The sequence below is a fragment of the Rhinoraja longicauda genome, chromosome 17 (genome assembly GCF_053455715.1).
Source record: "Rhinoraja longicauda isolate Sanriku21f chromosome 17, sRhiLon1.1, whole genome shotgun sequence".
NCBI lineage: Eukaryota > Metazoa > Chordata > Chondrichthyes > Rajiformes > Arhynchobatidae > Rhinoraja > Rhinoraja longicauda.
In genome coordinates this window covers 338953-410696 of record NC_135969.1, presented here as the reverse complement: position 1 = coordinate 410696, position 71744 = coordinate 338953, and the positions used below count along the sequence as shown (strand labels likewise).

Below are 71744 nucleotides of genomic sequence, written 5' to 3'. Positions count from 1 at the left end.
TTCGAACAGACTGTTGCAGGGGTGTGAAGAGTCTTTGTGGATGCTGGTGGCTTTTCTGTGGCATCGTGTGTTGTAGGTGCCCTCCAAGGCTGGTAGCTGTGTTCCGATAGTCTTCTGAGCTCTATGGACTACCCGCTGAAGAGCTTTCCTTTCTGCCTCCGTGCAGCTGAGATACCACATAGGGATGCCATGTGTTAGGATGCTCTCTATGGTGCAGCGGTAGAAGGTCGTCAGCAACTGTTGGGGTAGACCAGACTTTTTCAATGTTCTTGGGTAGAACAGTCGTTGCTGTGCCTTCTTGACCAGCGCAGCAGTGTTATTGGACCATGTTAGGTCCTCCGAAATGCGAGTGCCCAGAAACTTGAAGCTGGACACTCTCTCCACACTGACCCCATTGATAAAGATCGGGGCGTATTCCCCGTTATGTGACCTACGGAAGTTGATGATTAGCTCCTTGGTCTTGGTGGTATTTAGGGACAGGTTGTTATCAGAGCACCAGTCCGCCAGGTTCTGCACCTCCGCTCTGTATTTTGTTTCATCACCGTTGGTGATCAGCCCGATCACCGTTGTGTCGTCTGCAAACTTGACAATGGTGTTGGTGTCGAATGCTGGAACACAGTCGTGTGTGAAGAGGGAGTAGAGCATGGGGCTCAGAACAGAGCCCTGTGGTGTGCCGGTACTCAGGGTGATAGTGGAGGACAGGTGCGGGCCCATTCTCACTGCCTGCGGTCGCTCCAGCAGGAAGTCCAGGATCTAGTCGCACAATGACGAGCTGAGGCCTAGATGGTGGAGTTTGGTGATGAGCTTGGTGGGAATGACCATGTTGAAGGCGGAGCTATAGTCAAGGAATAGCATCCTCACGTACGTGCCCTGTCTCTCTAGGTGAGTCAGGACAGTGTGAAGAGCCAGAGAGATGGCGTCCTCTGTGGATCTATTTTCCCTGTATGCAAATTGATGTGGGTTCAGTGAGTCAGGGATGCTGGATTTGATGTGTGAGAGGACCAGCCTTTCAAAGCACTTCATGATTATAGGAGTTAGGGCAACCGGACGGTATTCGTTCAGGTTGGTGATCTTTGCTTTTTTTTGGCACCGGCACGATGGTAGCCGACTTCAGGCACTTGGGGACCGTGGCCAGAGATAATGTCAGGTTAAAGATCCTGGTGAATACCTCAGCCAACTGTTCAGCACAGTCCCTAAGTAACCTTCCTTGAACTCCATCCGGGCCTGCAGCCTTGCGTGGGTTGACCCTTTGCAGAGCGCGTTGTACTTCCTGTGTGCTCAGTTGCAAGACCAGTCCCTCCACCTCGGCTGGGGTTCTTCCACTCAAGGTGGTGTTGCCAGTTTCGAAGCAGGCAAAGAAGGTGTTTAGCTAGTTGGTTAGTGTGATATCGCTGTGGGGGCAGGCAGGGCTGCTCTTGTAGCCAGTGATGTCCCTGACACCCTGCCACATGCTTCTGGTGTCCGTGGTATTGAAGTGGTCTTCCACCCGTTGCCTGTGGGTGTCTTTGGCCCTTTTTTATACCTTTGTTCAGGTTTGACCTGGCAACACTGTATGCTGAAGTGTCACTGTTACGTGCCCTCAACAGATTCTGTACCTCCTTATTCATCCATGATTTTATAGATATCAATAAGATAATTCTTCTGCTTCCTGTGTTTCAAGGAATAAATCCCTCGCATGTCTTATCTTTCCATGTAGCCCAGGCCGCTAATTTCTGACAACATCCCGGAAAACCTCTCTGCACCTATTCCAATTTAATTGCATCATTCTTTCAGCACAGTGAGGAAAACTGAGCACATTATACCAGCGGCGATCTCACTAACACATTGTACAGCTGCAACATAACGCCTCAAATTCATTCAATTCTCTGACCGATGAAGGCCAACGTGGCATAAACACTATTTTGTCGCATTATCGACTTTCAAACTCACTCTGGCCGACAGGTATGCTGGAAGAACCTTCCTTTTCTCTCTGTCTGTCTCTCATTATGCGTCTCCAACTATCGTGGTGGAAGGAACTTGTATTAGTTGGAGGTCTGTGACCCGCGGCGTTCTGCAAGGATATGTACTGGAACCCGTGTTGTTTGTGATATGCAGAAATAACTTGGACTGCACGTAGACGCATTGGCGACGAAGCTTGCAGAGGACACCAAGATTGCTGGGGTCGCAACCTGTGAGGAAAGTTATCAATGTATGACGAAGTGGTGCATTAGCTGCATTAAAGGGTGGAGAATTTATAGGAGTGTCATCCTTGTGAGTATTTGTGAGGTGCTGTAATTTGGAAGATTGACATAAGTGAAAGGTATAAGCATGATGACAAGACCCTTAAGTGCATTTATATGCAGAGGAATATGGGGTCTCAGTCCATAACTGCATGAATGTGGCAACACAAAAGTGGCAAAGAAGGCGTATGATATGAGATTAGTTTCTCTTGAGTGTAGATACAGCACACACGGAGTGGGCCGAAGGGTCTGTTCTGACGCTGTGCTTCAGTATATTTTATATCCTATGTTGACGCACTTTATCAAACTCCCTGACATATTCACACATGCCTGGTTATTCTATAACTGTCGCCATCTCCCTGTCTCACTCTCACATCGCGACCACACGGTCACTCTCGCGAACGGACGCTCGCTCACACCCTTCTGCTCACACACCCTTACTCTCCACCCGCTCATACCGGCTCACACGGAGCTCTCTCTATGTCACTCCCGTGCTCCCCCACCATTGACTATCCCACACACAGTGGATTAGCTGCTAGAGTCGATCCCTGAGATTATCAGATACTCGAGTTCGCTTCTAACCTCGAGTGCAGTAAGTGTTGAGTCTGGCCACTCTTTGTGGGATTGCTGCAGATGCTGCGGCTTCCTGCCACAACCCACAGATGTGCGCGTTTATAAGTTGATTGCCCGTAGGAAGTAAACGGGAAAGAGGGAAACCCAGAACGAGCGTGCACGGATGATCGATGGTCGCCGTAGATTCGATGTTGACGTGAATTCGGCGCGGACACGACGTGGATGAGCCTGTTCCCATGCTATTTCTCTACAATAAGTTAAATACTCATATTCTCGAACTCACCGTCTGTCTCATTATCTCGAAAAGAGGAAGGGTCAGCTGAGTTACATAGATACATAAACAATAGGTGCAGGAGGAACCCATTCCACACTTCGAGCCAGCACCGCCATTCAATGTGGTCATGGCTGATCATCCACAATCAGTACCCCGTCCCTGCCTTATCCCCATACCATTTGATTCCGCTAGCCCTAAGAGATCTATCTAACTCTCTTTTGAATGCATTGAATGCATCCGGTGAATCGGTCTCCACTGCCTTCTGAGGCAGGGAATTGCACAAATTCACAACTCTGTGTGAAAACGTTCCTCCACATCTCAGTTATAAATGGCCTACTCCTTATTCTTAAACTGAGGCCACTGGTTCTGGATCCTCCCAACATTAGAAACATGTTTCCTGCATCCAGCGTGTCCAGTCCCTTGATATTTTTAAATGTTTCTATAAGATCTTCTCTCATCTTTCTAAATTCAAGTGAATACAAGCCCAGTCGCTCCATTCTTTCATCATGTGACAGTCCCGCCATCCCGGGAATTAACCTCGTGAATCTACGCTGCACTCCCCCAATAGCAAGAATGTCCTTCCTCAAATTAGGACTGCAGAAGTACCTCTTTGCTCCCAAACTCAACTCCTCTCGTTATGAAGATCAACTTGGGTGGGGGAGGGGGGGGGGGGGGGGGGGAGCCAAATTGAAAACATAAGGATGGAGTTAAAGGGAAAGAGAATATAGGAAAAGTTAGCAAAGGCCCCAGAATTAACGGGACAGAAAGCTCACGAAGGCATAGAAACATAGAAACATAGTAAATAGGTACAGGAGGAGGCCTTTCGAGCCAGCACCGCCATTCATTGTGATCATGGCTGATCGTCCGCAATCAATAACCCGCGCCTGCCTTCTCCCCATATCCCTTGATTCCAGTAGCTCCTAGAGCTCTATCTAACTCTCTCTTAAATCTATCCAGTGATTTGGCCTCCACTGCCCTCTGTGGCAGAGAAATCCACAAATTCACAACTCGCTGGGTGAAAAAGTTCCTTCTCACCTCAGTTTTAAATGGCCTCCCCTTTATTCTCAGACTGTGGCTCCTGGTTCTGGACTCGCCCACCATTGGGAACATTTTTGCGGCATCTAGTTTGTCCAGTCCTTTTTCAATTTTATATGTTTCTATAAGATTCCCTCTCGTCTTTCTAAACTCCAGTGAATACAAGCCTAGTCTTTTCAATCTTTCCTCATATGACAGTCCCGCCATCCCAGGGATCAATCTCATTAACCTACGCTGCACTGCCTCAATTACAAGGTTGTCCTTCCTCAAATTAGGAGACTAAAACTCCACACAATACTCCAGATGTGGTCTTACCAGGTCCCTATACAACTGCAGAAGAACCTCTTTACTCCAATACTGAAATCCTCTCTTTATGAAGGCCAACGTGCCATTAGCTTTCTTTACAATCTGGTGTACCTGCACGCCAACTTTCAGTGATTGGTGTACAAGGACACCCAGGTCTCGCTGCACTTCCCCCTTACCTAACCTGACACCATTGAAATAATCAGTCTGAAGAAGGGTCTCGACCCGAAACGTCACCCATTCCTTCTCTCCTGAGATGCTGCCTGACCTGCTGAGTTATTCCAGCATTTTGTGAATAAATACCATTGAGATAATAATCTGCCTCCTTGTTTTTGCCACCAAAGTGGATAACCTCACATGTATCTATATTATACTGCATCTGCCACGCATCTGCCCACGCACTCAACCTGTCCAGGTCACCCTGCAACCTCCTAACATCCTCTTCACAGTTCACACTGCCACCCAGCTTTGATAGGAGGGAATGGCCAAGTGAAATAGGAATCGATGTGAAAGGTAAGCCGAATAATGGATTTAAAATATGAGATATGGATGCGCGATGTGTAAGAAGTAAAGTAGATGAGCTTGAGGCTCAGTTAGAGATTGGTAGATATGACTGTGATGTATACATGCAACACATGTATGTAGGTTAATTGGCTGGGTAAATGTAAAAATTGTCCCTAGTGGGTGTAGGATAGTGTTAATGTGCGGGGATCGCTGGGCGGCACGGACTTGGAGGGCCGAAAAGGCCTGTTTCCGGCTCTATATATATGATATGATATGATATGATAATATGGTAAAGCTGCTATGCGATGTATACATGCAACAATATGGTAAAGCTGTGCCTGCGCAGCTGCAAAAATACACAGAGAGTTAAAATGGCGATCTTGTGTCCAGACCTGTGTTGTTTTGGTCTCCCACTCAATGCGTGCTTTAGAGAATGATACTGAGTCAAACGCATCATTAATTGGCGACGAGGATAAAATTGTTTTGAAGTTTCGCTGGTGACTTGCTGTTGTGGCTACAATGGCTATTTTTGGCTCAATAGGGGAATTTGATCTTGCACAGGGCGACTGGGTGCAGTACGCCGAGCGCATTGAACATTACTTCCTAGCCAACGACATTACAGATGCAGGAAAGAAGAGGGCCATCTTGCTTTCCGTGTGTGGAGGACCAACGTACAGACTCATCTCGAGTTTACTTGCTCCACAGAAACCTGGGCAAGTTGAATATTCTGAGATTGTGTCAACAGTCACGAATCACAAGGTCCCGAAACCGTCGGTCATCGTCCAGCGTTACAAATTCAACTCGCGTCATCGTCAACCGGGTGAGTCAGTCGCTGATTACGTGGCCGAGTTACGTCACCTCGCTGAACATTGTGCATATGGTTCGAAGCTCAATGAAATGTTACGTGATCGTTTGGTGTGTGGGATTGATGATGACCGCATTCAGCGTCGATTATTGTTGGAAGCCACGCTGGATTTCGACAAGGCACTCGATATCGCCACTGCTATGGAGACGGCAGACCACAACACGGCTGATCTCCGTGACGGGAAACAAAAGCCAAGCCAAGCGATAAACAAAATCACGAAATCAAGGGGGTCTCACAGTGGTCCCCAAGCGGGGAACAGTAAGAGGATCTTTGTGTTATCGCTGTGGTGGCTCTCCCCACGCTGACCTGAACGACTGTCCAGCGAAACAGGTGGATTGTTTCAACTGCAAGTAAAAAGGGCATTTCTCACGGAAGTGCAAGTCGAGTAGGAAAAATGCTCAGCGTGGAAGGGAAAACAGTCAGCTGGAAAAACGGAAAAAAAGCCACCAACTGACCGAGGAAGGTGATGTGTATGGTCTTTATCATACTAACAATGAGAAGAAGAAAGTTACTCCTTTCACTGTGGACATGTGTGTGGGGGAAACCCCATGCAAATCGGCATCGGAGCTGGAGTTACACTTATCAGTGAAGAGACGTGGAAGGCCCAGTGGGGAAAAGGTGAAAGGTTACGCCTTCGTGTTAGCACCGTGGTTCTCCATACTTACACTGGAGAGAAAGTGGAATTGTTGGGAAAATGTTCGGTGCCCGTCTCTCACAACCAGCAAACAGTGACGCTCAAGCTGCTGGTAGTGAAGGGGGCGGGGACCAGCCTACTTGGCCGTGAGTGGTTGAAAGTTCTGCGACTTAACTGGCAGGAGGTGAACCAGGTCAACGTGAACGACCGCCTGCAGAGCCTCCTCTCCATATACGGTGACCTCTTCAAAGCGGAACTTGGGACGCTCAAGGGCTTCGAAGTCGACATCTACATCGACCCGGCCGTACCACCGAAATTCATCAAGGCTCGACCAGTGCCGCTGGCCCGCCGCGATCGCGTTGATTGCGAATTAGATCGCCTACAGGAGGAGAAAATAATAGAACCCGTTCAACACTCGAAATGGGCGGCACCGACTGTCTCCATTGACAAGGCAGACGGTAGCGTGAGAATCTGTGGAGACTACAGGTTAACGGTGAATACAGCAGCTCCATCTGAAACATATCCGATACCTCGGATTGATGAGTTGTTTACGAAGCTGGTGAAGGGGAAGCAGTTCACCAAACTTGACCTGTCGCACGCTTACCTGTCGCACACTTACCTGTCGCACGCTTACCTGTCGCACGCTTACCAGCAGTTGGTTTTGTTGTCCAGATGCCGTGAACTGGTGACGATAAATACCCATGGCGGTTTATTCCAATACACCAAAATGCCGTTTGGCATTTCAACAGCACAGGCTGTATTTCAGCGTACAATGGACAATCTTCTGGCGGGGATTTCTGGGGTTGCTGTGTATCTGGACGATCTGCTCGTCACAGGTAGTTCCGAGGAAGAACACCTCGACAACCTCGAACAAGTCCTCCGCAGGCTCCAAGATGCAGGCCTACAACTGAAACTGGAAAAATGCGCCTTTCTCGTCAATGAAGTCCAATACCTGTGCCATAAGGTGAGCGCTGAAGGGCTGCAGCCAGTGGATGAACGAGTCAAAGCCATCGATGAGCTGGCTGAACCAAAGAACATCAGAGAACTGAAGGCGTTCCTTGCTGAACAATTATGGCAAATTTCTGCCTAATCTCTCAACCATGCTCGAACCGATTCATCAACTGCTGCGCAAAACAGTTCGATGGCACTGGGGATCAGCTCAGCGGAAGGCGTTCGCACAAGCTAAGCAAAGCCTGAAATCGTCCAAAGTTCTGACGCACTACGACAGCAACAAGCCGCTCATTCTCTCTTGCGACGCCAGCCCTTACGGAGTAGTGGCAGTACTGTCACACGTCATGGAAGATGGCACGGAAATGCCAATAGGCTACGCTTCACGCAGTCTGAATAACGCCGAACGCAACTACTCGCAGCTGGATAAGAAGGGTCTAGCCATAGTCTACGGCGTCAAGAAGTTCCACACGTACTTGTACGGACGACGATTCATAATCAACACCGACCACAAGCCGCTACTTGGGTTGTTCAGTAACAACAAGGCCATTCCGCTAATGGTTTCGCTATGAATGATTCGCTGGTCGCTAAGACTGGCAGCGTATGATTACGACATCGCGAACAAACCGGGCTCAGCCAACGGCAATGCAGACGCGCTTAGCCGACTCTCACGACGAGCGACGGTATCGCAAATGCCAATACCTGGAGAAATCGTCCTTCTGATGAGCGAGTTGGAGAAATCGCCCATCACTCCATCGCGTGTTCGCACCATGACGCAGAGGGATCCGATTCTGTCTCGTGTTCGCGAATACATCATGAGCAGGTGGCCAGACAAACCACCAAATGATGATTTCAAGCCCTACTTCAGTCGCAAAGTGGAGCTGAGCGTTCACGAGGGTTTTCTTCTCTGGGGTAGTTGTGTTGTACTACCGCCCCAATGTCGCTCACAAATGATCGAGGAAGTGCATGATGCCCATCCGGGTATTGTGAAGATGAAAGCGATCACTAGAGGTTGTGTGTGGTGGCCTGGAATCGATAAGGACTTAGAGCACAAAGTCCAAGCGTGTTCAGAATGCCAAATGCATCAGCTGGATCCGCCCAAAGCACCATTGCATTCATGGGAGCATCCTAGTCAACCGTGGTCGCGAGTTCATGATGATTATGCCGGCCCGGTACAGGGAAAGATGTTGCTTGTTCTCATCGACGCATATTCAAAATGGATTGAAGTGCATATCACAAGTGAATCAACCAGTGACGTCACTATGGACAAGCTTCGCTTCGTGTTCATGACACATGGCCTTCCGCATACACTGGTTGCTGACAATGGCCCATGTTTCACTAGCGAAAAGTTCGCAAAGTTCAAGAAAGCGAATGGCATTCGTCATGTCAAAAGTGCGCCATACCATCCAGCAACCAATGGTCTCGCAGAGCGCGCCGTGCAGACGGTGAAAGCAGCACTCCGCAAGATGTCGGGACCGCTGCAAACGCGTGTCGCTCGATTCCTCATCTCGTATCGTTCTACGCCGCAAAGTTCTACAACGCAAACGCTGGCTGAAATGCTGATGAAAGGGAAAATTCGCACGTGTTTCAGCATCGCGGTGCCAGATGAAAGAGCGACCATTGGTGACAAACAACTGTCGCAAACGTTGCACCACGATTCGCGCCCAGCTCGAGAATTTGAGGAGGGAGAGAGCGTGCTAGTGCGCAACTACGCGAGAGGGGAGAAATGGGTACCAGGACACATCGCAAAGAAGCTAGTTCCTGTCTCACACCAGGTCGAGGTTCACGTCAACGGGGTAGAAATCTGGAAACGTCACGCAGACCAGATTCTGAAACGTGAAATCGACTCTCCCACAACCAACGAAACGGGAGATTCGATAGATTTCGACAGGGGTACGCCCACAGTGCGCGATGAAGATGTCAACGAAAGAAGCGTTGCACAGGAAAACTTCAACGAAAGCAATCACGAAAGAAGCGTTGCACCTGAAAACGTCAACGAAAGTAACCATGATGACATCGTCGAGGACGCGACATCAGAGCGCAACGAAGAAATCAATTCAGGGCGTAAGCAGTACCCAAAGAGAAATAGAAAGCGACCAGATTATTACGGATTCTGAAAACGGACTTGACTATACGGACTTGATTATACGGACTCGGTTATATGGACAATGTAAATGGCACGAAAATTTGGTTATCATTAATAGAAAGGTCTGTAGCGTGAATACTCTTTCGGCATTACAAAAGACGTACAGGTATGTAGGTTAATTGACTGTGTAAATGTAAAAAAAATTGTCCCTAGTGTGTGTAGGATAGTGTTAATGTGCGGGGATCGCTGGGCGGCGCGGACTTGGTGGGCCGAAAAGGTGCTGTATCTGAAATATGAAAATAAATAATTACATTGAAGATGATACTCGTATTCAAAAGATGAATTGGTTATGTAAACTTTGATTTGGATTGTAAATAGATACCAATGCATGTTTTGGACTTACTTAAATGGGGTTTTGTTATAGAAAAATACTTTGGAAACATAATGTATAAAGATCATTATGATTTAAAAAAAAGTATCACAATTCTAAGGGGGGAGATATGTGATGTATACATGCAACAATATGGTAAAGCTGCTATGCGATGTATACATGCAACATTATGATAAAGCTGTGCCTGCGCAGTTTCAAAAATACACAGAGAGTTAAAATGGCAATCTTGTGTCCAGACCTGTGTTGTTTTGGTCTCCCACTCAATGCGTGCTTTAGAGAATGATACTGAGTAAAACGTATCAATGACATTGTGGGGATTACAGAGACGTTGCTGCAGGAGGATCGTGACTGGGAACTGAATATTCAGAGTCATATGTCCTATGGAAAGGATAGGCAGGTGGGCAGAGGATGTGGGGTAGCTCTGTTGGTGAGGGATGAAATTCAGTCCCTTGCGAGAGATGGCATGGGGATTGACGATGGATAGTCGCTGTAAATAGAATGGAGGAATTGTAAAGGTTAGAACACAATCGGGAGTTATTTATAGGCCACCAAACAGTAGCCTGGATATAAGGCGCATGTTGCAGCAGGAGTTAAAATTGGCATGCAATAAAGGTAATGCCACTGTAGTTATGGGGGATTTCAACATACAGGTAGACTGGGAAAATCAGGTTGTTTCTGGACACCAAGAAAGTGAGTTTGTAGAGTGCCTCCGAGATGGATTCTTAGTGCGGCTTGTTCTAGAGCCTACCAGAGAGAAGGCAATTCTGGATTTAGTGTCGTTCAATGAACCTGATTTAATAAGGGAACAATATAAAGGAACCGCTTGGAGGTCGTGACCATAATATGATGTTTTAATCTGCAATTTGAGAAGGAGAAGGTTAAATCAGAAGTGTCAGTCTTACAGTTGAACAAAGGGGACTATGGAGGCATGAGAGAGGAGCTGGCCAAGGTCCACTGGAAAAGGATTCTAGCAGGAATGACGGTGGAACAGCAATGGCAGGAATTTCTGGGCATAATCCGGAAGACGCAGGATCATTTCATTTCAAAAAGGAAGAAAGATTCTAAGGGGCGTATGAGGCAACCGTGGTTGACAAGGGAAGTTAGGGATGGAATAAAACTCAAAGAAAATGTGTATAACATAGCAAAGAGTAGCGGGAAGCCAGAGGATTGGGTAACTTTCAAACGACCACAGAACGTAACGAAAAGGGCAATACGGGGTGAAAAGATGAAGTACGAGGCTAAGTTGGCCAAGAATATAAAGAAGGATAGTGACAGCTTCTTTAGGTATGTTAAGAGAAAAAGATTAGTAAAGGCAAATGTGGGTCCCTTGAGGGCAGAAACGGGTGACATTTTTACGGGGAACAAGGAAATGGCGGAAGAGTTGAACAGGTACTTTGGTTCTGTCTTCACTAAGGAAGATAGAAAAACAACCTCGCAGATGTACGAGAGGACCAGGATCTAGGGTGACAGAGGAACTGAAATAAATTTGCATCGGGCTGATGGGACTGAAGGCTGATAAATCCCCAGGGCCTGATGGTCTGCATCCCGGTGTACTAAAGGAGGTGGCTCTGGAAATCGTGGACGCATTGCTGACTATTTTCCGATGTTCAAATGGTCAAATGTTGTACTGTTATGCTTACTTTCACTGACTGGTGTACTAGGACACCCAGGTCTCATTATACTTCCCCTTTTCCTAACCTGACATCTGCCTTCCCGTTCTTGCCTCAAAAGTGGATAACCTCACCTTTATCTACATTGTTCTGCATCTGCCATGTATCTGCCCACTCACCCAACCTGTCCAAGTCACACTGCATCCTCATAACATCCTCTCCGCAGTTCACACTACCACCCAGCTTTGTATCATCTGCAAATTTGCAAATGTCACTTTTAATCCCTTGATCTAAATCATTAATGCATATTGTAAATAACTGCGGTCCCAGCACCGAGCCAAGGCGTCCAACGAGTCACTGCCTGCCATTTTGAAAGGGACCCGTTAATCCCTACTCTTTGCTTCCTGTCTGCCAACACATTTTCTATCCATGTCAATGCCCTACCCCCAATACCATGTGCTCTAATTTTGCTTACTAATTTCCTGTGTGGGACCTAACCAAAGGCTTTCTGAAAGTCCAGGTACATCCACTGGTTCTCCCATGTCCAATTTACTTGTTACAGATAAGATTTGTCTGAAGAAGGGTCTCGACCAGAAACGTCACCCATTCCTTCTCTCCCGAGATGCTGCCCGACCTGCTGAGTTACTCCAGCACTTTGTGAATAAATACCTTAGATTTGTCAAGCATGACTTCCCTTTCGTAAATCCATGTTGACTTGGACCGATCCTGTTACTGCTAACCAAATGTGCCGCTATTACATCTTTGATAATCGACTTCAGCATCTTCCCCAGGTCAGGCTAACTGGTCTATAATTCCCTGCTTTAACCGGTCAGGCTAACTGGTCTATAATTCCCTGCTTTCTCTCTCCCTTTTTTGAAAAGTGGTATAACATTAGTTACCCTCCAATCCAATTGCTATATGCACGGCGAAGTGACAAATACATCAAAACAACAGCACACAAATCAAAGTGAAACAAAACATTAACATTCCAAATTATCCGCAAAGCACAAAGAACTGGTGCAATTCAGCAGGTCCATTAGTATCTCTGGAGCGTATGGACGAGCAACGTTTCGGCTCGGGGCAATTGTTGTAGTAGGGCAGGAGAAAGCTGGAAAAGAGACGTGAAGCTGGACAAAGCAGGCAAGCTATAGGTGTTACAGATCAAGGGTTTATTGGCATATGGGTGGCGTAAGTGACAAAGACTAGAGATGAAAAGGAGACAAAGGGGTGTCTTGTACGGAGAGAAGAGGAGAGTAATCTAAAGATAGTGCATGGATGTGAATGGAAGGAAATGAGCTTACAATGAGAGTGCAACGATTTAAAAGGAATCTAAGGGGCAACCTTTTCCACACAGAGGGTGCTGAGTACATGGAAGGAGCTGCCAGAGGAGGTAGTTGAGGCAGGTGCGATAGCAAGATGTAAAAGACATTTGGACAGGAAAATAGATGGGAAATGTTCAGAAGGATATGGGCAAACGAGGTGGATAGGACGAGCATAGATGGTGCATCTTGTTCGGCATAGGTAAGTTGGGCCGAAGGGCCTATTTTCATAATTCTACGAAGGAGAAATGGAGGGGTTGGGGAGGACGGGGCGGGATAGCAGAAGCCACAAGGACTGCAGATGATGGAATGCTAAGTTAAATGGAAGTGCTGATGATACTTAACGGGCAGGCAACATCTGCAGATGGGGTGAGTAGGCGACGTTTGCGATCGGGTGCGTCCTTCAGACAGAGGGAGTAATGGAAGATAACTGCGGTGAGTCGGGGCAGATCCCTGCACTATCTTTAGATTACTCTCCTCTTCTCTCCGTACATGACACCCCTTTGTCTCCTTTTCATGTCTGGCCTTTGTCACTTACGCCACCCATCTGCCAATCAACCCTTGATCTGGATACACCTATAGCTTGCCTGCTTTGTCCCGCTTCACAGCTCTTTTCCAGCTTTCTCTTGCCCTACTACAATAATGGCCCCGAGCCGAAACATTACTCGTCCACACGCTCCAGAGATGCTAATGGATCTGCTGAATTACGCTAGTTCTTTGTGCTGGGGGTGCAGGGAAATGAGAGATATGTGGATATTACTTAAAGGTGGAGAATTCAATGTTCATACCGTTGGGTTATCTGTGATTTCGGACCTGATGATCTGCTACACTATGTAACTATAACGGTATCTCACGCATCCTCATGTAAAACCCATTGTCGGTCGTTGCTGAGGTGGGATTATGGTTTGGGTTACGCATGAGATTGATGGATGCGGAGAAGAAGCAGTTCTTCAACCCGGATGGCGGTCGTACGGAATTGGTGTTCACTTCTGACGTTGAATTTTAATGTCCTCTCCGGTTTCTCCACCCCCCTCGCTCAGCTTCCCCTCCCCTTTCCTCCACCTCAGGCTCGGTAACCTCCCAGAGACAGACCGACATGCAGGCGTCGGTCCTCTCGCTCGCCATAACTGTCACCCTGTCGGTGCTGTTCTCCATCGCTGCCGCCATTCCGGTATCAGAGGTTCAATACCTGACGTTCGTTATGTTGACGATCAACCGATCGTTCCTGGACGGGGGTCTCGGCGCGTTCCTCACCATAACGTAAGTTGCATCCGCCGGATTGATATCAACAGTCAAATTTGTCATGAACAATGGAAATCTTCATTGCAACAGGACAAGAAGTCAATAAACACATAGATACTTCCATAGTAAAGGATGGCACAGTGACGTATCTAGTGAAGCTGCTGCCTCACAGCACCAGGGCCCCGCGTTCAATCCTGACCTCGGGTGCTGTCTATAGAGAAGTTTCACGTTTTCCCTGTAACCACGTGGGTTTGCTTCGGATGCGCTCGTTGTTATTTCCACATCTCAAGGTCGTGCGTGGCCTCTGTAAGTTGTCGCCTAGTGTACAGGGTGTGCGTGAGAAAGGAGGATAACAGAACCAGCGGAATTGAGAGACCGATGGTCGCAGTGCACTCAGTGGGCCGAAGGGCCGTTTCCATGCTGTATCTCTAAATTAAACTAAGCTAATCTGAACTAAACTCAACTCAACTCAACTCAACTCAACTCAACTTAATTCATCGCAACTACTAAACTAAACTAAACTAGTTTAGAGGAGATGTGTGGCACGATTTGTTTTACACAAAGGGTGGTGAGAGCGTGGAAACAGCTGCTGGCGTGGCAGTACACACTACGATAATGGGGGTTCAGAGACTTTTAGATAGGCAGACGTCTCTGCAGAGAATGGATATGGCTTACGCGAAGAAAGGCTGCTAATAGTTTGCAGCATTTTGAATATAGAACAGTACAGTACAGTACAGTACAGCACTGGAAAGGCCCTTCAGCCCACAATGTCTGTGCCGAACACGGTGCGAAGATCAGCGGTTATATGCCTGTGCACAATCCGTAGGCCTCAATGACTTGCATATCCATGTTCCTATTCAAAGGTTTCTGATATCTCACTATCCTATCTACCTCCAACACCCCGAAGTACGATCCAGGCACTGTGTAAAAGTGGCTGGAACTTCCACCCCCTGTGTAACAGACATGCCCCACATGTCTCCCTTAAACTTAGCCCCTATTACTTTAAAATTGCCCTCATGTATTTCACATTCCCATCCTGGTAAAAAAAAAAAAAAGTACTAACAGTCTATCCTGACTATTATCACTCATAATTGTACCTATTTCCATCAGGTTTCCGCTAATCCTCCGGCATTCCAGAGTAAAAAGAATCCACGTTCGTCCAACTACTCCGTGTAGTTTTACCCTCTAATCCAGACACCTGGTAAACCTCCTTTGCACCCTTTCTGAGCACTCCCCGTCCCTCCTATAATGGGTACCGGAACTGCACGCATAACTCCAAACGAAATCTATCAATCTGAATCATGGCAGCACGTTCGGCACTCACTATGGGTGGAAGGGCTTGACCCAGCGCCATGTTGTTCTGTCTTTCACGTTCTATGGTTAGTGGGTTGACACCGACGTGGGTCAGAAAATAAACCATATGATTGAGTCGAATGGCCTGGTATAATGATAGCGACTCTGCGGAATGACCTGAACACTTTCCTTTCGTCTCGGTAGGTTCCCTCCTTGTCACTTTGGGAAACTATACGGGATAGCACGAGCACTGAATGCCATCGTCTCCCTGCTCCAGTATCCTCTGTTCATCCTCGTTGGTACCTTGGACGACAATCCGTTATACGTGAGTACAGGAGGTCTGGGGCTTGGAATTGAACTCTGACAAGTGCGTGGTGTTGCAATTTGGGATAGCAAATGAGGACAGGGTAACTGGTAGAGCCGCGGGGAGTGTTGGAGCAAGGAAAGCTGAGGTACAGGAGCGCGGTTCCCTAAAGTTGGCGAATCAGGTGGAATTCTTTAGCATTGATTTATTATTGTCCCGTGTACCGAGGTACAGTGAAAAGCTTTGTTTTGTGTATAACCCAAATAGATCACCATAAATAAATAAATCGGCAAACAGGTATAATAGATGGAGTAGATCGGGAAGTGGCAGATTGCAGAATATAGTTCTCAGTATTGCAGATTGTGGAACACAGTTCTCAGTATTGTAGCGGCAGTTTCAGTTCCAGCGACAATGTCCACAATGGGTTAAAGGTGAAACTAACAGTATCCTAGATTATGGAAAGACTTTACGAATTCCCATAATAGAGGAGTTAAATGTCGTTCCTTTGTCCAGTGGGACGCGCTTTCAAACTTATGTACATTCTGTCGGACGGGAACCGGGCGAAGACGGAATGACATGGGTGGGGACAGGTTTTTGATTATGGTCATTGAAAGTGGCTTAAAGTAAACAGTGTGGTTAAGAAGACGTTTGCCATGCTTGCCTCCATTGGGAAGTGTACAAGTGTTGGGACATCTTAAAGCAGCTGTGCAAGTCGTTGTAGATACCGCGCGCGAATCAACGTGTAATGTTCATTTCGTCCAGTGATAGGAAGGTTGTCATTAGCCGCAAAGGGTTGAGAAGAGATTCACCAGCATATTTCCTGGTGTTACGTGCTTGACTTGTCGGGGGAAGTTGGATAGGCTGGGGTTGTTCTTCGCGTGATTTTGGAGCGCAGGAGACAGTGAGCTGGCAATATGGAGGTGTACACGACCATAAGGGGCGTGAAAACTGCAAACGTGGGAGCTCTTTTCTCCCAGGATTGAAGATTGTACAAGCACAGGTCAGAGGGTGAAAATGAAAGGGTGAGAGTTGAGAGGGTCTTCACTCGGGGCACCCTTTCCTCTTAGAGGATAGTCCGCATCTGGACTGCTATAGAATCGGGTGTAATTACGACTTTCGAAAGGCTTTGGAGAGGCATATAGAAAGTAAGGTTTGCGTGACAGAATTAGGGGCAGGAACGGTTTATATCGATGTGGACCAAATGTGATTAGCGCAGTATGCCAACTTGGTGGACATGGACATGATGGGCAAAAGGGACTGCTTCCGCCCTGTACAACTCTATGATGCTCATGTCACTCAGGCGACGATCAGTAGTTCAAAGCGATGAATTGAAAAACAACACAGAAAACCACACCTCAGCTGCCGAACGCTGGCGAATTGCGCGGCTTTGTACTTTATGGGATGCATGCAGGCTTTGGAAAGGCAGGTGAAAAAATGACTGGAAGCATCGGTGGAGACTCCAGAATAACTGGCGTCGTTGTCCTTAGAGTAGAGATGGTTCAGAGGCTGGAAAAAGGGTAGCCTACCGTAAAATGTAACGATTTCGGAGCTATGTCAGAGGACAGAGGGGCGCAGATTGAAGAAAGATGGGCGTGTGGGTTCAGTTACATAGAGTGTGGAAAGTCTGTGGCTTTTATCCATGGAGCGTAGGAGACTGCGGATGACCAAGTAAAGGCGCCCGTGATGAAGATGACAAGGATAAAGTGAGCACTCATTGACCTTTTTTTCTGTGTAGGAGGTTCCAAAATTGAAGGGCATAGGTTAAAAGTGAGAGGGGGCAGAGTGGCTTCACTCACGCAATGTTTTCACTCGGATGGTATTCCGCATCCGCGACGTGTTGCCAGTGGAATCCACAGAAGCAGATACACTTAGGAGTTTGGACAGACGTACGGAGGGCAAGAGTTGAGAAGTATATGAACCAAATGCAGGCAACTGTGACTACACAAGAATGCCAATAATGTGGGCCGAAGAGCCAATTTCCTTGCGATACAGGATCACTCTAACCCGGGAGACAAGAGGGAAATGTTCATCAGGAGATTGAGCAGCGCTGAGTTGACAGTATCGACCTGATGGTGTGATGGAGACAGACTGAACAGGTCATTCACAAATAACACATGCGAAGCACTGGACGTGATATTTATGTTCAAGCATTCGAACAACCACAGAGTTTGGTGTTAACCGGCTGTGCTGTGCACGTAGAAACATAGAAACGTAGAAAATAGGTGCAGGAGGAGGCCATTTGGTCCTTCGAGCCAGCACCGCCATTCATTATAATCACAGCTGATCATCCACCATCAGTCAACAGAGCTTTATTTGTCATTCGGTACCAAGGTACCGAACGAAATTACATAGCAGTCACACAAAAAAAAAGAACACAAGCCACATGACCCCAACACAAACGTCCATCACAGTGACTCCAAACACCCCCTCACTGTGCTGGAGGCAATAAAACTTCCACTCTCTTCCCCACGCCCACGGACAGACAGCTCGTCCCCGACCGACCCGCACAGTCCCCGCAAGGGGATGGAAGTCCCCGCGGCGGAGCCGCACCGGGCGCTGAAACGTCCCGCGGCTGAGCCGGGCGATTGAAGGCCCCGCGACCGAGCCGCACTGGGCGCTGAAACGTCTCGCGGCCGAGCCGGGCGATGGAAGGCCCGGCGGCCGAGCCGTGCGCAGCTAAGTCCCGCGGCCGAGCCGCGCCGGGCGATGTTAGGTCCCGCGGCGGAGCCGCGCCGGGCGATGTTAGGTCCCGCGGCCGAGCCGCACCGGGCGATGGAAGGCCCCGCGGCCGAGCCGCACCGGGCACAGTTAAGTCCAGCGGCCGAGCCACGCCGGGCGATGTTAGGTCCCGCGGCGAGCCGCGCCGGGCGGTTAGGTCCCGCGGCCGAGCCGCACCGGGCGATGTTAGGCCCCGCGGCCGAGCCGCACCCCGCGCCGTGAGGAAGAGACCTAAAAGAGAAAGGTTTCCCCCACCCCACACCCACACCACCACCCCCCACCCACACCACCGTCCCGCCATCCACACCACCACCCCCCCCCCCCACCCCCGCACATACACAACCAAAAAAAAAAAAAAACATCCCAACACCGACACACAACAATAAAAAGGAAAAAAGACGAACAGACTGTTAGCGAGCCGCAGCCGTTAGGCGCCGCCACTTCCACTTCAGTTACCCGTGCCTGCCTTCTCCCCATATCCCTTGATTCCACTAGCCCCCAGAGCTCTATCGAACTCTCTTTTAAATTCATGTTTATGCATCATTTGCAGCACAAAGCGCAGGGTGCAGTTTCAAGTTGAGAACGGCAAAGTTTAAATAGGATACAACGCGCAGGTTTCATTTTTACACAGAGTGGTGGGTTCCCGGAAGCCAATGCGGATGAATATGCAGTAAATGGAGGGGAAAGGATCATGTGCGATCTAAGGTGGTGAGTTAAGGTGGTGGTGCGATCTAAGGTGGTATCATGTCCAGCACGGTCAGTGGAGGTAGAAAGTTCTGTCCCTGTGCTCTTCTCTTCTATGTTCTATGTTTGAAATCAAGGGACGCGAGGTCTCAATCCATGTTCTAACCCGATGTGCGCTCGACGTTTTTTTCTGCCCTTGTGAACGTTTCTCTTTCCATTATCTCCCTTCTCATCCAGGTGAACATTGGACTTATCGTTCTGGTATCCTTGACATTTGTCCACCCAATCTACTGCCGGCGGGCCAGTCAGCAGATGAGAGTGTAAAGCCGGAGAGAGCGAGAGAGGGTGGGGGTGGGGGGAGAGGGGGGGGAGGGAGTGTGAGAGAGAGGGACAGAGAGAGACACATAAAGAGAGAGACAGAGAGAGAGTGCGAGAGAGAGACAGAGATACAGAGACAGAGAGCAGAGAGAGAGAGAGAGAGAGAGAGAGAGCAGTCAAAATGCACTGGAATCTTGAAAAAACACAAAGTATTGGAACAAGTGGCCAGGCGGCATCTTGGAGTGAATGGATAGACGATGTTTCGGGGATTTCGAGGATGTAAACAGTCCAGGGGGATCTGTTGGCGCGGTGGAAATCTGATCTTGATACAAATGAAAGCGATCAGAGGCCAATCGGCCCCTCAATTAGATTGTGTCCCGTTCTCTACTGTTCCGTTGAACGTTTACTCAGCCACGGGGGCGGGTGGGTTTCCGAAAGTGCTGGTGTGTTTAATCATAATCATAATCATACTTTATTAGCCAAGTATGTTTTGCAACATACGAGGAATTTCATTTGCCATACATTTATACCAATTAAAAGCAACAGGAAACACAAAATACATTTTAACATGAACATCCACCACAGTGACTCCTTCACATTCCTCACTGTGATGGAGGGCGAAAAAAGTTCAATCTACTTCCCTTCTTTGTCCTCCCGCGGTTGGGGGCCTCTAGCCTTCCGTTGTCGTGACGATCTTGACTCCTGTAGCCGGTGGTCGGGTCCTCCGTGTCGGGGCGATCAAGCTCCTGCATCGGGGGGGGGGGGGGGGGGGGGGGGAGATTATGCCGGACGTTAAAGGTTTTGTGCATACGGTACAACTTCAAACTAAGGACAATATTTTGGTAAGACCAATAACCAAGATATGCCTGCTTCTGGAAGGTAAAGGAGAAGATTGAAGAATTGCGAAAGAATTTTGTACGCTGATGTATATGTAATGCGTATTGTTTTGTTATTGGATGAGTATTAAGCTTTTAGAGCTCCTTTGATATCTATTAGTAATTGCTTCATTATATACGCAGAACAATTAGGGGCCGGTATGTAGGAGCCATTTATGCTTAATTCAGTTATTGTCATTGTGTTATGGCTATGTTTTAATATTTCTAGTTTATGACTTTTTTGCCTGCTTGTGGGTGTGACTTAATGCGTAATTGGGAGTGTCTGGATGGGAGGAGGCTAGTGTGTCGACAGAGGTTGTGGGTCAGTTTCGACTCGGAGGATGGTGAGCATACAGTTCTTTACCACGCGCTCGTACCATACGCTTGTATCATCTATATTTGTAAGAACCATACGGTAATAACTGCAAGAATTTCTAGATATTGTTTGAAGAAGAAACAGTTGATAAAGTACGGAAACTGATGAATTACTCTATGATTTGTGCTACTTTAATAAAACCAATTAATGAAGAAAAGGAGTTTGGAAGGTTCGTTTTGTCATATCAGGGTGCGACGTGTGTGTAAGCTATAACTACATTTCATCCCCGAGAAGTAATGGCTATCGAAGTGGGATTTCGAGATGGTATAGAAACTGCCATTACAATATTCTTAAAGTATTGGACAGACTAGATGCAGGAAAAATGTTCACGATGTTGGGGGAGTCCAGAAAGAGGGGTCAGAGTTTAAGAATAATGGTCGGCCATTTAGGACTGAGATGAGGAAAAATGTCTTCACCCAGAGAATTGTGAATCTGTGGGATTTTCTGCCGGAGAGCGTAAACTAAAACGCACTAAAACACACTGCTCGAGAAGTTGAGTGAGGCATGTAGTCTAACAAAAGCTCAAAAGTATATGGACGATCACTAGACAAGCTAAAGAAAGCTGGTGAGGAAGTGGCGACATTTTCAAAATGTTTATATTGGCGATGACTGAGCGACGTGGATATAATGCACCAAAGGTCTCTTTCTGTGGTCCATGGAGTCAGAGTGCTGTAGAGAGTCAGCGCTAACTAAGGACATTGAGGCACATCGTTGTGCAACCTGTTCTGCCACTTCTCTGTAAATTACACATGCAGAGGACGGAGTGGAAAGGTCGGAGCGTTCAGCTTCAGCTAAAGAGCGCAGGGCCCATGGTCTTCGCTTCATATTCTGTGCAGCAGACCGACTCTAGATTTCTTTGCACATAGCACGCAGTGCGCTGCTCTATTCTTCCCCGGTGCGTCATTTAGAGAGAATGGGCACATTTGCCTTTCTTAAATAAATCTTGTTTTGATTAACACCAAACGATGGTCACGACGCCGAGCAAAATGAACGATTAACTCATTCTCTCCCACATTGTAGATGGACATGTTTTTTAACCTCACAGAGACAAAGCAGAAAGCGCGTTTGATATTGACAGGATCACAGAACATGCAGTACGTTTTACGGAACAGATCCTGCGGTTCAGATACTTCCCAAATGAAACTCACGGCGAATGTTTGTTATTCAAGTTTCTCCTAAATCAAGTATTTTTGGAGGCACCAGTTCACCCCTCTGTTCCGCAGAGCTACCATGGCGTGAACGGTGAGTTGGCACAACAGTTAAGTGTCGTGCGGTCAAGAACACTCGTTCCATGAGAGACACGGTATCAATGGGGAAAATAAACTAGGTGGCATTTAATGTATAGCATGTTCCAAATTAAATCATTATGAGTAGGCACAATAACATGCAGCTGCCGAAAACTTCAGAAAATGAAACAAAGTACAGGGGGAATTCAGCGGCATTTGCGGCAGGAAATTGACAGACTATCTTTCGAGTTGCCATCCTGCTGCTGAATCGGCCTGAGAAGATGGGATCCGATCAGAATCTGGCCATTCCCTGCCTGATACTGCCTGAGCCCCTGCGCTTCTCCAACCACTTGAGCTTGATTTGAGAAGGGCAAAGATTAGAGGGAACTAAAACACTAGCAGCAATGGCGAATGACGTCACATGGATGGCGTGAAAGAGAAGCAGTTAATGTATTGGTTCAACCATCCTTCATGAATACTGGGATAAGAGGGAGAGGACTCCGATAATGCCCAGAAACGAGTAATCCACAGCCGACATCACGAAGAGGCATTGGAAACAACAGGTGCCTTGATATGTTCATCAGATATGTTGAAGAACTCAACGAACTCTATAACAGATGACACGGTTTGAATGGAACTGAAATAACCCCATTATTTCATCCCCACTATAAAGCCCTAGCAATGATCTTAATGAACCGAACCTGACATTGAATAAGTGAGGAAAGCGAGCGGGTGTTTTAAAAATGCAACTACAAAGTGCTTGCAAATAATCACAAGATCAGACAGAGCCAATCTAAGGAACATTCAAACCCTGAATAATAACTCTGTGGCAATTTTGGAGGACATGACGAGAATACCGTGACTTTTAGATTGGTGTTTCTGGCGTTTTAGAAGTACGTTTGGTTAACGTATGAGCAGCGGGCAGACTAAAACACACAGATCAACCCACAGATACAGCCTGGTAATCAGAGTCAGGCAGAAAGTATAACGGTCCCGTTCCCGTTCCCAGGCAGAAACTGGAGATGTTAGATTAAGACTCCGTCATCCGTGAATGAAAGTCATGAGAAGGGTACGGGGATTATCTTTGGTCTTTTTGACAGGGTGGGTAATTGAGCGACTGTACAGCGGGTGCAGTTTAATGCGGAGATGCGTGTAGATGGTCTGGTTTCGCGGCAAAATTGAAAGACAGGACGTTCGAATGTGACATCTGTGTCCTTGTGTACAAAAGCTGAACGTGAACAGACACGTGTTAAACAGTGAGCTGATACACTGGTCACGATAACGAAAAGATTTGACAAAGTTGCCATTGTGTTTCAATTAGCTGGAGGCTGGTTCAAGTTCATGTTCTGTTACTCATGACAGAGAAGTCTCATCGTGATTTTACAGGCCTGATATCATCCACGGTCACCGCATTGCACCAGCAATTTGCGTTTTAAACCGGCTTCAAACTTCCGCATATTCTTCCAAAGCACAAGCCTGTCAACCTTTTGTCAGAAACCAACGTGACCCTCTTAGTTCGCAATCTAATAAACGTACTCTCACCTGATTGCAAAGCATTCACACCTTCACACAACATGAGGAGAGTCATGCTTGTACATAACACCCCAAGTATGTTTTCACTAACTGTCTTACTGCAGCGATACTTCACTCATGTTGCATTCAGTCACCCTGCCATAATGATTTCCTTTAAACAGTGAAGTCACAATGGCGATGTCCCAGTCCTCTGGAACCATTCCCGGATGTTATAATTGTTGGAAGATCACTGCGAATGCCTCCACAATCCCGACAGCTACCTTTTCAGAACCACCGAGTGCGCCCATGGGGTCCAAATGACATCGACCTTCAAACCTCTCAGTAGACAAAGCAACTTCTCATCCATAATCGCGACTGCATTCCCTTCTGCCCTCTTACTCTCTTGAAATTCTGTTACGTTGCCGGTTTCTTTCAGAATCAGAATCAGAATAATCTTTATTGTCATTAAAAAAAACCAAGTCTTTTGGACGAAATTCCGTTATCCACAGTCCAACAATAAGAGCAATAAAAATAAGCAATAACACACACAATCACAAAGCAACACAAAACAAACAAACAAAAAAGAAACATCCATCACAGTGAGTCTCCTCCAGTCACCTCCTCACTGTGATGGAAGGCCAGAATGTATTTTCTCTTCCCCTACCGTCTTCTCCCGCGGTCAGGCTGTTGAAGTTGCCACGTTGGGGCGTCGGGGCTCCCGACATTTCACGTGAAGACTAACTAAAACAGTGAAGACTAACAGTGGTGGGGAAGATGCTGGAGTCAATTATAGAAGACGAAATTGCGGAGCATTTGGATAGCAGTAACAGGATCGTTCCGAGTCAGCATGGATTTACGAAGTGGAAATCATGCTTGACTAATCTTCTGACATTTTTTGAGGGTGTAACTAGGAAAATGGACAGGGGAGAGCCGGTGGATGTAGTGTACCTTGGCTTTCAGAAAGCCTTCGACAAGGTCCCACAAAGGAGATTAGTGGGCAAAATTAGAGCACATGGCATTGGGGGTAGGGTACTGACATGGATAGAAAATTGGTTGGCAGACAGAAAGCAAAGAGTGGGGATAAATGGGTCCCTTTCAGAATGGCAGGCAGTGACCCCAAGGCCCGGTGTTGAGACCACGGCTATTTACAATATACATCAATGACTTGGATGAAGGGATTAAAAGTAACATTAACAACTTTGCAGATGACACAAAGCTGGGTGGCAGTGTGAACTGTGAGAAAGATGCTATGAGGTTGCAGGATGAGTTGGACAGGTTGGGTGAGTGGGCGGATGCATGGCAGATGCAGTTTAATGTGGATAAATGTGAGGTTATCCACTTTGGTGGTAAGAATAGGAAGGCAGATTATTATCTGAATGGTGTCAAGTTAGGAAAAGGGGACGTACAAAGAGATCTGGGTGCCCTAGTGCGCCAGTCTCTGAAAGGAAGCATGCAGGTACAGCAGGCAGTGAAGAAAGCTAATGGAATGTTGGCCTTCATAACAAGAGGAGTTGAGTATAGGAGCAAAGAGGTCCTTCTGCAGTTGTACGGGGCCCTAGTGAGACCGCACCTGGAGTACTATGTGCAGTTTTGGTCTCCAAATTTGAGGAAGGATATTCTTGCTATTGATGGAGTGCAGCGTCGATTCACTAAGTTAATTCCCCGAATAGCCGGACTGTCGTATGTTGAAAGACTGGAGCCGACAAGGCTTGTATACACTGGAATTTTGAAGGATGAGAGGGGATCTTATTGAAACATATAGGATTATTAAGAGATTGGACACGTTAGAGCCAGGAAACATGTTCCCAATGTTGGGGGAGTCCAGAACCAGGGGCCACTGTTTAAGAATAAGGGGTATGCCATTTAGAACGGAGATGAGGAAAAACTTTTTCAGTCAGAGAGTTGTAAATATGTGGAATTCTCTGCCTCAGAAGGCAATGGAGGCCAATTCTCTGGATGCTTTCAAGAGAGAGCTAGATAGAGCTCTTAAGGATAGCGGTGTCAGGGGGTATGGGGAGAAGACACGAACGGGATACTGATTGAGAATGATCAGCCATGATCACATTGAATGATGGTGTTGGCTCGAAGGGCCGAACGGCCTACTCCTGCACCTATTGTCTATTGTCTATAACACCAAAAAAAAAACTATCGCGTATATCGCCTTTTTTGTTTCCCATTCCTACTCGTCCAGCGTAATTTTCCAAAGGTCCAATGTTCACACTTGCCTCTTAAAATCTGTGTATTCCTCTTTTATATCGTTGGCTAGTTTGATCTTCGTAATTAATATTTTCTCCCTTATTGCCTTCCGTTGCCTTTTGCAAGCTTCTGAATACTCCAACTTCCCACTAATCGTTGTCACATTATCTGCCTCCTCTTTTGCGTATATGCTGTCTTTGACGTCCTTTGACAGCTCAGATGATGGCTCACATTACAAACCTGCATGGAATCGTCTAGACTTAGGTCCAATGCCAATGATGAAGAGAATAAACTATTCATGATCCGCCCGGTCCATGTGCCTCGCTCGCGGGAGGTATAATGAATTAGGACATGTTCAGACTCCAGGAGAACCTTTTCCTCGACATTCACCATGTACCTTCGCAAATGATCAGTGACGACCTGGGCTGTGGCCGTTGGTGGGAAACGTGACCCCATCTTAAGGAAATCGATGGCAGAGGGATTGGAAGTAGCACGATAGAACTTAGATGGTTGTGTAAATTTAATGGACGCGTGGATGTCAGAACACAGAGTGAAGAAAATCGAAAAGGTCAAATAAGCCACGTGAACAGGAATGATCACTACATGCCGTTAAATTGTAGATTTCCGTTCCTTTTCTTATTTAAAAGCCCCAGCTCAGAACGAAGCGATGAAATGAAGTCGGCAGATATGAAAAAATTATAGGAAAGTTATTTTGCTGGTAGATAAGTCACATAAACCGCACGGTAGCGCAGCGGTAGAGTTGCTGCTTTACAGAGAATGCAGCGCCGGAGACTCAGGTTCGATCCTGACTACGGGTGCTGCACTGTAAGGAGTTTGTACGTTCTCCCCGTGACCTGCGTGGGTTTTCTCCGAGATCTTCGGTTTCCTCCCACACTCCAAAGACGTACAGGTTTGTAGGTTAATTGGCTGGGTAAATGTAAAAATTGTCCCTAGTGGGTGTAGGATAGTGTTATTGTACGGGGATCGCTGGGCGGCACGGACTTGGAGGGCCGAAAAGGCCTGTTTCCGGCTGTATATATATGATATGATGATGATAAGCTTGGAGGAGGCTGTTGGAGTTAAGCAATAATTTTCCAAATAGTAAATAGTCTTATCCCACCACACCGAATAAAGATATTTATTTATTTCTCAATAATTTCGGCAATTCGTGGGATCGACTTTGGCAAAAGAACCAAAATGTTTCTGTCCAATTCCCGACCGCCTTGTAAAATATTTTCCAACCTTTATATTCCTTATCCTTTACGATAAAAACAAAACAAAAAACATGTTTGCGTTTTCCATCACACCGGCCTGTTTCATGCTGTGACTCGACCTTGTCATGGTTCCATGTTCCTCTTGAACAACTAGAAGACTTTACCCATCCCTACATTTTACACCGTTCGCTCTTTTGTGCCCGCCCATTTTCTATGTCTGTTTCAACATAGAACAGTATGACACAAGAAAATACTGTTCTACTAGATACCTATGCCGCACAGAAAGCCACATTAAACGAAACTATTCTGCCCACACCAGGGCCATATCTCTCCATTCCTGTGCCAATCTGGAAACTTTGTAAACGCCATTATCGTATCTCCTTCCACTGCTGTTCCTGTTTTCCAATTACCCATCAATTGCTGCATTAAAAATCGTGGTCTGCATCGACCGTAAATCTTTGCCCCCTCGCCTGACATTACAACCTTGGGAAAATAAACCTCTGACTATCTACGCTATCGATCCCTCTCCTAGAGTCATAGAGTCATAGAGTCCTACAGCACAGAAAGAGGCCCTTCGGCCCATCGTGTCCGCGCCGCCCGTTACCAAACACAGTCTAATTTTAATCATTTTCCCGCATTTGGACCGTAGCCCTGAATGTTGTAGCATTTCAAGTGCCCATCCAAATGCCTCTTAAACGTTGTGAGTGTTCCCACCTCCACCACCACCCCAGGAGGCGGGAACACTCACAACGTTTAAGAGGCATTTAAGATGTATTTACTTGGATCAGGCCTCCGGTCCACTGCTCCCGGGGGAAAAAAACAATCAAGTTTGTCCAACTTCTGCAACAAAACCGATGCACATTAATCCGGAAAGTAATGTGGTAAATCTCGTCAGCACACTCTCCAAAACTAGCATGTGCTTTCTGCAATGTAGAGCCTAGAAATGCACAGGATTTTCCAAGTGCATCCAAGCTAACGTTAGACATCGGTGTCGGGGAAGATGCCGGAGTCAATTATTAAAGAGGTAATAACGGTGCATTTGGATAGCAGTAAAAAGATAAGTCCAAGTCAGCATGGATTTATGAAAGGGAAATCATGCTTGACTAATCTTGTGGAATTTTTTGAGGATGTGAAGTAAAATGGATGAAGGGGAGCCAGTGAATGTAGTGTATCTAGACTTTCAGAAAGCCTTTGATATGGTCCCACACGGGAGATTGGTGAGCAAAATTAGAGCACATGGTATTGGGCGTAGGGTGTTGACGTGGATAGAGAATTGGTTGGCAGACAGGAAGCAAAGAGTAGGTGTAAACGGGTCCTTTTCAGAATGGCAGGCAGTGGCGAGTGGAGTGTCGCAAGGCTCGATGTTGGGGCCGCAACTGTTTACCATATATATAAATGATTTGGAAGAGGGAATTAGAAGCAACACTAGCAAGTTTGCGGATGACACAAAGCTGGGTGGCAGTGTGAACTGTGAAGAGGATGTTAGGAGGTTGCAGGGTGACCTGGACAGGTTGAGTGAGTGGGCAGATGCGTGGCAGATGCAGTATAATATACATAAATGTGAGGTTATCCACTTTGGCGGCAAAAACAAGGAGGCAGATTATTATCTCAATGGTGTCAGGTTAGGTAAGGGTGAAGTGCAGCGAGACCTGGGTGTCCTTGTACACCAGTCACTGAAAGTTGGCGTGCAGGTACAGCAGGCAGTGAAGAAAGCTAATGGCATGTTGGCCTTCATAACAAGAGGATTTCAATATAGGAGTAAAGAGGTTCTTCTGCAGTCGTATAGGGCCCTGGTAAGACCACATCTGGAGTATTGTGTACAGTTTTGGTCTCCTAATTTGAGGAAGTACATCCTTATAATTGAGGGAGTGCAGCGTAGGTTCGTGAGATTGATCCCTGGGATGGCGAGACTGTCATATGAGGAAAGATTGAAAAGACTGGGCTTGTATTCACTGGAGTTTAGAAGGATGAGATGGGATCTTATAGAAACATATAAAATAATAAAAGGACTGGACAAGCTAGATGCAGGAAAAATGTTCCCAATGTTGGTCGAGTCCAGAACCACGGGCCCCAGTCTAAGAATAAAGGGGAGGCCATTTAAAAAGCAACAAAGAAGGAAGGGACGAGGCAGACTGTTGGCGAGGCGGCCATTGCGGGCGCCACCCGCTAGTTATGTTAAGGAAGTGAGGAGAGGTAACATTCAGTTGCAAAGTTGTAGGATTTTGACTGTGTTCTGAATCTGGAATTGGAGAGAGCGCCCTGTAATGGAGCAGAATGCCGTCATACTCTCTCTGCAATATTAAATGTTCACAACTTAACAATAACATGCTAAAGGAACGGAAATGATGCTTTGTGGTGGAATCAAACGACTATCTTGCTTGGGCGTTTGGTCTTTTCCTGTCAGGCCGAGATCAATGCACCTCGCGTGCTCTGATTTGGACCATAGCTCGATGGGGATATCGAATCCCCCCCCCCCCCCTCGTAAGCAAGAGAGAACGCAAAGACATTGCAAAGATCGGTGGCAACCCAGAGGATTGGGATGTTTTGAACGAACAACAAAAGGTGACAAAAAGGACAATTATGGATACAAAAGATGAAGTACGAATGTGAGCTAGCCAATAATATAAAAGAGGAGAGCAAGAGATTCTACGGATAAATGAAGAGCAAAAAAGAGGCAAATGTGGACGTTCGGCCGTTGGAGAACGATGCAGAAGAGATTACGGGAAATCAAGAAATGGCAGAGGATTGAATTTTTTTTTTGCATCATAGAAAGATAGAAACATAGAAAATAGGTGCAGGAGTAGGCCATTCGGTCCTTCGAGCCTGCACCGCCATTCAATATGATCATGGCTGATCATTCAGCTCAGTAGCCTGTACCTGCCTTCTCTCCATACCCCCTGATCCCTTTAGCAAAAAGGGCCACATCTAACTCCCTCTTAAATATAGCCAATGAACTGGCATCAACTACGTTCTGTGGCAGAGAATTCCACAGTCTCACCACTCTCTGTGTGAAGAAATGTTTTCTCATCTCGGTCCTAAAAGTCTTCCCCCTTATCCTTAAGCTGTGACCCCTGGTTCTGGACTCCCACAACATCGGGGACAATCTTCCCGCATCTAGCCTCTCCAACCCCTTAAGAATTTTATATGTTTCTATAAGATCCCCCCTCAGTCTTCTAAATTCCAGCGAGTACAAGCCCAATCTATCTAGTCTTTCCTCATATGTAAGTCCCGCCATCCCAGGGATCAATCTGGTGAACCTTCTCTGTACTCCCTCTAAGGCAAGAACGTCTTTCCTCAGGTTAGGAGACCAAAACTGCACACAGTACTCCAGGTGCGGTCTCACCAAGGCCCTGTACAACTGCAGCAGAACCTCCCTGCTCCTAAACTCAAATCCTCTTGCTATGAATGCCAATATACCATTCGCTTTCTTCACTGCCTGCTGCACCTGCATGCTTGCTTTCAATGACTGGTGCACCATGACACCCAGGTCACGTTGCATCTCCCCTTCTCCCAATCGGTCACCATTCAGGTAATACTCTGCTTTCCTGTTCTTGCCGCCAAAGTGGATAACCTCACATTTATCCACATTATATTGCATCTGCCATGCATTTGCCCACTCGCCTAATCTATCCAAGTCACTCTGCAGCCTCCTAGCATCCTCCTCGCAGCTAACACTGCCACCCAGCTTCGTGTCATCCGCAAACTTAGAGATGTTGCATTCAATTCCCTCGTCCAAATCATTAATATACACTGTAAATAACTAGGGTCCCAGCACTGAGCCTTGCGGTACCCCACTAGTCACTGCCTGCCATTCCGAAAAGGACCCGTTTATTCCTACTCTTTGCTTCCTGTCCGCCAACCAATTTTCTATCCACCTCAACACTGAACCCTCAATACCGTGTGCTTTAAGTTTGTACACCAATCTCCTATGTGGGACCTTGTCGAAGGCCTTCAGAAAGTCCAGATGTAACACATCGACTGGTTCTCCCTTATCCACTCTACTAGTTACATCCTCGAAAAATTCTATAAGATTCGTCAGACATGATTTGCCTTTGGTAAATCCATGCTGACTTTGTCCGATGATTTCACCACTTTCCAAATGTAATGCTATCACATCTTTAATAACTGACTCTAGCATTTTCCCCACTACCGATGTTAGGCTAACTGGTCTATAATTCCCCGTTTTCTCTCTCCCTCCCTTTTTAAAAAGTGGGGTTACATTAGCTACCCTCCAGTCCTCAGGAACTACTCCAGAATCTAAAGAGTTTTGAAAAATTATCACGAATGCATCCACTATTTCTGAGGCTACTTCCTTAAGCACTCTGGGATGCAGCCTATCTGGTCCTGGGGATTTATCTGCCTTTAATCCATTTAATTTACCTAACACCACTTCCCGACTAACCTGGATTTCCCTCAGTTCCTCCATCTCTTTAGACCCCCGGTCCCCCGCTATTTCCGGCAGACGGTTTATGTCTTCCTTAGTGAAGACAGAACCAAAGTATTTGTTCAATTGGTCTGCCATCTCCTTGTTCCCTATGACCAATTCACCTGTTTCTGACTGCAAGGGACCTACATTTGCCTTAACTAATCTTTTTCTCTTGACATATCTATAAAAGCTTTTTCAGTCTGTTTTTATGTTCCTTGCCAGTTTTCCCTCATAATCTATTTTCCCTTTCCTAATCAAGCCCTTTGTCCTCCTCTGCTGGACTCTGAATTTCTCCCAGTCCTCTGGTATGCTACTTTTTCTGGCTAATCTGTATGCTTCATCTTTTGTTTTAATACTATCCTTGATTTCCCTTGTTAGCCACGGATGCACTACCTTTCCTGGTTTGTTCTTTTGCCAAACTGGGATGAACACTTGTTGTAGTTCATCCATGCGACCTTTAAATGCCTTCCATTGCATGTCCACCGTCAACCCTTTCAGCATCAATCGCCAGTCTATCTTGGACAATTCACGCCTCACACCCTCAAAGTTACCTTTCTTTAAGTTCAGAACACTTGTTTCTGTATCGACTTTGTCACACTCCATCCTAATGAAGAACTCTACCATATTATGATCACTCTTGCCCAAGGGGCCTCGCACAACAAGACTGCTAACTAACCCTTCCTCATTACTCAGTTTTCATAGTGGAAGACATGACATCATTGTGTGCCTACAATCCTGGAGAGTCAGGGAGTGAAGATTAGTAAGGAGAAGGAGCTTGGAAAATTGAAAGGTCTGATGGTGGATAAGTTACCTGCATAAGCGACTGCATCCCAGGGTTTGGAAGGAGGTGGCCTCAGAGAATATAAAGGCACTAGTTGTGATATTTCAAGAATTACTAGAGTTAGGAGTGGTTCGTGAAGATTACAAAATTGCGAATATTACCCCGCTGTACAAGGAGGGAGCAAAGCAGAAGATCGGAAACTGGAGGCCGATTAGCCTGACTTCGGTGGTTGGTAATATTTTAGAATCCATTATAAAGGATGGGATTACGCAGTACTTAGATGTTCACGATAAACTCGGCCGTTGTGAAGGGAAGATCTTGCCTGACGAATCTGCTGGAGTTCTTTGAGGAAGTTAGTAGCAGGACGGACAGAGGGGAGCTTGTAGATGTTGTTCTCCTAGATATTCAGAAGGCCTTCGACAAGGTGCCACACGTCAAGTTGCTAGGGAAGTTGAGCGGCAGTGGGATTAAAGGGAAGGTACTAGCATGGATACCGGGTGGGCGGGATGGCAAAAGACAAAGAGTTGCAATAAAAGGCGCGTTTTCAGCTTGGCTACCAGTGACTAGTGGAGTTCAGAAAGGGGTCGCCTCCTCACATTGTATATTAATGATTTGGATAAGGGGATTGAAGGCTTTGTGGCCAAATTTGCAGATAATGCCAAGATAGGTGGAGGGGCTGATAGTGTAGAGGAAGCACGGACCTCAAGGACTTGGACAGGCTAGGAGAGTGGGCAGAAAGTGGGAGATGAAATTGAGTATTGCACATTGCGGAGTCATGCATCTTAGTAATAAGAATAAAGGCCTAGTTTGTTTTCTAAATTGGGAGTGAATCCAGAAACGGTTGTGCAAAAGGACATGGGAATGTGTTGCAGGCTTCCATAAAGTTAATTTGCAAGTCGAACTGGTAGTAAGGAAGGCAAAGTTAATGCTAGCATTCATATCATGAGGACTGGAATACAAAACTAAAAGAGAATGCCGAACAACACCGATTTACCGAGTTTGTTTGTTCAGTGATTGTGGATAATTCGAGTTAAAATTACGTCGACAGTCGTCCCTCGTGGATTTCTCCCAGGTCTAAATAAAAGCGCACTGTTCTCAATCGCCTCAGACGGTCACAGATCTAGCTTTAGCAACCTCTATAGACATTGAAGTCATGGAAACAGCCAAAATCATTTCACACTGGCTGGAAGTGCTGAGGATCAAAAATGTTTTTCGGGCGATTCAAAGTGTTTACTATCCGTTGCTCGCAGCGGTTAGCGTTCCTGGTAAGCATCGATGTCTAGGATTGCCTCTGCGTGATTATTATACACCGATATATATCTATTGTCGAGCACATTGCAGCAATGTTCTCGTTGTACGCTTGGATCTCGGTACAAATATAGTATCCTGTAGCATTCGGTTGTCAATGTGCTGTTTCATTTTAACAATTACTTACTGCATAAAAGCACCGTTTCACGTTCTGCAGACTTGATGACTAAATATTCAGCTACTAATTCTACAACTTCCACCATGACCATTCCCTCATTGTCCATGTCTTCCAATCCATCCACATTATTCCTCTCATATTCCCGCCGCTTCTGCATTCAATTGATTCTATTTGTTGTTGCAAGAACCCGTCCATCCGCAGTTACCTCAATTAATCGCACTATTTACAGTTCATTTCCCAAGTCTTTTGCTCAAACTCGCAGTGCCAGCGTTGTTCTTCCTCCCATTACCCGAGATTCGAGGGAGACCGGGTGTGGAAAGATATGTTCCGGGCGGACGGTGCGCGGTGAAGTTTCACCAGTTAATTCTTGGAATTGAGGAGTGCCTTATCAAAGTTGGCACGGGGTATTCGAACAATGAGCTCTATTGCATTGAGATTTTTTATTTACATATATATACACACAATCACACACACATATGTATATTCATTACGGGTATGTGATTGTGAAATATGCGAGACCAGGAGTGAACAATGCCAAGGTCACGGAGGGAATTCTGGAAAGGAATGCACTAGTATATCTTAACGCAGAGGGCAGGGATATATTGTAAATTATGTTGCAGAGGCAGCGTAGACGCAGACAGCAATGATATTCAACACATAGATCGGTGGCTTTAAGTTTTCAGGATATGAAAACCAATTGATAGCAAATCAGACCGTATCTTATCGCTTGGCGAACCTGACGTGAGTCACAGAATAGTCGAAACTATCTTCGAGTTCATTGCTGGTGTTGTGAAAGGTAACATTCCCAGCTAAATCCCATGGCCCTCCATAATTCATCTGCATTAATGAATTGAGCAGCAGCAGAAATCTACAAACGATGATAGTTTTATGCCACTACGTGCTTCCGTGCGTAATTCGTTGCTGTAGCTTTCTGTTTCAGGGCCTTTTATATCAGGGGATAGATATATATCTGTTACTTTCATGGTAAACGGGTGTAAGTACTTACTTTAGATAATAATGCATGTTCTACTGTTCCAGATAATTGGTTGTTTATTCTCTGAGCATGGTATGTACCTCAGCAGGTGAAATGTTGTTGAAAATTAGGGGATGTAGATTTCTCATCATTTTCTCCAATTCAATCACATGTTTACAGTGAACGTCATGACGATTGCCATCCTGTCCCGAGGAAGGTGTGGGCTGTCAACGTGCGTAACCCGCTACCTGGTGGCTATGGCGGCGGCCGATCTGCTGATTGTCATTCTGGACCTGATATTGAGGCATATTCCCATTCTCTATTGGAAGGAGTTCCGCTTTGTGCAGTCAATCCCCGTGTGCAATATCCACGCCGCCCTGCTCTTCGCCGCCACAGATTGTTCTGTCTGGTTCACTGTTGCTTTCACCTTTGATCGTTTCATCGCCATTTGTTGCCGGAAGTTCAAAAGTAAATATTGCACCGAGAGAACAGCGGTGGTTGTTCTAGGGACAGTTACTCTGCTGAGTTGTGTAAAGAATATTTTCTGGTACTTTATGTTGACAGGTAGATACTTGTTGATGACCAATCCCTGGTTTTGTGCAGTAGAGCAAAAGGTTTATTCTTCAGAGGTCTGGGCAGCAATAGAGTTTCTTCATTATATAATCACCCCGGGAGTCCCGTTTGTTATTATCCTGTTGCTCAACTGTTTAACCGTTCAGCACATTGTAGCTGTGAGCAGAGCGCGGAAGAGACTCCGAGATCAGAACAAGAGGGACTGTGGTCAGAGTCCCAGAGACCCAGAGATGGAGAGCCGAAGAAAATCCATCATTTTGCTGTTAGTTATTTCCGGGAATTTCATAGCCCTGTGGTCATTGTATGTCGTTTATGTCATCTGCAAACGAGTGGTGTTGCTGGGTTACAAGTCTGCAGACGTCAATATTTTTGTGGAGCAAATTGGATTCATGCTGCAGCTACTCAGCTGCTGCACAAACACCGGCATTTATGCCGTGACTCAAAGTAAGTTCAGAGAGGAAGTGAAGAAAGCGGTGACACGTCCCTTCACTGTACTTGGGCAATGCGTTAAATAACGGAAAGTCCCGCAGTCTCACAACGCGATGTCTCCTCATTTTCTCCCCTGTGCACTGACGAAGAGCCGCCATTGTTCACTGTTTTTCCCTCGGGGTGTTTTGTTGCGCTAAGGCCAATGTTCGATCTGAACTCTGTATACTTGGGCCGTTGAGTCTTCTTCTCAACCTAAGTTCAGACAACATTCCCTCCCTTTTACCGGAGTTTGGATTCATATTCAAACGTTGTGCTGCGGCAGTTCCGCACACACGCGCGGTGACCCCGGCAGACAGCAGGGAGTGGCTTTGGTTACACTGAACACCATATAATAACCATATAACCATATAACAACTACAGCACGGAAACAGGCCCGTTCGGCCCTACCAGTCCACGCCGACCACTCTCCCTGACCTAGTCTCATCTACCTGCACTCAGACCATAACCCTCTAATCCCCTCTTATCCATATACCTATACAATTTACTCTTAAATAATAAAATCGAGCCTGCCTTCACCACTTCCACCGGAAGCCCATTCCATACAGCCACCACCCTCTGAGTAAAGAAGTTCCCCCTCATGTTACCCCTAAACTTTTGTCCCTCAATTCTGAAACTATGTCCCCTTGTTGGAATCTTCCCCACTCTCAAAGGGAAAAGCCTACCCACGTCAACTCTGTCCGTCCCTCTCAAAAATTTTAAAACCTCTATCAAGTCCCCCCTCAACCTTCTACGCTCCAAAGAATAAAGACCCAACCTGCTCAACCTCTCTCTGTAGCTTAAGTGCTGAAACCCAGGCAACATTCTAGTAAATCTCCATTTTGTCGACATCCTTCCTATAATTTGGCGACCAGAACTGCACACCATACTCCAGATTCGGCCTCACCAATGCCTTGTACAATTTTAACATTACATCCCAACTTCTATACTCGATGCTCTGATTTATAAAGGCAAGCATACCAAACGCCTTCTTCACCACCCTATCCACATGAGATTCCACCTTCAGGGAACAATGCACAGTTATTCCCAGATCCCTCTGTTCCACTGCATTCCTCAATTCCCTACCATTTACCCTGTACGTCCTATTTTGATTTGTCCTACCAAAATGCAGCACCTCACACTTATCAGCATTAAACTCCATCTGCCATCTTTCAGCCCACCCTTCCAAAAGGCCCAAGTCTCTCTGTAGACTTTGAAACTCTACTTCATTATTAACTACATTTCTTCAATGTATTCTACTAATATTGTGGTTAATAACCTATTGAATTCTTCTGTATAATATAATATCTATGTGAAATATGTACATAGACAGTAATGCCGCTGCAAGTAAGAACTTTATTTTGTATTGCCTGTGCCTGTTTCTCTGGGTCTGGTTCAGAAGCATAAGTGAAAATCAGACTCGAGCTTCCCTCGAAAATTATATCAATATCGATTGTTCTAAATTTCTCCGAGTCCTTCGGGTTGCTGCTTCCTCCGACCAATTTATTTGCCTCTTCCTTGGATTTAACACTATCCTTGATTTCCCTCGTTCGCCACGGTTGAGCCGCCTTCCTCGTTTTATTTTTTCGTCAGATAGCGATGAACATTTTTTGGAGTTCATCCATTTGGTGGTCAGCGAGTCTCTGAAAACTTGGTTTGAATTCAATCGTTAGCACCTCTGAGAGCACACAGATCGATATTGATATAATTTTCGAGGGAAGCTCGAGTCTGATTTTCACTGTGTCTCCTCCACAGCCCAACAGTTCTAGGTCCAACGGTTCTTGCCCCACGGCCCCACAACTGTCTGCTGACCCCGAACCAGATGTCTCGCCTGCTGCTTCGCCTCCCTGGCTGCTGCCGAGGTCTCTTTCGTCACCCTCAACATTGAGCAGACCTGCTGTGTCACTCCCTTCTCCTATTCAATCCTCGGAGAGGGAAGGTGACGGCTGGTACCGTACGCGCGCAGGCTGCATCTGCAAGCCGAACGCGAAGTACAATGACTAGTACAAGCACCGTGTTTGAACTGTCGGTGAGCTGTCTTCTCACTTGCAGCTCTCGGCGCACAGTAACGCAACATAAAGTGCCCTCCCCCTATATTGGTGTTTCCCCATATACTCCACTATATGTTTGTTTAATTATGATCTGTTTCTTTAAAAGGACGTAGAACAACCATATTTATCTCTGTCTATATAACCTTCACCACATATCCTATGCATGATACACATTCCACTATGTAATCCAGTCCAGGATTTAGGTCGGACTGGAGTCACTGATATAGTTAGCTTGTTACTTGTTCCCTTGGTCGTTAGTCTGTGAGCTGAAGCGAGAAACGCAACAGTATGTATCACTCACTCTGCATGGGTTTCATAAATGGTCCAGGAGCGGGGTCTAGTTGCGGGGGCGGGGTCCAGGAGCGGGGGCGGGGTCTAGGGGCGGGGTCCAGGAGCGGGGGCGGGTCCAGGAGCGGGGGCTGGGTCTAGGGGCGGGGTCTAGTTGCGGGGTCTAAGAGCGGGGGCGGGGTCTAGGGGCGGGGTCCAGGAGCGGGGGCGGGGTCTAGGGGCGGGGTCCAGGAGCGGGGGCGGGGTCCAGGAGCGGGGTCTAGTTGCGGGGGCGGGGTCTAGGGGCGGGGTCCAGGAGCGGGGGCGGGGTCTAGGGGCGGGGTCCAGGAGCGGGGGCGGGGTCCAGGAGCGGGGTCTAGTTGCGGGGGCGAGGTCTAGGGGCGGGGTCCAGGAGCGGGGGCGGGGTCTAGGGGCGGGGTCCAGGAGCGGGGGCGGGGTCTAGGGGCGGGGTCCAGGAGCGGGGGCGGGGTCCAGGAGCGGGGTCTAGTTGCGGGGGCGGGGTCTAGGGGCGGGGTCCAGGAGCGGGGGCGGGGTCTAGGGGCGGGGTCCAGGAGCGGGGGCGGGGTCTAGGGGCGGGGTCCAGGAGCGGGGGCGGGGTCTAGGGGCGGGGTCCAGGAGCGGGGGCGGGGTCCAGGAGCGGGGTCTAGTTGCGGGGGCGGGGTCTAGGGGCGGGGTCCAGGAGCGGGGGCGGGGTCTAGGGGCGGGGTCCAGGAGCGGGGTCTAGGGGCGGGGTCCAGGAGCGGGGGCGGGGTCTAGGGGCGGGGTCCAGGAGCGGGGGCGGGGTCCAGGAGCGGGGTCTAGTTGCGGGGGCGGGGTCTAGGAGCGGGGGCGGGGTCTAGGGGCGGGGTCCAGGAGCGGGGGCGGGGTCCAGGAGCGGGGTCTAGTTGCGGGGGCGGGGTCTAGGGGCGGGGTCCAGGAGCGGGGGCGGGGTCTAGGGGCGGGGTCCAGGAGCGGGGGCGGGGTCTAGGGGCGGGGTCCAGGAGCGGGGGCGGGGTCTAGGGGCGGGGGTACGGAAGGCTTCGATGGCGCGGCTGTTGGGCCGGTTGCTGCGGGTCCGGGGCCCGCCCGTCGGTGTCGCGCGCGTCGGTGTCGGGGGCGCGCCCGCGGTCACGGCGGCGGAGCTCGCGGCCCGGTTGCGGCGGGAAGCGGAGTCTCAGGTAATGTCGTCCGGCCGGACCTGGGTGCGTCTGTTCCGTTCCTCCTTCCCCATCTGTTCTCCTTCCCCTCCGCTCTCCGCTCTCCCCCATCCCCATCTCTCCCCCCTCCTCTCCTTCTCCCCCACTCCACCTCCACCGTCTCCTCCCCCCACCCTGCTCTCTTCCCCATTCGCATCCCACCCTCCCCCCTTCCCCCTCCCTTCCAGCGCCCTCCTCCTCCCCTCCAGCGCCCTCCTCCCCCTCCCTCCCCCCTTCCTCCTCCCCCCTCCCCCTCCCTTCCTCCCCCCTCCTCCTCCCTTCCTCCCCCTTCCCCCTCCCTTCCAGCGCCCTCCTCCTCCCTTCCAGCGACCTCCCCCCTCCCCCTCCCTTCCTCCCCCCTCCTCCTCCCTTCCTCCCCCTTCCCCCTCCCTTCCAGCGCCCTCCTCCTCCCTTCCAGCGCCCTCCTCCTCCCTTCCAGCGACCTCCCCCTCCCCCTCCCTTCCCCCTCCCTTCCCCCTTCCCCCTCCCTTCCCCCTTCCCCCTCCCTTCCCCCTTCCCCCTCCCTTCCAGCGTCCTCCTCCTCCCTTCCAGCGACCTCCCCCTCCCTTCCCCCTTCCCCCTCCCTTCCCCCTTCCCCCTTCCCCCTCCCTTCCCCCTTCCCCCTCCCTTCCAGCGTCCTCCTCCTCCCTTCCAGCGACCTCCCCCTCCCTTCCCCCTTCCCCCTCCCTTCCCCCTTCCCCCTTCCCCCTCCCTTCCCCCTTCCCCCTCCCTTCCAGCGTCCTCCTCCTCCCTTCCAGCGACCTCCCCCTCCCCCTCCCTTCCCCCTTCCCCCTCCCTTCCCCCTTCCCCCTCCCTTCCCCCTTCCCCCTCCCTTCCCCCTCCCTTCCAGCGTCCTCCTCCTCCCTTCCTCTCCCTTTCAGCGCCCCCTCCCTCTCCCTCCCCCCTTCCCCCTCCCTTCCAGCGCTCTCCTCCTCCCTTCCCCTCCCTTCCAGCGCCCTCCTCCTCCCCTCCTCCCTTCCTCCTCCCTTCCAGCGCCCCCCTCCCCCTCCCTCCCCTCCTCCCTCCTCCCTTCCAGCGCCCTCCTCCTCCCCATCTCCCCTGACTCTCTGCTTTCTCTTTCCCACAGGGCAAGGAGGGGATGAGGGAGCCGCCCAGCGTCGGGCAGCAGCTGAGGAGACTGACCCGTTCCCTCCAAGGGGTCCACCCGAATGTGCTGGCCAAGGTGTTGAGGAAGGGGCTGCTCTTCCAGAGCCCAGACCTGGTGGTGGTGGATAAACCCTATGGGGTCCCGATGGAAGGTGAGGCAGGGCCAGGGCTTGGTTTACTCTGTGTGTGTCTGACCCAGGATTGTGGTTCAACAGGTGATACAATCAGCATGAAAGAAAGGCAGCGTTACGGTGATCCGGCCGCCACAGTGGCGTCGGCTGCAAACTCGTAGATGGAGTTGGAGTCAAAACATCATAAGAGATAGGAGTAGAATTAGCCCATTCGACCCATCAAGTCTACTCCGCCATTCAATCATGGCTGATCTATCTCTCCCTCCTAACCCCATTCTCCTGCCTTCTCAGAACCTGACACCTGTACAAATCAGGGATCTATTGATCTCTGCCTTAAAAATATCCACTCACTTGGCCTCCACAGCCTTCGGTGGCAATGAATTCCACAGATTCACCACTCTCTGACTAAAGAAATTTCTCCTCATCTCCATGCGAACAGAACGTCCTTTAATTCTGAAGTTACTTAGAGCAGCTTGTATTCCAGTCTACTCGGGAAAGGCAACTCTGGATTTGGCATTGTATAATGAACATTGTATAATTAACGTAAAGTATCCCCAGGAGGTAGTGACAATAATATGATAAAACCCAACCTGTAATTTGAACGGGAGATGATTAAATCAGATATGTCCATACTTCTGTTGAGTAAAGAAGCCTAGAGGCATAAGGGAAGAGCGGACTGACGCTGATTGAAAAGGGACTCTGGCAGGAATGACGGTGGAACAGCAATGGCAGGAATTTCTGGGAATAATTTGGAAGCACCAGGATCTTTTCATTCCAAAGAGGTAGAAAGATTCTAAAGGGAGAATGAGGTGACTGTGGGTGACAAAGAAAATCAAAGACAGCATAAAACTAAAAGGCATATAATTTTGCGAAAATTTGTGGGAAGCTTTTAAAAAAGCAACAGAAGGTAACTAAAAAAGCAATACGGGGAGAAAAGATAAAATATGAAAGTAAGTTAGCTACTCATATAAAAGAGAATAACAAAAGTTTCTTCAGAATATAAAGAGGAAGAGAGAGGTAAGGGTGGACATTGGACCACTGGAAAATGATGCTGGAGAAGTGATAATGGAGAATAAAGAAGCGGCAGATGAACTGAATAGATATTTTATGTCAGTGTCCACAGCGGATGACACTAGTAACGTGCCGGAAATTGAAGAGAGAGGGCAGAAGTTCATGGAGTGACGATTGCTATGGAGAAAATGCTTGGGAGGCTGAAAGGTCTGAAGGTTTATGTCATCTGGACCAGATGGACTACACCACAGGGTTCTGAAAGAGGTGGCTTCAGAGAACGTTCAGTTCAGTTTAGTTTATTGTCACGTGTACTGAGGTGCAGTGAAAAGATTTTCATTAGCGTTAGGGTTAACCAGTCAGCAGAAAGACAATACATGATTATAATCAAACATTTTATAGTGTATAAAATGAGGTAGATGGTAGTTCAGGAATACTCTCGAGTTGTCGTAGGATGATTCAGTTGCCTGATAACAACTGATGAAACTGTCCCTGAATCTGGAGGTGTGCGTTTTCTCACATTTGCCTGATGGGAGAGTGGAGAAGAGGTGTGACTCGTTCTTGTGGAGGTATTAGTCATGATCTTTCAAGTCATGATCTTTCAAGAATCAATAGAGTCAGGAGTGGTTCCAGAGGATTGGAAAATGACAAATTATACTCCACTGTTCAAGAAGGGAGTGCAGCAAAAGATTGGAAAGTATAGGCTGGTTGGCTTGACTTCAGTGGTTGGTGATATTTTGGAGTCTATTATAAAGGCTGAGGTTTCTGAGCACTTAGAAGCACACGATAAAATGGGCTGAAGTCAACATGGTTTTGTGCAGGGGCGATATTGTCTGACAAATCTGTTGGAAATCTTTGAGGAAGTAAATAACAGGATAGACAAGGCGAGTCATTGAATGTTTTTTACCTGGCTTTTCAGAAGGCCTTTGATAAGGAGGCTGCTCAAGAAGATGGGACCATAACATTAGAGGGGAGGAACATGGCAGGGTGGCAGAAGGAAAAGAGTGGGAATAAAGGGAGCTTTTTCTGGTTGGCTGCCAGTGACTAGCACTGTATGCAGGGGTCGGTGTTGTATATTCACATTGAATATGAATGATTAATGATTTGGATGAGTAAGTTAAAGGCCTTGCAGATAATATAAAGATAGATTGAAGTGCAGGTAGTGCAGAGAAAGCAAGACCTCTGCAGAAGGACTAGGACAGTCTGGGAAAGTGGGCAAAGAAGTGGCAAATGGGATACAGTAGCAAAGTGCGGAATCATGCATTTTGCTGGTAGGAATAAAGGTGTTTCTAAATGGGGAGTGGATTCGGAGGCTTTATAAGGCATTGGTCAGACCGCATTTGGAATATCGTGAGTAGTTTAGGGCCCCATAACTGAGGAAGAATGTGCTGACTTTGGAGAGGATCCAGAGGAGGTTGATGAGAACAATCCCAGGAATGAGTGTTTGACGGCACTGGGCCTGTACTCGCTGGAGTTTAGAAGGATGAAAGGGGACCTCACTGAAACTTACCGAACAATGAAAGGCCTGGATGGAGTGGATATGGAGAGGAAGTTTCCACTGGTGGGAGAATCTAAGACCAGAGGGCACAGCCTCAGAATAAAAGGACGTACCTAGAGAAAGATGAGGAGAAATTTGTTGAGTCAGAGGGCGGTGAATCTATGGATGTTTTTGTTACAGAAGGCTGTGGAGGCCAAACATTTGGGGATATTTTAAGGTGGAAATTGACAGCTACTTGATTCGTAGAGTTGTCAAAGGTTGTGGGGAAAAGGCAGAAGAATGGGGTTGAGGGGGAAAAATAGATCGGCCATGATTGAATGGCAGAGTAGACGTGATGGGCCGAATGTCCTAATACTGCTCCTATGGCTTATGAACATAAACACTTTTTGCCTGAACCCAGGAGTGTGTGCGTGCGTGACGGGACAGTGCCAAAGGCACTTCACTCTGTGTCTGACCCTGCACGTGTATGTGTGTGAGGGGCGGTGCAGAGTGAGCATCACTCTGTGTGAGGGGAGGGTGCAGAGTGAGCATCACTCTGTGTGAGGGGGTGGTGCAGAGTGAACATCACTCTGTGTGAGGGGATGGTGCAGAGTGAGCATCACTCTATGTGAGGGGACGGTGCAGAGTGAGCATCACTCTGTGTGAGGGGGTGGTGCAGAGTGAGCATCACTCTGTGTGAGGGGATGGTGCAGAGTGAGCATCACTCTATGTGAGGGGATGGTGCAGAGTGAGCATCACTCTGTGTGAGGGGAGGGTGCAGAGTGAGCATCACTCTGTGTGAGGGGAGGGTGCAGAGTGAGCATCACTCTGTGTGAGGGGAGGGTGCAGAGTGAGCATCACTCTGTGTGAGGGGACGGTGCAGAGTGAGCATCACTCTGTGTGTGAGGAGGCGGTGCAGAGTGAGCATCACTGTGTGTGAGGGGGTGGTGCAGAGTGAGCATCACTGTGTGTGAGGAGGCGGTGCAGAGTGAGCATCACTGTGTGTGAGGGGAGGGTGCAGACTGAGCATCACTCTGTGTGTGAGGGGAGGGTGCAGAGTGAGCATCACTCTGTGTGTGAGGGGAGGGTGCAGAGTGAGCATCACTCTGTGTGAGGGGGTGGTGCAGAGTGAGCATCACTGTGTGTGAGGGGAGGGTGCAGAGTGAGCATCACTCTGTGTGTGAGGGGAGGGTGCAGAGTGAGCATCACTCTGTGTGTGAGGGGAGGGTGCAGAGTGAGCATCACTGTGTGAGGGGGCGGTGCAGAGTGAGCATCACTGTGTGAGGGGACTGCAGAGTGAACATCACTCTGTGTGTGAGGGGAGGGTGCAGAGTGAGCATCACTCTGTGTGTGAGGGGAGGGTGCAGAGTGAGCATCACTCTGTGTGAGGTGACTGTGTGCAGGGAGGTTCGTGTGTGACGGGATGGTGTGGAGAGAGCTTTGCATGTGATGGGACAGTGGGTCTTATTGAAGGATTAATTTCTGCCTCTCTTCCCTCCCCCCGGTGCAGACTGCCCTGGCGGGGGCCCCAGTATCAGGGCAGCGTTGCCGGCACTGGCCCAGATGCTGTACGGGATGGGTGCAGGGTCCCTGCACCTCTGTCACTGGCTGGGCAAGGACACGAGTGGAGCGCTGCTCCTCGCCCCACACCCAGCCTCAGCCCGGGACGTCCAGCTGCAGCTCCGCACCCAGCGGCTGCTGCCCACCTTCTGGTGAGTGTCCGACCCCCTCCTCATCTCAGAAAACCCACGCCAGCACGAGGAGAATGTATAAAGTCTGTACAGACAGCACCCGTAGTCAGGATGGAACCCGAGTCTCCGGTACTGCAAGTGCTATAACGCAGCAACTCTACCTCCTCGCCACCGTTAATGGAGTTAAATGCCGATAAATGTGAGGTGTTGTATTTTGGGAAGTCTACCAGAACAGCACCTACACAGTTAATGGCAGTGTTGTAGAGTACAGGCGATCCAGGAGTGCAGACACAGACATCCTTGAAAAACGCAGCACAGATAGGGTGGTGAAGAAAGCTTTTGGCAAATTGACCTCATCGGTCAAGAGTATTGAGTATAGAAGTTGTGTTACGTTATTGTTGTGCGAGACATTGGTGAGGCCAAGGCTCTATGGCTCTGAGCATTCTGAGGCTCTATTCACAAAATGCTGGAGTAACTCAGCGGGTCAGGCAGCATCTCAGGGAGAAGGAATGGGTGACGTTTCGGGTCGAGACCTTTCTTCAGACTGATGTCAGGGGGGCGGGGCAAAGGAAGGATATAGGTGGTGACAGGAAGATAGAGGGAAAACTGGGAAGGAGGAGGGGAATAGAGGGACAGAGGAACTATCTAAAGTTGGAGAAGTCGATGTTCATACCACTGGGCTGCAAGCTGCCCAAGCGAAATATGAGGTGTTGCTCCTCCAATTTCCGGCGGGCCTCACTATGGCACTGGAGGAGGCCCATGACAGAAAGGTCAGACTGGGAGTGGGAGGGGGAGTTTAAGTGCTCAGCCACCGGGAGATCAGGTTGGTTAAGGCGGACTGGGCGAAGGTGTTGAGCGAAACGATCGCCAAGCCTGAGTTTGGTTTCGCCGATGTAGTTGACATCTAGAGCAGCGGATGCAATAGATGAGGTTGGAGGAGGTGCAGGTGAACCTCTGTCTCACCTGGAAGGACTGTTTGGGTCCTTGGATGGAGTTGAGGGGGGAGGTAAAGGGACAGGTGTTGCATCTCCTGCGGTTGCAGGGGAAAGTACCCGGCGTGCAGCGTAGGTTTACTAGGTTAATTCCCGGAATGGCGGGACTTTCATATGTTGAAAGACTGGAGCGACTAGGCTTGGATACACTGGAATTTAGAAGGATGAGAGGAGATCTTATCGAAACGTATAAGATTATTAAGGGGTTGGACACGTTAGAGGCAGGAAACATGTTCCCAATGTTGGAGGAGTCCAGAACAAGGGGCCACAGTTTAAGAATAAGGGGTAGGCCATTTAGAACTGAGATGAGGAAAAACCTTTTCAGTCAGAGAGTTGTGAATCTGTGGAATTCTCTGCCTCAGAAGGCAGTGGAGGTCAATTCTCTGAATGCATTCAAGAGAGAGCTGGATAGAGCTCTTAAGGATAGCGGAGTCAGGGGGTATGGGAAGAAGGCAGGAACGGGGTACTGATTGAGAATGATCAGCCATGATCACATTGAATGGCGGTGCTGGCTCGAAGGGCCGGATGGCCTCCTCCTGCACCTATTGTCTATTGTCTATTGGGATGGGGTGGTTTGGGCAGGAAGGGACGAGTGGATCAGGGAGTTATGGAGGGAGCGTTCTCTGCGGAACGCAGAAAGGGGAGGGGATGTGGGCAGTGGCGGGGTCCCGTTGTAGGTGACGGACGAGAGGGATTCTGTCCTTGTTACGAATGGGGAGAGGGGGAGCCTACTCCTGCACCTATTGTCTATTGTTTATTCCTACTCCTTGTTTTCTGTCTACCAACCAATTCTCTACCCATGTCAATACCCTACCCCCAATACCATGTGCTCTAATTTTACTCACCAATCTCAGGTGTGGGACCTTATCAAAGACTTTCTGAAAGTCTAAAGGGCACTCTTTTAGAAAGAAGGTGAGAAGGAACTTCTTTAGTCAGAGGGTAGTTAATCAGTGGAACTCACTGTCAAAGAGGGTTGTGGAGGCCAAGTCAGTGGATATTTTTTAGGCAGAGATAGACAAATTCTTGATTGGAATGGGGGTCATGGGTTATGGGGAGAATGCAGGAAAGTGGGATAAGGAGGCAGAGATTAGCCATCATTGAATTCCACTCGTATAACTTGTAAACTTTTAAGGCCGCATTTGGAATATTGTGTTTATTTTTCTCACCCTGTGATGAGAAGGATGTTGTCAAGCTGGAAAAGGTGTGGAGGAGATTTAGGGAAATGCTGCCAAGACTCGAGGGCCAGCGCTATAGGGAGAGGTTGAGCAGGCTGGGACTTTACAACTTGGAACGCAGAAGGATCAGGGGTGATCTTATAGATGTGTATAAGATAATGAGGGGAATAGAAACGGTAAATACACAGTATTTCACCAATTGTAGGTAAATAAAGAACCAGATGAAATGGAAAAGGTGAGGGGAAAGATTTAATGCGAACCTGAGGGATAACATTTTCATACAGAGAGTGGTGGGTGTGTGGAATGAGATGCCGCAGGAGGTAGTTGAGGCCAAAACTATAACAACAGTTCAGTTTCAGTTTAGTTTATTCGCAAATGCTTTGGCTTTGGTGTCTTTGGCGAGGAGGCTGAGGCGAGGAGACTACTGAGAGTTGATTTAAATTTAACGTTTAAGTCACAAAGTTTGGTTTAAGTTAACTTAAATTAAGGGTTGGGTCATGGCAGAACAGCTGTGCACTGATGGTCAGCTCCTCCTGTGCAATGTGGGAGATCAGGGATGCTTTCTGTGTCCTTGACGACTGTGTGCGGGAAGTGGGTCCAGCTGCAGCCCCTTGCAAGCCGCATGGTGGCGCTGGAGCAGCGCGCGGATGCACTTTACAGCATCCACGATGCTGAGGGTGTCGTGGATAGCACCTTTAGTGCATTGGTCATACCACAGGTGAAGGTTGCTCAGGCAGAGAGGGATTGGATGCCCAAGAGAAGGCAGGAGTCCCCAAAACATATCTACCCTTTCGGATGGTGTTGGCTTATCAGGGGATGGCAGCAGCAGCCAAGTTCATGGCATCATGGAGGGCTTTGCTGCGCAGGAGGGAGGGAAAAAGAGTGGGAGAGCTGTCGTGTTAGGGGATGCCATTGCAAGGGGAATTGATAGGCGTTTCTGCGCTCACAAAAGAGACTCTAGGTTGGTATGGTGCCTCCCTGGTGCTCGGGTCAAGGATGTCTCTGAGCGGCTGCAGGGCATTCTGCAGGGCGAGCACGAACAGCCAGTTGTTGTGCTGCACGTAGATACCAACGACATAGCAGGTAGAAAATGGGATGGGGTCCTATAATGAATGTGAAGTTATCCACTTTGGTGGCAAGAACAGGAAGGCAGATTATTATCTGAATGGTGTCAGATTAGGAAAAAGGGAGATGCAACGAGACCTGGGTGTCCTTGTACATCAGTCACTGAAAGTAAGCATGCAGGTACAGCAAGCAGTGAAGAAAGCAAATGGCATGTTGGCCTTCATCATGAGAGGATTTGAGTTTAGGAGCAAGGAGGTCCTATTGCAGTTGTGCACGGCCCTGGCGAGACCACACCTGGAATATTGTTTGCAGTTTTGGTCTCCTAATTTGAGGAAGGACATTCTTGCTATTGAGGGAGTGCAACTTAGGTTCACCAAGTTAATTCCCGGGATGGAGGGACTGACATATAATGAAAGAATGGGTCGACTGGACTTGTATTCACTGGAATTTCGAAGGATGAGGGGATCTTATAGAAACATTTTAAATTCTTAAGAGATTGGACAGGCGAGATGGATTGTTGGGGGAGTCCAGAACCAGGGGTCACGGCTTAGGAACAAGGGGAGGCCATTTTGGATTGAGATGAAGAAAAACTTTTTCACCCAAAGAGTTGTGAATCTGTGGAATTCTCTGCCACAGAAGGTAGTGGAGGCCAAATCAACTGGATGTTCTCAAGTGAGAGTTAGATATATCACTTTGGGATAACGGAATCAAGAGGGTATGGTGTGAAAGCAGGAACGGGGTACTGATTTTGGATGATCAGCCATGATCATATTGAATGGCTGTGCTGGCTCGAAGGGGCGAATGGCCTATTTCTGCACCTATTTTCTATGTTTCTATGTACTGAGGTACAGTGAAAAACTTTTGAAAACTGTTAACCAGTCAGCAGAAACACAATACATGATTACAATCGATCCATGTACAGTGTATAGATGCATGATAAGGGAATAACAATAATAGTGTAAGGTAAAGCCAGCAAAGTCGGGTCAAGTATAGTCCAAGGGTCATCAAAGAGGTTGATAGAGGTTCAGCATTGCTCTCTGGCGTGGTTATGTAGTTTCCTGATAACAGCTGGGAACAAACTGTCCCCGAATCTGGTGAGTTTTTACACTTCTATACCATTTGCCTGATGGTGGAGGGGAGAAGAGGGAGTGGGCATGGTGTGACTCATCCTAGATTATGTTGCTGGCCTTGCCGATGCAGCATGAGGTATAAATGGAGTCAATGGAAGGGAGGTTGGGTTGTGTGATGGTCTCGTCTGTGTCCACAATTTCTTGAAGTCTTGGTTGGAGCTGTTCCCAAACCAAAATAAACATTTCAAAGACATTTGGACGAGTTGGCTAGCAAAGGTCTTGATGGATATGGGCTAAAGACGGGCAAATGGAACTCGTTTACGTGGGGCCTCTTGGTCAGCATGCTCGAGATGTGTCCGTACTGTATGACTCTAAACGTGCTGTAAATGATCAGTTATCAGTAAAGCACACCATGGTAGTGCAAAACCCACAGTGCATAGAGTCACCACAGCAGTGCAAAGTCCGTCCCAGTTGGGTGCTGAGGTGGGGTGAGGTTAGTGTTGTGCAGTGTGGTTCAAGAGCTTGGTGGTTGTTGGGAAGCGGCTGTTGTTGAACCTGGACCTCATGGTTCGCAGGCCCTGCACCATCTTCCTGACAGTATCAGCAATAGGAGAGCGTGGCCAGCAGGGCAGTGGAGTCGTTCATGGAGTCGGAGTCACAAGGAGTCGCAGTCGGGTGTTTAGGGTATCTATAGCTCTGGTGGCCACGGTGCTGTGGGTCTTTGGAGATATTGGCTGCCTTTTAGAGGCAGTGTCCCATGTAGATCCCTTCAATGGTGGGGAGGTCAGTATGTAATGGACCGAGCAGTGTCCACCACTCTGTGTACCCTCTAGATTCCCTTGATGGTGGGGACGTCCGTATGTGATGGACCGGGTAGTGTTCACCACTCTCTGTGGCCTCCTGTTGGTGGGTAGGTCAGTACATGATGGACCAGGCAGTGCCCACCACTCTAGCCTCCTGTAGATCCCTGAGCCTGTAGCCATGCTCTTCCTGCCGCGAGCACTGACCCTCCCTGTGTCTCCCCCCAGGGTGGTGACAGTGGGGGTCCCGGCGCCGTGGGAAGGAGTGATTGACATCCCCCTGGTGGAGCGGGAGGCCAGCAGGCCCAGGAACCACTTCAAGGTCAGGATCACACGTAAAGCACACACAAAGCCAGCATGGAATGCACACATTAATCACGCACAAATTACACAAAAAGCTGCAGTAACTCAGCGGGACAGGCAGCACTCAGGAGAGAAGGAATGGGTGACGTTTCAGGTCGAGACCCTTTGACAGACTGAAAGTCACGAGAAAGGGGAACGAGAGATATAGACGATGATGTGGATAGGGTGGTGAAGAAGGCGTTTGGTATGCTTGCCTTTATAAATCAGAGCATCGAGTATAGAAGTTGGGATGTAATGTTGAAATTGTACAGGGCATTGGTGAGGCCGAATCTGGAGTATGGTGTGCAGTTCTGGTCGCCAAATTATAGGAAGGATGTCGACAAAATGGAGAGGGTACAGAGGAGATTTACTAGAATGTTGCCTGGGTTTCAGCACTTGGGCTACAGAGAGAGGTTGAACAGGTTGGGTCTTTATTCTTTGGAGCGTAGAAGGTTGAGGGGGGACTTGATAGAGGTTTTTAAAATTTTGAGAGGGACGGACAGAGTTGACGTGGGTAGGCTTTTCCCTTTGAGAGTGGGGAAGATTCCAACAAGGGGACATAGCTTCAGAATTGAGGGACAAAGGTTTAGGGGTAACATGAGGGGGAACTTCTTTACTCAGAGAGTTGTGGCTGTATGGAATGGGCTTCCGGTGGAAGTGGTGGAGGCTGGCTCGATTTTATTATTTAAGAGTAAATTGGATAGGTATATGGATAGGAGGGGATTGGAGGGTTATGGTCTGAGTGCAGGTAGATGAGACTAGGTCAGGGAGAATGGTCGGCGTGGACTGGTAGGGCCGGACAGGCCTGTTTCCATGCTGTAATTGTTATATGTTATATGTTAAGTAGAGGGAGAGAGATCAATGAATGAAAGATATGCAAAAGGTTTACCGTCGTGACGTTTGTGCATATCTTTCATTCATTGTTCTCTATCCCTCTCCACATCATGATCCATATCTCTCGTTTCCTCTCCCGTGACTGTCATATGACCTGATAACCTAATTATTCAGGAATTACACAAATCATACAAATTACACACACATCGCACATAAATTACACGCAAATAACTCCGAAATCACACCTCAATTACTCTCAAATCACACGGTAATCACTCTTCAATTATGCATAAATCATATAAATTATAGTAATATTGTTAAAGATTAGTCATGAATCACAAACAAATCACATACAAGCCATACGTAAAGCATGCAGAAATTATAGCAAATCCTCACAACATACAATGATCACACAGATTACACGTAAATCACACACAAGCATCCTATCCTCTCCCGAGATGCTGCCTGACCTGCTGAGTTACTCCAGCATTTTGTGAATAAAAACCTTCGATTTGTACCAGCATCTGCAGTTATCTTCTTATACTATCCCATGACACACACTCCCGGGGTCAGACACACAGCGTGAAGCTCCCTCCGTTCCGTCTCACACACACACACACTCCCCTCCTTCTCTCCCTCCCCACCCTCCCCCCCCCCTCTCCCCCTCCCTCCCTCCCTCTCTCTCTCTACCCCTCTCTCTACCACTCTCTACCCCTCTCTCTACCCCTCTCTACCCCTCTCTCTCTACCCCTCTCTCTCTACCCCTCTCTCTCTACCCCTCTCTCTCTACCCCTCTCTCTCTACCCCTCTCTCTACCCCTCTCTCTCTACCCCTCTCTCTCTACCCCTCTCTCTCTACCCCTCTCTCTCTACCCCTCTCTCTCTACCTCTCTCTCTCTCTCCACCTCTCTCTACTACCTCTACCTCTCTCTCTCTCTCTACCTCTACCTCTCTCTACCTCTACATCTCTCTACTCTGCCTCTACCTCTGCCTCTACCTCTACCTCTCTCTCTACCTCTACCCCTCTCTACTACCCCTCTACCCCCCGCTACCCCTCTACCTCTCTCTTTCTCTCTCAACCCCCCTTATCTCTCACTGTCTCTCTCTCAACCCGCCTCTCTCTCACTCTCTCTCAACCCGACTTTCTCTCTCAACCCCCCTCTCTCTCTCTCTGAACCTCTCTCCCTCCCTCCCTGAACCTCTCTCTCTCTCTCTCTCTCAGATGGCTCTGGCTCCTCGGTTGCGAGTGGGAGAGGCGGGGAGGGAGCTGGTGAGTGTGGGTGCCGATCGCTCTGCGTCGCCGGCTCTGACACGTTACAGGGTGCTGGCGTCCGCTGGTCCCGTGGCCTTGGTGGAAGTGCAGCCATTCACAGGTGGGTCCCCACCACGTGTGGGCGGGAGGAGTGGGGGTGATCCGTGGTGGTGCAGTAGGGAGAGGATATTGCAGAGACGCTCAGGGGTGTAGGGGCCGAGGGGTGACAGAGACGGGGTGGGGAGTAGGGGCTGGAGGGGTTACAGAGACGGCCAGGGGTGATGGGGCCGGAGTGGTGACAGAGACGGGGACGGGTTACAGAGAAGGGGTGGGAGGGGTTACAGAGACGAGGAGGGGTTACAGAGACGGGGTAGGGAGTAGGTGCTGGAGGGGTTACAGAGACGTGGAGGGGTTACAGAGACGGGGAGGGGTTACAGAGATGGGGAGGGGTTACAGAGATGGGGAGGGGTTACAGAGACGGGGAGGGAGGGGTTACAGAGACGGGGAGGGAGGGGTTACAGAGACGGGGAGGGGTTACAGAGATGGGGAGGGGTTACAGAGACGGGGAGGGGTTACAGAGACGGGGAGAGAGGGGTTACAGAGACGGGGAGGGAGGGGTTACAGAGACGGGAGGGAGGGGTTACAGAGACGGGGAGGGAGGGGTTACAGAGACGGGGAGGGAGGGGTTACAGAGACGGGGAGAGAGGGGTTACAGAGACGGGGAGGGGTTACAGAGACGGGGAGGGGTTACAGAGACGGGGAGGGGTTACAGAGACGGGGTGGGGTTACAGAGACGGGGAGGGGTTACAGAGACGGGGAGGGAGGGGTTACAGAGACGGGGAGGGGTTACAGAGACGGGGAGGGAGGGGTTACAGATGGGGAGGGAGGGGTTACAGAGACGGGGAGGGAGGGGTTACAGAGACGGGGTGGGGTCCATGGGAAAGGGAGACTGCCCCCGGTGTGACCCTCTCCCTCTCTCTCTCTCCCCCAGGCGTGAGGCACCAGGTGCGGGTACACATGGCCCAGGCTCTGGGCTGCCCCCTCCTCGGTGACCACAAGTACTCTCGCTGGAACAGCCTGGAGCCGCAGGTGGGTGACGGGGAGGAGGGTGGAAGGGGGTGTTGGGAAAGGGGCAGGAGGGGTGGGGGGTGGGAGGGAGGGAGGTCGGGTCTGGTGTGAAGGGGGTCGTGGATCGGTCAGCAGGGGTCAGGGGTTGTTGGGTGGGTCAGTCGAGGTGGGGGTCAGGGGTCAGATCTCGGTGGGTCAGGGGACAAATCTCGGTGCGTCGAGGGTCAGATCTCAATGGGTCAGGGGTCTGATCTCGGTGGGTCAGGGGTCAGGTCTTGGTGGGTTAGGGGTCAGATCTCGGTGGGTCAGGGGTCAGACTTTGGAGAGTCGGGGGTCAGATCTTGTTTAGTCTGGGGTCTCTCTCTCCACCCACTAACCCCCTCCTCTCTCCTCTCCTCTCCCCACAGACTCTCCCCGTGCGGCTGCTGAACCTCTTGAGTCTCTCTCAACCGCAGGCCCGGGACCTGGGCCTCCACCTGCACTGCCGACGGCTCCTCCGCTCCCCCGAGACCCCACCCCCACCCCCCCTCCCCCACCGCCTCCCCCCACCCCCTGCACACTTCCTGCGCTCCCTCAGGAAGCTGCGGCTCCACCTCCCCCGAGTGGTCGGAGCCTCAGAGACAGACTGACGGGGATGGGGGGGGGGGGGAGGGGGAATGATTCAACCGCTGCACACGTCTCCTCTCCACTCCTCCCCCACCCCCCTCCCTCGAGTGGACAGACTCACGGAGACAGACTGACGGGGAGGGGGGAGAGAATGATACCCCCAGGTCGGCCTCCTCCGCCCCCCACCCACCACCTCCACCCCTCCCCTGACACAAGAGGACAGACCCTCTGAAACAGACTGACGGGGGAGGGGGGGAGAGAATGATTCAGCCCCAGGACGGGCCACAAGGACTCCCCTCCCCCTCTCCCCTAGATCTCCCCCAGAGGACAGACCCCCCCCCCCGAGACAGACTGACAGGAGGGGGGTAGAGAATGATTCACCTTTACGACGGGCCAGGAGTCTCCTCTCGCATCCCAGCCTGGAGAAGGATTGGAGCGGGGAGGGGGGGGGGGGGGGAGAATGATTGGCCACCTCCAACCCCCAGAAGAGACAGACTGCAGTGACTTTCCTCCACCGCCCTCCCTCCCTCCACCCTCAGCCATTGCTGGAGAACTGAGAAGGGAGGGGTGGGGAGAGAACGATTCCCCTTCAACCGCACAGCACAGACTCCTCTTCCCCTCTCCCTCCACCCTCACATCAAACATCGCTGGAGGATTTGGGGCGGGGGGGGGATAGACTGATTCACAAACCACAGGGACTTCTCTGCCCTCCTCTCCCTCCTTCCCCCTCTCCAAGTCTTTGCTGGAGGATCAGGGAGTGAACGATGCTTCCAAGATGGCGCCCAACACAGGCGACTATTTGTGTGCTGGCCGTAGAAGCAGGTTCACAATCACATATTACAATCGCCCCACACTCTTAAAATCTACTCCCACAGCAACAATTCTTCTTTCTTTACCTTGCAATAAACCTTTATCATGTGTCCATGCATTGTAAATGGCTCAATTGTATTAATGCGTTGTCATTCTGCTGACTGGTTGGCACGCAACGAAAGCTGTTCATTGTACCTCGGTACACGCGACAATAAACTAAAGTGAATGTAACGATGGAATAAAGGGGTGAGCTGTCAGACAGGCGTGTGGTGGGTCCATGGGGGGGGGTGGGGGTGGGGAGGGGAGTTCACTCACCACCACCGGTGCACGGGGAATCCTCAGCATCACTGGCACAGCAAGTGGGCAACACCCACGGTCATATGCAGGTGGGGTGCATAAATCATGCAAATGGTGCATAGGTCATGCATGTGCTGCATAAATCATGCAAATGGAGCATAGTTCATGCATGTGCTGCAGAAATCATGCAAATGGAGCATCGTTCATGCATGTGCTGCATAAATCATGCAAATGGAGCATAGGTCATGCATGTGCTGCATAAATCATACTAATGGAGCATTGTTCATGAATGTGCTACATAAATCATGCAAATGGCGCATCGTTCATACAAATAGGGCATAAATGATGCAAATGATGCATCATTCATGCAAATAGAGCATGAATCATGCATGTGCTGCATAAATTGTACATGTCATCTGGGCTGCACGGTGGCTCAGCGGTAGAGTTGCTCCCTGACCACGCCCATTGGGCCCTAACCTCTCCTGCATTGGTCCAGCACTCTCTCCTCCCCCACTCTTCTCGCCCACTCCCCCACTCCATCCCCTTCAACTCCCTTCATCACCACCTCCTTCCCTCCCCCCAACTCCATCCCACTCAACCCCCCCTTATCAGCACCTGCTCCCCCCCGCCCTTCACCCACTCCATTCCTCCTTAACTCACCTCCGCCCCCCCACTCCATCCACCCTCAACCCCCCTGGGACGTAAGTGGAAGCATGGTAGGTCGGCGAGCATTTGTATTGGATCGATGGACCCCAACAGCGCACGCGTGGACTGACATCGAAAACGCAGCTCGTCCTCCCGGGGGTGGGGGGCATTTATTAAAGTCAGCAGCAGCTTGGCGGCTCAGCAGCCCCCCCCCCCTTTGGCCATCACTGGTGGGTCCCGCCCCTGGCGGTCATCGTGAGGCCCCCCTCCCTCATTTGCCGCCACTCCCATCACTACAGGGGTGGCCAATTGTGACGTCAAACGCTGAACACGGCCAGCGTAAGTTTAAAAGTTAATTTTTAAACTTTAAAATGTCTGTAACTTTAAAAATATAAGACCAATTTGAATGAAACTTGCATTAAGGTGACTCCAGGGCAATGGTGAGTAAGGTGGGCCTACAATCGTGGTGCTATCGTGTGATGGAGGCACAAAGATGAGGCAGGATCCAACAAGCAGATAGTTTTAGTAATATAGATAAATTGGTGTGAAAATAGTGTGAAAACTGCACATATATCATTGATCCCAGGGATCAATCTCGTGAACCTACGCTGCACTGCCTCAATTACAAGGATGTCCTTCCTCAAATTTAGAAGACCAAAACTGTACACAATACTCCAGATGTGGTCTTACAACTGCAGAAGAATTCTTTACTCCTATACTGAAATCCTCTCGTTATGAAGGCCTACATGCCATTATCTTTCTTCACTGCCTGCTGTACCTGCACGCCAACTTTCAGTGACTGGTGTACAAGGACACCCAGGTCTTGCTGCACTTCCCCCTTACCTAACCTGACACCACTGAGATAATAATCTGCCTCCTTGTTGCCGCCAAAGTGGATAACCTCATCTTTATCTATATTATACTGCATCTGCCACGCATCTGCCCACTCACTCAACCTGTCCAGGTCACCCTGCAACCTCCTAACATTCCCTTCACAGTTCACACTGCCACCCAGCTTTGTGTTACCTGCAAATTTCCTAGTGTTACTTCTAATTCCTTCGTCCAAATCATTAATATATATGGTGAATAGTTGCGGCCCCAACACCGAGCCTTGCGGCACTCCACTCGCGACATCCTGCCATTCTGAAAAGGACCCGTTTTGTAGAGTCGCAGGTAGATAGGGTGGCCAAAAAAGCTTTTGGCACCATGGCCTTCATCAGTTAGAGTATTGAGTATAGACGTTGGGAGGTCATGTTGCAGTTGTATAAGACATTCCTGAGGCCGCCTTTAGAGTATTATGTTCTGTTCTGGGCACCATGTTATAGGAGAGATGGTGTCAAGCTGGAAAGGGTACACGGCACAGTGGCGCAGCGGTAGAGTTTCTGCCTTACAGTGCTAGCAGCAGCGGAGACCCGGGTTCGATCCCGACTATGGGTGCTGTCAGTACATAGTTTGTACGTTCTCCCTGCGCGTTGGTTTTATGGTAAATGGCTTGGTAAATGTAAAATTGTCCCTTGTGTGTGTAGGATAGTGTTAATTTGCAGGGACCGCTGGTCAGCGCGGGGGCCTGTATCTCGAAACGATCTCTAAATTAAACAAAGAGAAGATTTGCGAGGATGTTGCCAGGATGAGTAGGCCGAGTAGGTTGGACTCTATTTCTTGGAGCGCAGGAGGATGAGGGGTGATCTTATAGAGGTGTACAAAATCATGAGAGGAATAAATTGCGTAGACGCACAGAATCCCTTGCCCAGAGTAGGGGAATCGAGGGCCAGAGGACATAGGTTCAAGGTGAAGTGGAAACGATTTAATAGGAACTTCAGGGGTAGCTTTTTCACACAAAGTGTGGTGGGTGTATGGAACAAACTGCCAGAGGAGGCAGTTGGGACTGGGACTATCCCAACGTTTAAGAAACGGTAAGACAAGTACATGGATAGGACAAGTTTGGAGGGATATTTGACCCGCTGGTGGGACTAGTATAGTTGGACATGTTGGCCGATATGGGCAAGTTGGGCCGAAGGGCCTGTTTCCACAACGTATCACACTATGACTATTACTCTATGAGAAGTAGTCCAGTGAATGTGAGAGGGTTTTTTTGTGGGTGTGTGTGTGTGTGATGGTGGGTGTGGGGTTGTGGCTGTATGTGTGGGATGTGTGAGGTGGGGTGGTGGTATATGTGGGGTGGTGAGTGTGTGTGGTGGAGTGGGTGTGGGGATTGGCGGTGGGTGTGTGTGTGATGGTCTACTGTGAGGTGGGGTGGTGGTATATGTGGGGTGGTGAGTATGTGGTGTGGTGAGTATGTGGGGTGGAGTGGGTGAGGTGGGTGAAGTGGGGTGGTGCGTATGTATGGTGTGCTATTGGGCGGTGTGTGATGGTGTGTGTGTGTGTGTGTGCAGTTGGGGGAATCCAAGCTAATAGTGTCAATGCAAATAAATCCACTCGCTTTCTCAGGTAACTTGCTGATATAGGTGACCATTGGAAATAGACTGCAGTTGACACAACACTTGGTGGTGCTGTTGACAATGGGGAGGGTTGTCTTGGGTACAGGATGATGGTGATTTATTGGAAAAATAGTTTGAGCAATGGCGATGGAATGTAATCCTGATACTTCCTATGTGTGTCGCGCCTTTTAGTTCTCCGTGACTGTGAGCTGATTCACTGAGGGAGGATCAACAACGGTGGAACATCCTTTGGGCCTGAGATAGCCGGGAATCACCCACACACCCACCACCAACATTTGGGATGTTAAATGTAAGCAGAGAGTATACTATGGCGAGTCTGGAGGCTCGTTCTTTGTTGAAGAAGTTTATTGTGACAGCAATATTCGATCACAAAGTTTACTTAACGAGATTACAGACAACCATTAATACTAACTGTTCACTTCGAAGAAGTCTCCCAACTGACTCTTTTGGGCGCCAAAACCACATGTGACGACGCTGTCCAATCAGCGGTCTCACTCCCTGGACCAATCCTTACGGTCGCACCCACACGTGATCTTGCTGGCCAATCTGAGGGTTCGACACCTGGGACCACTCTCTATGGTCGCTACATGACCCCCCCCCCCCAGAACCCGAGGTAAGGAACCTAGCAGGGAGCCGGATTTCGCGACCAGAACGAGTAAGGAGAGGGGCAGCCGGAACCACAGGAGCGGGGAGTCCTGGACTGGGTGGAACTGCAGGAGCAGGGGGTCCGGGACCGGGTGGAACTGCAGGAGGACGGCCTCGCCGAGGCGGTTGGCCGACCAGGACAGGGCTGTCCGGATCCAAGTGCGCAGGTTTAAGCCTGGACACCGAGACGAGCTCACTCCTGCCGCCCACGTCTAAGGTGAAGGTGACCGTCCCTTTACGCAAATCCCGGAACGGCCCTTCATAGACCCTCTGCAACGGGGAATGATGGGCATCCCTACGCAGAAATACAAACTCACAGTCCTTCAAGGCAGGCGGTTCATGCACCATGAGACACCCATGACGCGAATTCGGAACCGGAGCCAGGGAACCGACGCGTGCCCGGAGTGATGCTAAAACCGATGGAACTGAAGGCAGCTGACCAGAGGACTCCGGCAGCAAATCTCCGGGTACTCGAAGTGGCGAGCCATATACTAGTTCCGCGGACGAAGCACCGAGATCCTGCTTAGGAGCGGTCCGGATGCCCAAAAGGACCCAGGGAAGTTGGTCTACCCAGTCCGGGCCCTCCAGCCTCGCACTGAGGGCCGCCTTGAGTTGTCGGTGGAACCTCTCCACGAGCCCATTAGCCTGAGGGTGGTACGCCACGGTGTGTTGCAATCGGGAGCCGTACAGCTCTGCTAGCGTGGCCCAGAGGGTAGAGGTGAACTGGGATCCCCTGTCGGTGGTAATAACAGACGGAACCCCGAAACGGGCCACCCAATGGAGGGCCAGGGCCCTGGCACAAGAGGCAGCGGAGGTATCTGACAATGGGAAAGCCTCCGGCCACCGGGTGAACCGATCTACAACCGTGAGCAGATGGGTGTAGCCCCGGGAGGAAGGTATAGGTCCGACTAAATCCACATGAATATGGAAAAAACGGACCGCTGTGACCGCAAACTCTTGTACAGGGGGCTGGACATGGCGATGGACTTTAGCGGTCTGGCAGGGAATGCAGGAACGGGCCCAAGCAGCTACCTGCTTTCGCAGGCCATGCCACACAAACCGAGCGGCTACTAAGGCAGAGGTGGAGCGGATGGACGGGTGCGCCAGCCCGTGAATGGCATCAAACACCCGGCGCTGAAGGGAGGGCGGCACTACCGGCCTGGGACGGGGAAAGGAAACATCACACCAGACTTTTGTGCCCGCCGGCCCGCAGGCCACCTGAGCCAACTTCAACCCTGAAGTGGCGGACTGGTATGCCAAGGCGGTGTCCGCCAGGAGCTGTGCCTCCGCAAGCTGCTGGGGATCCACCTCGCAGTCTACCGCTGAAATGGGGGAGACAGCAGGCCGAGATAGGGTGTCAGCAACGGCATTAAGCTTACCCGCGACATGACGGACGTCGGTGGTAAACTCAGAGATGGCAGTCAGGTGCCGCTGCTGGCGGACCGACCATGGGTCGGACAATTTGGAAAACACAAAAGTTAACGGTTTATGGTCCGTAAAGGCCACAAATGGGCGGCCTTCTAGGAAATACCTAAAGTGACGGACAGCTAAGTAGAGAGCCAGAAGCTCTCGGTCAAAGGCGTTATATTTCAGCTCAGCCGAACTCAGTTGCCGGCTGAAAAACGCCAAGGGCTGCCAAAGGCCACCGACCTGCTGTTCCAAAACCCCTCCCACCGCCACGTCTGACGCATCAACCGTCAGGGCCGTGGGGACGGAGGTGCTCGGGTGGACCAGCATGGTGGCGTCTGCCAAAGCCGCCTTAGCTGCTGCAAAGGCCGACTCCGCGGCCGAGGACCATACCAACTCTGCAGGTTTACCTGCGAGGCACTGGAAGAGCTGGCGCATGACCCGTGCTGCTGCCGGGACGAACCTATGGTAGAAGTTCACCATGCCCACGAACTCTTGCAGACCCTTCACTGTGGTGGGCCGCGGGAATGCACGGATAGCCTCCACCTTCTCGGGCAAAGGGGTGGCGCTGGCAGGGGTGATTCTGTGCCCTAAGAAATCGAGGGAAGGGAGGCCAAATTGACACTTGGAGGGTTGGATGATGAGCCCGTGGTCTTGGAGCCGCTGGAATACAGTCCGCAAGTGGACCAGGTGTTCCTGCTCCGAGGGGCTGGCGACCAGGATATCATCTAAATAAATGAACACAAAAGGCAAATCTCGACCAACACGGTCCATGAGTCGCTGGAAGGCCTGTGCCGCATTCTTTAAACCGAAAGGCATACGCAACCATTCGAACAACCCGGACGGAGTGATCGTGGCAGTCTTTGGTATGTCCTCCGGACGCACAGGGATCTGGTTGTAGTCCCGCACCAAATCGATCTTGGAGAACACCACGGCACCTTCCAGCCCAGACGAGAAGTCCTGGAGGTGCGGTATGGGGTAGCGGTCGGCCGTGGTGACGGCATTGAGGCGCCGGTAATCGCCGCATGGTCTCCACCCCCCAGATGCTTTGGAGACCATATACAATGGCGAGGCCCACGGGCTGTCGGACTGACGGACAATGCCCATTTCTTCCATCTTCCTGAATTCTGCCCGCGCCACCACCAGCTTGTCGGGCGGTAACCTCTGGGCCCGAGCATAAACGGGGGGGGCCTCGGTGCGGATGTGGTGGACCACGCCGTGCCTGGCCGAAGGGGCGTCGAACCGTTGGATGAGCAGCTCCGGAAACTCCGCCAGGACCTCAGCATATGGGTCGGGGGCCGCGACGATGGCCTGGACAGTCGGGCTGGGCGGGGTGGCGGCCGGCGGGCTCATCTCTGCTGGCGGAGGGTCGAAGGTCGTTACCACGGACATCGGGGATTGGTGAAAAGGCCCAGAGGAAATCTGCGCCTAGGATCGCCTGGCTGACGTCTGCGATAATGGATGGCCATTCGTACGTGCGGATGCCGAAAGCCAGGGACATTTTCCGCGTACCATACGTGCGGATGGGGCTGCCGTTAACTGCGATGAGGGTAGGACCTGTCTTACCCGATCTGGTGTCGAGGTCGGTCTACGGTACGGACACGATGGGCCGAAGGGCCTCTTTCTGTGCTGTAGGACTCTATGACTCTATTCAGTCAAATCCCTGTCCCCTGTCTCCATTAATGTTGTGGATGTGCAGTTTACCGGGGAGTACAAATACCTTGGAGTGTACCTGGACAGTAAAATGGACTGGTCCAGGTACGCTGAGACCCTGTACAAGGGACAGAGCCGGCTGTACTTTTTGAGAAGGCTCGTCTCCTTCAAAGTCTGCAGTAAGATGCTGCAGATGTTCTACCAATCGGTGGTAGACAGTGCCATCTTCTTCGCGGTTGTGTTGGGGTAGCAGGGCGAAGGTCGCGGAAGCCAATAGGAATTAAAAAACTCATCAGGAAGGCTGGCTCCGTTCTGGGGGTGGAGTTGGATTCATGGGAGGTGATCTTGGAGGGGAGGATGCTCCTCAAACTGCAGAGCATCTTGGACAATACAGCTCCACCCCCTCCATGACACACTAGTCAACCTGATGAATTAATTCAGCAACAGACTGGTTCCACCAAGAGGCAGGACAGAACGCCACACGAGATCCTTCTTCCTTGTGGCTATCGAACTGTACAACTCCTCCCCCTTCTGTCATAGGATAGACTGAGACTGACTTGACCCCACCCCACCCCCCCATCCCTGCACATCCCCATTCCTTTCCACTCATCACTTTAATTTATTGTTTCATGTATTTTGTGTTTTTATGACTGTTGGCAGATCAATTTCCCTCCTGGGATAAATAAAGTTCTTTCATATCGTATTGTATAATGGAAAAATTAATTGCTAACAGGAATCGTATGTTTAAATCATACCCGTCAGATTGCGGTTGACACTTGACCCATCTGTTGGCCTGCCTGATGACACCCCACATGCTTGCCCTCAATGAGATAATTCTCTGCAACAAAATGAAGAAAACTTATATCAACCAGCGTTCACTAGAAAATAATTGCAAAGTTAGAAGTAACAAACATATTGTTATTCCATGCAAACGAAAAAGGATTAATGGCTTGAAATGCAAAGTGAGTGAGGAGATATAAATCATAACAGTATTATTGATTTTGAAAGCCAGGTGTGTTCTAACAAGGCTGACAGATGTTGAACATAGAAAATGTTGAATGGATACATTCAGAATGTCAGTGGAGAGTCCACTGATGCTAATTGATCTGCTGAGCATTTTGAAGCAGTCATCGTTTTGTTTCAGATTTATAGCACCTGTTTTTCTTTAACATTTCCATTTCTAGTTTTTCCAACTTAAGACGTTTAATGATCATTTTGCATCTCAAGCATGTTTCTTCACCCTGACTTTCTAGAATAATTAATTCAACATCAAACAGAATTGTACTGCTCAGAAGCCTGATGGTAAAGGAGAAAGAAGCTGTTCCAGAGTCTGGTGATGTGCACATTCAAGCTTCTGAATCTTTTTGTCCGCTGAGAGCACATAGGAGGAATGTCCAGGGTGGACAAGTCTTTGATTAAGGTGGTAGCTTTTCTGACACATCATGAAGTGTAAATGGTGGAGAGTTTGATCTGTGTGATGGACGAGACTACGTTGTCACAAAATGGAGATGGGATCACAACACCAAGCGTGTTGGAAAATGTTATGAAAAATATTGCCTCTACGAACCTAAACTGTACAAACCTCCACAGACCAATGCTTCAGACCAAGAAAATGTTATTCATGGAAACTGATTTACATTCATTTTGATCAGGGAATATTTTGGAATTCTATGACACTTGATGGTGATTATAAACAACAATGGAGATGGATTGGTTTGTCAGTTTGCAAATGGCACGAAATTTGGAGTTGCAAACAGTGAAGACGTGCTCTGCGATATAGTTATATTTAACTTTCCTGTCCATGACTGATATGGATTTAATTAGTCAAAGCAAAAAGTTTACTGTATACTGGAAATTTGGAATCAAAACAGAAAATGCAGGGAACACAGCGGACTGTTATTGTGGCTCTTTACAATACTTGATTTTAAAGGTACTTTTTAGATTTTGGTCTTATTGTGTTGGTAACTGTTTCAATATCAATCAATTGATAAAATGGTGCAAGGTGGAGGGATTCAAATTTCTAGGACATTGGAATCAGTTCTGGGGGAGGTGGGACCAGTACAAACAGGACGGTCTGCACCTGAGCTGGAATGGAACCAATGTCCTTGGGTGAGTGTTTGCTAGTGCTTTCGGGGAGGATTTAAACTAATGTGGCAGGGGATGGGAGCATGAGCAGAGAGACAGAGGGGTGTAAAATGAGGGTAGAAGCAATAGGTAGCAAGGTGAAAAGTAAAAGTGGCAGGCAGACAAATCCAGGGCAAAAATCAAAAAGGGCCACTTTTCAACAAGCCTGAAGACTTTGTGTCTCAATGCAAGGAGCATTCGTAATAAGGTGGATGAGTTGAATGTGCAGATAGTTATTAATGAATATGATATAGTTGGGATTACGGAGACATGGCTCCAGGGTGACCAAGGCTGGGAGCTGAACATCCAGGGATATTCAATGTTCAGGAGTGATAGACAGAAAGGAAAAGGAGGTGGGGTAGCGTTGCTGGTTAGAGAGGAGATTAACGCAATAGAAAGGAAGGACATTAGCTTGGAGGATGTGGAATCGATATGGGTAGAGCTGCGAAACACTAAGGGGCAGAAAATGCTAGTGGGAGTTGTGTACAGGCCACCTAACAGTAGTAGTAGAGTTGGGGATTGCATCAAACAGGAAATTAGAAATGCGTGCAACAAAGGTAAAACAGTTATAATGGGTGACTTCAATCTACATACAGATTGGGTGAATCAAATTGGCAGAGGTGCTGAGGAAGAGGATTTCTTGGAATGTATGCGGGATAGTTTTCTAAACCAACATGTAGAGGTACCAACGAGACAGCAAGCTATTCTAGACTGGGTATTGAGTAATGAGGAAGGGTTAGTTAGCAGTCTTGATGTGCGTGGCCCCTTGGGGAAGAGTGACCATAATATGGTTGAGTTCTTCATTAGGATGGAGAGTGACATAGTTAGTTCAGAAACAACGGTTCTGAACTTAAAGAAAGGTAACTTTGAGGGTATGAGACGTGAATTAGCCAAGATAGACTGGCAATTGATTCTTAAAGGGTTGACGGTGGATATGCAATGGAAGGCATTTAAAGACCGCATGGTTGAACTACAACAATTGTTCATCCCAGTTTGGCAAAAGAATAAATCAGGGAAGGTAGTGCATCCGTGGCTAACAAGGGAAATTAGGGATAGTATCAAAACAAAAGATGAAGCATACAAATTGGCAAGAAAAAGCAGCCTACCAGAGGACTGGGAGAAATTCAGAGACCAGCAGAGGAGGACAAAGGGCTTAATTAGGAAAAGGAAAATAGATTATGAAAGAAAACTGGCAGGGAACATAAAAACTGACTGCAAAAGTTTTTATAGATATGTCAAGAGAAAAAGATTAGTCAAAACAAATGTAGGTCCCTTACAGTCAGAAACAGGTGAATTGGTCATGGGGAACAAGGACATGGCAGACCAATTGAATAACTACTTTGGTTCTGTCTTCACTAAGGAAGACATAAATAATCTGCCGGAAATAGCAGGGGAGCGGGGGTCAAATGAGATGGAGGAACTGAGTGAAATCCAGGTAAGTCGGGAAGTGATGTTAGGTAAATTGAATGGATTAAAGGCCAATAAATCCCCAGGGCCAGATAGGCTGCATCCCAGAGTGCTTAAGGAGGTAGCCCCAGAAATAGTGGATGCATCAGTAATAATTTTTCAAAACTCTTTAGATTCTGGAGTAGTTCCTGAGGATTGGATGGTAGCTAATGTAACCCCACTTTTCAAAAAGGGAGTGAGAGAGAAAACGGGGAATTACAGACCAGTTAGTCTAACATCGGTAGTGGGGAAAATGCTAGAGTCCGTTATTAAAGATGGGATAGCAGCACATTTGGAAAGTGGTGAAATCATTGGACAAAGTCAGCATGGATTTATGAAAGGTAAATCATGTCTGACGAATCTTATAGAATTTTTCTAGGATGTAACTAGTAGAGTGGATAAGGGAGAACCAGTGGATGTGTTATATCTGGACTTCCAGAAGGCTTTCAACAAGGTCCCACATAAGAGATTAGTATGCAAACTTAAAGCACACGGTATTGTGGGTTCAGTATTGATGTGGATAGAGAACTGGCTGGCAGATAGGAAGCAGAGTAGGAATAAACGGGTCCTTTTCAGAATGGCAGGCAGTGACTAGTGGGGTACTGCAAGGCTCAGTGCTGGGACCCCAGCTATTTACAGCTATAACAGATGTACAGCACTTTGGTCAACGTGGGTTGTTTTTAAATGTGCTATACAAAAAAAATTGACTTGACTTGACAATATATATTAATGATTTAGACGAGGGAATTGAATGCAACATCTCCAAGTTTGCAGATGACACGAAGCTGGGGGGCAGTGTTAGCTGTGAGGAGGAAGCTAGGAGGCTGCAAGATGACTTGGATAGGTTAGGTGAGTGGGCAAATGCATGGCAGATGCAGTATAATGTGGATAAATGTGAGGTTATCCACTTTGGTGGCAAGAACAGGAAGCAGACTATTATCTGAATGGTGGCCGATTAGGAAAAGGGGAGATGCAACGAGACCTGGGTGTCGTGGTACACCAGTCATTGACAGTAGGCATGCAGGTAGGTGCAACAGGCAGTGAAGAAAGCGAATGGTATGTTAACATTCATAGCAAAAGGATTTGAGTATAGGAGCAGGGAGGTTCCACTGCAGTTGTACAGGGCATTGGTGAGACCACACCTGGAGTATTGCGTACAGTTTTGGTCTCCTAATCTGAGGAAAGACCATAGAGGGAGTACAGAGAAGGTTCACCAGATTGATTCCTGGGATGGCAGTACTTTCATATGAAGGTAGACTCGGCTTGTACTCGCTGGAATTTAGAAGATTGAGGGGGGATCTTATAGAAACTTACAAAATTTCCTAAGGGGTTGGACAGGCTAGATGCAGGAAGATTGTTCCCGATGTTGGGCAAGTCCAGAACAAGGGGTCACAGTTTGAGGATAAGGGGGAAGTCTTTTAGGACCGAGATGATAAAGTGTTTTTTCACACAGAGAGTGGTGAATCTGTGGAATTCTCTGCCACAGAAGGTAGTTGAGGCCAGTTCATTGGCTATATTTAAGACGGAGTTAGATGTGGCCCTTGTGGCTAAAGGGATCAGGGGGTATGGAGAGAAGGCAGGTACAGGATACTGAGTTGGATGATCAGCCATGATCATATTGAATGGCGGTGCAGGCTCAATTGTTTATTAAACAATTACACAGGTACGTGGATAGGGCTGGTTCGGAGAGATATGGGCTAATCACTGGCAGGCGGGACTAGTGTGGATGGGACATGCTGGTCGATGAGGGGAAGTTGGGCTGTTGAGCCTATTTCCACGCTGTATGATGCGAGTTTAATATTTGAAATTGGGAAGTTATGCACTTTGGCAAGTCTAATTGATTGAGGGTACTGATTGAGAATGATCAGCCATGATCACATTGAATGGCGGTGCTGGCTCAATGGGCCAAATGGCCTTCTCCTGCACCTATTGTTTATTGTCTATTGTCTAATTCAAAGGCAAGCTATTACCAATGGAGAAAAATTACAGATGTGCAAAGTGGAAAGGCAAATTTCATATGTGCTTTTAATGTAAGAAGGTTAGAGTTAGAAATTTGTATAATTTTGTATAGAAAAGATAGGCCTATGTAATCCAAAAAAAATCACTTGCCTAATTCCTGGGATGCGAGGGTTGTCTTCTTGTGTGTGCTAAACTAATTAGTTCTGTACTCGATGCAGTTTAGAAGAATGAGGGTTGATGTTATTGGAACATGTAAGGTCATTAAGAGACAGGACAGGTAAGATGTTCAGTAAAAATAAAACTGCTGAAAGAACTTGGTGGGTCAAACAATATTTATGGGGGTGGGGAGAAAGAATGTGGTGGAGGGAATGTTCAGCATTTTGGGTGATGACCCTGCATTAGGTAGATGTTGAGATGTTTCATCATTGGGAGAATCCTGAATGTGGGAATATAGTTGGAGGGTTATGGATGGTTATATAAAAAGGTGCTTGGAACATCTCAGAGGGTGGGGGTTCCCTGAAATTCTCTAATCTGGAGGTTGTGGAGATATATGTATGATATATACATATCATAAATATGTATAGAGGAAGTTTTTTACTGAAAATTCCGTGCATTGCAGCCAATGGGGAACTGGCACAGAAGAGGAGAGATAGTCTGAAGGAGACGTCTGAAGAAGGGTCTCGACCCGAAACGTCACCCATTCCTTCTCTCCTGAGATGCTGCCTGACCTGCTGAGTTACTCCAGCATTTTGTGAATATGATATTGAATGATGAGCACGCTTCGGTAGATCAGTGGCTCCGCCCAGCTACAATTTCCGATGTTTGTGCAAAATACTTTTTGGATTACTGAATGTTTTAAGTATATACTTACATTCACACTTCCAGGAACCATAATAATTTGGTTTGATCGAGTTGCATTTAAAGACTGAGTACATCCAGAGCTTCGTTTTTGTCAAATGTTGTTTTTGTACAATAGGTTTGCATAAAATCTTACGATAACAAATGCTGAGTCCATTGAAGAATTGTTGTAAGCTTGAAGAGAGGAGGGATTCATTGTTCTTGGAATGCTAGTTTAGCTGAACTGGAAATTGAGATTCATTTAAAAATGCGGGATTTGACGGAACCGGTAGATTTAGAGCATTAAAAAAATACAACCAAACCATCTTTGACAAATATATTTAAAGTTAACCAATATTGAAAAAAGGTTTGCTTTAAGCAGAATTGGATTTGTGACACACTGGAGGAAATAACGTTTGCGCACATTCTGAATATTTGGGATTTTGATTTACAGGGAAAAAAATGTTTTTATTGCTTTTTCATTGTCAAACATACGTTATGAAGAACGTCAAACAAAATAACTATCCAGTGAGTGCTGGACTATCTGTGTGAGTCAGGCAGCATCTCCACCCAGCATGGAGCGGGAACATTTCGGGTTGGGACCCTTTTCCAGACATTGCAGTAACGGGGGAAAGCGGGAAGATAGATGTTCCCTGGAGGCACCCCGTGAGATCACAGCAAGGTCCCAGCGAGCCGCAGCCTTGTCCCCGACAGCAGGTGTGGTTCGCCTGCTGTACAACCGGGTGAGGGAAGCCGCCGAGCCCGGCCCCTGATCGCCACCGAATACTTCGGTGGACATTGGACAAAAGGCCAGTGAGACGCAACCGGTGGTCTTAACTTACTCGCTCTCAAGGTTGGCTGCGGAAGTCACCCCCACGGAACGAAGGTTGAAGATTGCCGAGGAAGGCGGGGAACGACAGGCCGCGGGTCGACTGGATTGAGGCGTCAGCTGCAACAGGCCGTGATGGCCAATGGCAGTTGGGATTTGAAAATGGCGCCAAAACTCTTGGATATTGACTCAGTGTATTTTGTAAACATGCATGACAATGATCTTCCTGATCTGTATGCAAGAAAAGAATTTCACTATACATTGCTATATTAGATAATAAAGGAACCGTTGAATGCAATTAACTGTATACTCTCCGCTTACATTTAACATCCCAAATGTTGGTGGTGGGTGTGTGGGTGATTCCCGGCTATCTCAGGCCCAAAGGATGTTCCACCGTTGTTGATCCTCCCTCAGTGAATCAGCTCACAGTCACGGAGAACTAAAAGGCGCGACACACATAGGAAGTATCAGGATTACATTCCATCGCCATTGCTCAAACTATTTTTCCAATAAATCACCATCATCCTGTACCCAAGACAACCCTCCCCATTGTCAACAGCACCACCAAGTGTTGTGTCAACTGCAGTCTATTTCCAATGGTCACCTATATCAGCAAGTTACCTGAGAAAGCGAGTGGATTTATTTGTGTTTTTATTGTATTACTTATATTAACAGGAGTATATCAATGTCGCATTACAGCCAAAGAAAACATAGAAACACAATCCTCTTCAACAAACTGAACCGTCAGAAACATCTGAAATGTTGAGAAATTACAGGAACAGGTCATATAATTAAACTCATCCCGTCGCTGAGAAATAATCAATCCTGTCGCTGAGAAATAATCAATTGTGTAATTGAGAGAATGAAAGCGGAGACGTTTCAGCGCCCGGTGCGATTCAGCCGGGGGGACTTCCATCCCCTTGCGGGGACTGTGCGGGTCGGTCGGGGACGAGCTGTCTGTCCGTGGGCGTGGAGAAGAGAGTGGAAGTTTTGTTGCCTCCATCACAGTGAGGGGGTGTTTGGAGTCACTGTGATGGACGTTTGTGTTGGGGCTATGTGTCTTGCGTTCTTTTTTTCTATGACTGCTATGTAGTTTCGTTCGGTACTTCGGTACCGAATGACAAATAAAGCTCTGTTATACTGTTAACTTACTGATCTCAAATTAAACTCAAACCAATAACATAGAAATGATGGAAGTTAATCCAGATATCGCATTGACACTATTAGCTTGGATTCCCCCAACTGCACACACACACACACCATCACACACCGCCCAACAGCACACCATACATACGCACCACCCCACTTCACACACATCACCCACACACCCACTCCACACCACATACTCACCACCCCACATATACCACCACCCCACCTCACAGTAGACCATCACACACACACCCACCACCAATCCCCACACCCATTCCACCTCACACACTCACCACCCCACATATACCACCACCCCACCTCACACATCCCACACATACAGCCACAACCCCACACCCACCATCACACACACACACAAAAGCCCTCTCTCATGCCCTCACATTCACTGGACTACTTCTGACACTGCGCTCTCATAGAATAATAGTCATAGAGTGATACGTTGTGGAAACAGGCCCTTCAGCCCAACTTGCCCATATCGGCCAACATTTCCCAACTATACTAGTCCCACCAGCGGGTCAAATATTCCTCCAAACTTGTCCTATCCATGTACTTGTCTTACCGTTTCCTAAACGTTGGAATAGCCCCAACCCCTCCTCTGGCAGTTTGTTCCATACACCCACCACACTTTGTGTAAAAAAGCAACCCCTCAAATTCCTATTAAATCGTTTCCACTTCACCTTGAACCTATGTCCTCTGGTCCTCGATTCCCCTACTCTGGGCAAGGGATTCTGTGCATCTAAGCAATTTATTCCTCTCATGATTTTGTACGCCTCTATAAGATCACCCCTCATCCTCCTGGGCTCCAAGAAATAGAGTCCAACCTACTCGGCCTACTCATCCTGGCAACATCCTCGTAAATCTTCTCTTTGTTTAATTTAGAGATAGTTTTGAGATACAGGCCCCCGCGCTGACCAGCGATCCCTGCAAATTAACACGATCCTACACACACAAGGGACAATTTTACATTTACCAAGCCAATTTACCTACATAAAACCCACGCGCAGGGAGAAAGTACAAACTATGTACTGACAGCACCCGTTGTCGGGATCGAACCCGGGTCTCCGCTGCTGCAAGCACTGTAAGGCAGCAACTCTACCGCTGCGCCATTGTGCCGTGTACCCTTTCCAGCTTGACACCATCTCTCCTATAACATGGTGCCCGGAACTGAACATAATACTCTAAAGGCGGCCTCAGGAATGTCTTATCCAACTGCAACATGACCTCCCAACGTCTATACTCAATACTCTAACTGATGATGGCCATGGTGCCAAAAGCTTTTTTGGCCACCCTACCTACCTGCGACTCAGGTTTTCAGAATGGCAGGAAGTCGCGAGTGGAGTGCCGCAAGGCTCGGTGTTGGGGCCGCAACTATTCACCATATATATTAATGATTTGGACGAAGGAATTAGAAGTAACACTAGCAAATTTGCAGGTAACACAAAGCTGGGTAGCAGTGTGGACTGCGAAGAGATTTTAGGAGGTTGCAGGGTGACCTGGACAGGTTGAGTGAGTGGGCAGATGCGTGGCAGATGCTGTATAATATAGATAAATGTGAGGTTATCCACTTTGGCGGCAAAAACAAGGAGGCAGATTATTATCTCAGTGGTGTCAGGTTAGGTAAGGGGGAAGTGCAGCAAGACCTGGGTGTCCTTGTACACCAGTCACTGAAAGTTGGCGGGCAGGTACAGCAGGCAGTGAAGAAAGCTAATGGCATGTTGGCCTTCATAACGAGAGGATTTCAGTATAGGAGTAAAGAAGTTCTTCTGCAGTTGTATAGGCCCCTGGTAAGACCACATCTGGAGTATTGTGTACAGTTTTGGTCTCCTAATTTGAGGAAGGACATCCTTGTAATTGAGGCAGTGCAGCGTAGGTTCACAAGATTGATCCCTGGGATGGCGAGACTGTTATATGAGGAAAGATTGAAAAGACTAGTCATGTACACACTTTATGCAAGTCCTCTTGAAATAAATGA

The 71744-nt window shown here is 48.7% G+C and overlaps 2 protein-coding genes across 2 annotated transcripts; both read left to right on the top strand.

Moving 5' to 3' along the window:
- The first annotated feature begins 33079 nt into the window (after positions 1-33079).
- LOC144601991 (putative G-protein coupled receptor 139) lies at positions 33080-38144 on the top strand. Its single transcript, XM_078414675.1, has 4 exons — positions 33080-33191; positions 34506-35389; positions 37119-37354; positions 37889-38144. The coding sequence occupies exons 1-4, from the start codon at positions 33080-33082 to the stop codon at positions 38142-38144; spliced, it is 1488 nt and encodes a 495-aa protein (XP_078270801.1).
- Positions 38145-38712: 568 nt separating this feature from the next.
- Positions 38713-54416, top strand: LOC144601571 (pseudouridylate synthase RPUSD4, mitochondrial-like). The gene is made up of 7 exons (XM_078413773.1): positions 38713-38859; positions 39965-40136; positions 44111-44312; positions 49622-49715; positions 51791-51941; positions 52812-52909; positions 53296-54416. Exons 1-7 carry the CDS (start codon positions 38725-38727, stop codon positions 53515-53517), a joined length of 1074 nt encoding a protein of 357 aa, XP_078269899.1. The 5' UTR covers positions 38713-38724; the 3' UTR covers positions 53518-54416.
- The last annotated feature ends 17328 nt before the right edge of the window (positions 54417-71744 follow it).

Bases quoted from the DNA above. Each gene is read 5' to 3' on its own strand.
- LOC144601991 (XM_078414675.1), top strand. From the start codon at position 33,080: ATGGAAACAGCCAAAATCATTTCACACTGGCTGGAAGTGCTGAGGATC. The intron at 35,390-37,118 runs GTACTTGGGCAA...TCTCCTCCACAG, and splicing joins CGGTGACACGTCCCTTCACT to CCCAACAGTTCTAGGTCCAA. The intron at 37,355-37,888 runs GTACAATGACTA...GGCGGGGTCTAG, and splicing joins ATCTGCAAGCCGAACGCGAA to GGGCGGGGTCCAGGAGCGGG.
- LOC144601571 (XM_078413773.1), top strand. From the start codon at position 38,725: ATGGCGCGGCTGTTGGGCCGGTTGCTGCGGGTCCGGGGCCCGCCCGTC. The intron at 38,860-39,964 runs GTAATGTCGTCC...TCTTTCCCACAG, and splicing joins GGCGGGAAGCGGAGTCTCAG to GGCAAGGAGGGGATGAGGGA. The intron at 44,313-49,621 runs GTGAGTGTCCGA...GTCTCCCCCCAG, and splicing joins CGGCTGCTGCCCACCTTCTG to GGTGGTGACAGTGGGGGTCC.